Source organism: Neoarius graeffei, chromosome 1 (assembly GCF_027579695.1).
Source record: "Neoarius graeffei isolate fNeoGra1 chromosome 1, fNeoGra1.pri, whole genome shotgun sequence".
Lineage (NCBI taxonomy): Eukaryota > Metazoa > Chordata > Actinopteri > Siluriformes > Ariidae > Neoarius > Neoarius graeffei.
Genome location: NC_083569.1, coordinates 117,121,410 through 117,193,498, shown reverse-complemented (window position 1 = coordinate 117,193,498; position 72,089 = coordinate 117,121,410). Strand labels below are relative to the sequence as shown.

Below are 72,089 nucleotides of genomic sequence, written 5' to 3'. Positions count from 1 at the left end.
AATCTCTCATCTGAAAGGCTTTTTCAGTTCGGTCTGAATAGTGGGGAGTTCTAGGTTTTTATCCTCTAGTGGAACAAAAGCAACCCTAAGGAGAGTTGTTGAGGTCACATGGGTTGTTGACCCTCTCAGTCATCCTGTTTTATTTTGTTGATTTATCCTTTATTTTACCAGGAATGTCCCATTGAGATACATTATCTCTTCTTCCAGGGAGTCCTGGCCAAGGTGGCAGCAAATAAAAAGTTTCAATATACATAGACAACATACACAAAGAACATGCAATATTAACACATATAAGCACACAGGCATTCCAAAAAATGAAAATAAAATAAACACAGACTAAAAGACTAAGCACATAGACATTCCAGATGTCAACATTCCAGATGTTATGGACAAGAAAAAAATAAAAAATGAATTAAAGATATAAGGGTTAAAAATTATGAAAAACAATGGCACTGTTGTGTGAGAACTGAGTTTAAAAGATTTTTGAAGACATTTAGGGAGGGTAGGGAGTCCAAATTTAAAGTATTTTGTAATGTATTCCACTCATGTGCTGCATATGAACTATAGGCATATTTGCCCAGTTCTGTCTGCGTAGGTGGAGACTGAAGGAGGAGTTTTTCTGATGAATGTGTACTGTAAGTGTTAGTGCAGAGTGTCAGTAGATTGCATATGTACTGAAGTAGTTTACCCATTAAAGCCTTTGCAATACAACCCCGATTCCAAAAAAGTTGGGACAAAGTACAAATTGTAAATAAAAACGGAATGCAATAATTTACAAATTTCAAAAACTGATATTGTATTCACAATAGAACATAGACAACATATCAAATGTCGAAAGTGAGACATTTTGAAATTTCATGCCAAATATTGGCTCATTTGAAATTTCATGACAGCAACACATCTCAAAAAAGTTGGGACAGGGGCAATAAGAGGCTGGAAAAGTTAAAGGTACAAAAAAGAAACAGCTGGAGGACCAAATTGCAACTCATTAGGTCAATTGGCAATAGGTCATTAACATGATTGGGTATAAAAAGAGCATCTTGGAGTGGCAGCGGCTTTCAGAAGTAAAGATGGGAGGAGGATCACCAATCCCCCTAATTCTGCACCGACAAATAGTGGAGCAATATCAGAAAGGAGTTCGACAGTGTAAAATTGCAAAGAGTTTGAACATATCATCATCATCTACAGTGCATAATATCATCAAAAGATTCAGAGAATCTGGAAGAATCTCTGTGCATAAGGGTCAAGGCCGGAAAACCATACTGGGTGCCTGTGATCTTTGGGCCCTTAGACGGCACTGCATCACATACAGGCATGCTTCTGTATTGGAAATCACAAAATGGGCTCAGGAATATTTCCAGAGAACATTATCTGTGAACACAATTCACTGTGCCATCCGCTGTTGCCAGCTAAAACTCTATAGTTCAAAGAAGAAGCCATATCTAAACATGATCCAGAAGCGCAGACGTCTTCTCTGGGCCACGGCTCATTTAAAATGGACTGTGGCAAAGTGGAAAACTGTTCTGTGGTCAGAAGAATCAAAATTTGAAGTTCTTTATGGAAATCAGGTACGCCGTGTCATTCGGACTAAAGAGGAGAAGGACGACCCAAGTTGTGATCAGTGCTCAGTTCAGAAGCCTGCATCTCTGATGGTATGAGGTTGCATTAGTGCATGTGGCATGGGCAGCTTACACATCTGGAAAGACACCATCAATGCTGAAAGGTATATCCAGGTTCTAGAGCAACATATGCTCCCATCCAGATGACGTCTCTTTCAGGGAAGACCTTGCATTTTCCAACATGACAATGCCAAACCACATACTGCATCAATTACAGCATCATGGCTGCGTAGAAGAAGGGTCCAGGTACTGAACTGGCCAGCCTGCAGTCCAGATCTTTCACCCATAGAAAACATTTGGCGCATCATAAAATGGAAGATACAACAAAAAAGACCCAAGACAGTTGAGCAACTAGAATCCTACATTAGACAAGAATGGGTTAACATTCCTATCCCTAAACTTGAGCAACTTGTCTCCTCAGTCCCCAGACGTTTACAGACTGTTGTAAAGAGAAAAGGGGATGTCTCACAGTGGTAAACATGGCCTTGTCCCAACTTTTTTGAGATGTGGTATTGTCATGAAATTTAAAATCACCTAATTTTTCTCTTTAAATGATACATTTTCTCACTTTAAACATTTGATATGTCATCTATGCTCTATTCTGAATAAAATATGGAATTTTGAAACTTCCACATCATTGCATTCCGTTTTTATTTACAATTTGTACTTTGTCCCAACTTTTTTGGAATCGGGGCTGTACACCAGCCTTGTCTAACTGGCAGAGGAGGCGTCGCAGTTATTTATAAAGATTACCTAGGTGTAACACACAAACATGGTTTATAAATTTAATACATTTTGAAGTTCTTCATACAAATATAACATATGTAGCCTCAAAAAATAAGTCTACCCAGTTAATTCCATTACTTATTATTTCCAGCCCCCCTGGGCCATAGTCTGAATTTCTTTCTGAATTTGCAGATTTTATCTCAGATCTGGTTATTTCCTTAGGCAAAGCTTTAGTTGTTGGAGATTTTAATATTCACTTTGAGAACCCAGAAGACCCTTTGAGAACAGCATTTGTGTCCATTTTAGATTCAGCAGGGGTTAATCAGAATGTCATAGGACCGACCCATAATGGTGGTCACACTCTCGATCTAATACTAACATTTGGGTTAAACATAGAAAATATAGTCACACTTCCACAGTCTGAAGTTGTCTCAGATCATTATCTCATTATCTCATCTCATTCAAAATATGTCTGAGTAATAATATATGCACCTCACCACACTACTGTATTAAACATAGACTCACGTCAACTACTGCACAGAGCTTTCTAAATGATCTCCCAGAGTTATCAACTTTGACTGGGTCACTGTCAGCCCCCGCAGAACTTGATCAGGCAACTGAATGCTTACAGTCAACGTTCTGCTATACTTTAGATAATGTAGCTCCTCTTAAAAGGAAAATGATCAGACAGAAAAAATTAGCACCCTGGTGTAACGATGACATTCACAATTTAAAACAGACCACTCAAAAATTGGAACGTAAATGGTGTCAAACAAAATTGGTAGCATTAAAATTACCTTGGAATGAGCGCTTCCTGAAGTATAGAAAAGCTCTTAGTGCTGTGAGATCAACATATCTCTCCTCCCTAATCAAAGATAAAAAAAATCCTAGATTCCTATTTAATACTGTAGCAAAATTAACCAGGAAAACGACCACTAGAGACACATGCACACCTGCAGTATGTAGTAGCAATGACTTCATGAATTTTTTTAATGACAAAATTCAAAATAAGCGATAAAAAATTCAAACTACTAATTTAAGGTCAGACAATTTAAGTGGGCGGCACGGTGGTGTAGTGGTTAGCGCTGTCACCCCACAGCAAGAAGGTCTGGGTTCAAGCCCCGTGGCCGGCGAGGGCCTTTCTGTGCGGAGTTTGCATGTTCTTCCCTTGTCCGCGTGGGTTTCCTCCGGGTGCTCCGGTTTCCCCCACAGTCCAAAGACATGCAGGTTAGGTTAACTGGTGACTCTAAATTGACCGTAGGTGTGAATGTGAGTGTGAATGGTTGTCTGTGTCTATGTGTCAGCCCTGTGATGACCTGGCGACTTGTCCAGGGTGTAGCCTGCCTTTCGCCTGTAGTCAGCTGGGATAGGCTCCAGCTTGCCTGCGACCCTGTAGAACAGGATAAAGTGGCTAGAGATAATGAGATGAATGAGACAATTTAAGTGACCCTGTAGTTAACAATATAACTGTATGTGAAAAGGCAGCCCTGCCTTTCCACAAACGTGTCAGACTTTTGCGTTACAATTTAGTCTGCTAATGTTATCTGGCAGGCATTAACACGGACACCTGCACACACACACGCACACACAAATATTGGACTCTCAATTGCGGAGCCGGCAACCGCATTTTGAGTTCTTTGCAGCACTAAACATTTCAAGAACTTTTAGTACTCACCCAATGGACTAATCAGCACAGCGCTCGGTGAGGTACCCGCCGAGATTGCTCCATACTCCCATTCCATTCCGTTTAACACATTGCATACACAAACACAAACACTCACACTTCCTGGTGCACAAACTTTCTTTCCCCTGGAAAACACGAGCTGTGGGAATTGGGATGTTTTATTTCCCAAATAGCCAATCAGAGACATTTATGACCGTAGGGATGAAAGTAAAATGATTATGGGTTAAATGTGCATTTGGGATGCCATAATGATGATTTGATGTGATGTATGTTTTATACCAAGAATATATTTTTCTTAATAGTAATGTAGAATGTACATGCATGTATTTTAACAGGGATTTAGAGTAGTATAATTTTGTTGTCTCACCTTTTTGTTTTGTCAGAATGGTTTCAACCACTTGTTCAGTTAATTAGGTAATTTGTCAATTAGGCAGTGTATAAAAACAGCAGTTTTCTCAGTCTGGGTGTGGGAGCTTAGGAGAAAGATTGGTGTTGGAGACTGTCTGTTGAAAGCTGGTTTTTTGTGCTTATTGTAGAGTTATAGGTAGTTTTATTTGACAACCATTGTGTTGATTTTTTTTTTCTTTTTTGTTTATTTTTGAAAAGTTTTTTTTGTTATTGCACTGTAGAGTACTCCAAATAAATCTGCTCCGCCGCATTTGCACCGTACGTTCCCGTTGTGCTTCCTTTTCTTCAGTTTGGTGACCACCCTGCAGTGAAGGCTGAGCTGGACGGCTCAGCTACTTCACATTTGGTGTCAGAAGTGGGATTGTGGCGCCGACATTGAGACAGAGGCCAACAAGACGGGCACAGGTACGGAGTAAGATGACATACAGGAAGATGAAGAGTGATCTCCTGGGTCAGCTACCAGCTGAGGAGGAGGCCGAAGGAGCCGTAGGACGAGAGCCACAAGCACACTCTGATGACGGCAGACAACCAGAAGCATTTGACCTCTCAGCCCTGTATAGTCTGCTGAAGCAGTCCATGCAGACACAGGAGCAAGAGATGCTTAAGCAAGAGCAGAGGTGGCGCAGCATTCAAATCCAGCTGAACAACGTCTGTGACGAGTTGGAGGCCGACCGCAGGAGTGGCAGCGGAGGACAGCAGCACTGGGGAGAAGGGGCCAGGCCAGCACCAGTTCCTGCAGCAGCGACAGCAGTACCATCTCCCGTGATGCCATCCTGGTCACCACCTCCTGTACCACCTGCAGCAGCGACAGCAGTATCACCAGCACCAGTGTATCCAGCTCCATCAGCAGCACCACCCGCAGCACCATCAGCACCCCCTGGGATGCCGGTGAGGCCTCCGGCAGCTCCTCTAGTCTTTCCACCATCCCTGTGTTCCGATCCAGCAGCCCCAGCACCAGCGACATGGACTCGAGTAGCAGTGCCTAGGCTAGAGGACGGTGATGATGTGGAGCAGTATATGACCACCTTTGAACGTCTAGCTACAGCCTACAGGTGGCCTCCAGCTGAGTGGGCCACATTCCTTGTGCCATACTTGACTGGCAAGGCTCGGGCTGCCTATGTCGCTATGGACCCGTATGAGGCAGCGGATTACTACAAGGTCAAGGAGGCCATCTTGGCCAAGTACGAAATCAGCGCTGAGAGCTACCGGTCACGATTCAGGGAGCCGGACGTTCAATCTGGTGAGACTCCAAAAGAGTTTTACAACCGTCTGAAGGACCTGTACCAAAAATGGATACGGCCAGCTGAGCGCACCGTTGAGGAGATTGGTGAGATCCTCATCTTGGAGCAGTTTTTACGTTCTCTTGCTCCAGAGTTGAGGGTGTGGGTCAAAGAGCACAACCCCAACACCGGCCTGAAGGCAGCAGACCTGGTGGATGCCTTCCTGGCAGCCCGCCGAGGACCAAAGGACTTCCGGTTCCATGGCAGCAGCAGAGCACCTCAGAAGGGTAAGTCTGGGGGAAATGGGAGTGGAGTTGGTTCTGGTCCGGGGAGTAGTATTCAGAGTAGGGGTCCATCCCACAGACAGTACTCACCACAACACCATCCTCAGTCTAAACCTTTTGACACATCCACCAACATACCTGCTAACATACATACTGTTTGTCATTTTTGTGGTAAACCTGGTCATTGGGCGAGAGTTTGTCCGGTGAAGAAAGTGAAAGGGGCTAGTACAGTTTCTGGGCCTAGACCTATGACTGAGACCATGCATGCCAGCAGCTTGCCAGTAATGGAGGTCACGGTAAATGATAAATCGGCGATGGCTCTCCTGGACACAGGCAGCACCCACACCCTGGTGCGACCCTACCTGGTTCAGCAGCCTGATGCCATGACGGGCAGAAAATTGAGAGTGGTATGTGTGAATGGTGATGAGCACGAGTACCCCATAGCACTAGTGTCCTTAAAAGTGCAAGACCAAATGTTCCACTTAGAAGCTGGTGTGGTTAAAAGTCTAAATCATCCTGTGGTCTTAGGCCAGGATGTGTGGATTCTGCCAGACCTGGTGCAGGCTACTCTACCAGTGAGTTGCGTTGCTACCAGGGCACAGGCTAAAAAGACTCAGGCTGAGGAGGTAGCCGCTAAGGACTTAAGTGAAATGCCATTCAGTGGAGAAATTATTCCGTCCCCTGTAAAAGTAAGAACCCGGAAGACACGCCGACAGCGTAGATATGACAAACTGGTTGGTACAGTTAAAGTCCTGTCTGCTGGAGAGCTAGAGGCCATTCCTGAGGCAGGGGAGGATGTACGGAAAGTGCCTGAGAACTTGAAAGAGTTGCAGGAAAAGGATGACACCCTGAAAGAGCTTTTCAGCAAAGTGGTGGAGGTTGATGGTGTGAGCACAGGCCAGAAGAAGTCTTTGCTGGGAGAGTTTTACTTTGTGCGTGATGGCTTGTTGTATCATCAGCCTGAGGGTGGCAGTGTAGAGCAGCTGGTGATACCCCATTGTCTGAGGCAGAAGATTTTGTGTTTGGGCCATGATATTCCTTGGTCTGCTCATTTGGGAAGTGTAAAGACTCTAGAAAGAATCTCTGACAGATTTTACTGGCCGGGGTTGTACACTGATGTACAGAAACACTGCAAAACATGCTCCACCTGCCAGCTATGCAGCAAACACACAGTCAAGCCATATTCACTTCAGCCACTTCCATTGATAGAGGTCCCATTTACCAGAATAGGTATGGACATTGTAGGACCCTTGCAACGCACACAGTCAGGCTACCAGTACATTTTGGTCATTTGTGATTATGCCACCCGCTATCCGGAAGCATTCCCCCTACGTAAAGTCACTGCTAGATCCATTGCCCTTGCACTATTACAGTTGTTTTCGAGGGAAGGGATTCCCCAAGAAATACTTACTGATCAGGGAACCGCCTTCCTGTCAAACACCTTAAAACAAGTTTATGGGCTATTGGGTATTAGAGGGATCAGGACCACTCCTTACCATCCTCAGACTGATGGCCTCGTGGAGAGGTACAACCAGACGTTGAAAGGCATGCTGAGGAAGTTTGTCTCGGCCAATGGAAAAGACTGGGACCGCTGGCTGCCGTACCTGATGTTTGCCTACCGGGAAGTCCCTCAGGCATCCACGGGGTTTTCGCCATTCGAGCTCCTGTATGGCCGGCAGGTGCGTGGACCTCTTGACCTGCTGAAGGATGTCTGGGAGTCACCCAAGTCCACCACCTCCAGTGTGATCTCCTATGTCATGGCCATGAGGGAGAAGATGGAGGAGATGGCCAGCCTGGTGCGCGACAACCTCCAGCGTGCCCAGGAGACTCAGATCACCTGGTACGACCGGAGTGCACGTCGAAGAACTTTTCAGCCAGGCCAGAAAGTCCTTCTTCTCCTGCCCACTGAGGAAAACAAGTTGCTGGCTAAGTGGCAGGGACCCTACTGCATCACCAGGCAGTTGGGACCAACCACGTACGAGCTGGAAATGCCAGAGAGAAGGAAACGGCGGCAGGCGTTCCACGTCAACCTCCTCAAAGAGTGGCACGAACGGGAGACGCCACTCAGTCCACAGCTGTTGGTGCAGGCTGTGAAGGAAGAAGAGGACACCCCAGAACAGTTCTTCCCCATAGACCAACCAGCTGGGACATTGGATCTTGCTCACCTAACTCCTCAGCAGCAGCAAGAACTATGGGCCATTGTCCCTGAAGGCCTGTTCAGTGACCAACCGGGGTACACATCAGTGGCCGAGCACTCCATCCGTCTTAAGGATTCTACACCCGCCAGGCAACGGATGTATAGAGTCCCAGAGCGCTTGTTACCTGCTCTCCAGGAGGAGCTGCAGGTGATGCAGAGACTGGGGGTGATTGAGCGTTCGGAGAGTGCCTGGAGCAGTCCGGTGGTTCTGGTGCCAAAGAAAGATGGCACCATGCGCTTCTGCATTGACTTTCGGCAGGTGAACGCTCAGTCACACTTCGACGCCTACCCCATGCCCAGACTGGAGGACCTTATCGAGCGTCTGGGGGGTGCCCACTACATCACCACGCTGGACCTGAGCAAGGGCTACTGGCAGGTGCCGCTGGCTAAAGAGGCGAGACCGTATACGGCCTTTAGGACACCTCAGGGCCTGTTTCAGTTTACCGTGATGCCCTTTGGCCTACAGGGGGCGCCTGCTACCTTCCAGCGTCTGATGGACCGTGTGCTGGATGGCACCGCCAGCTTCGCGGGGGCCTATCTGGATGACATTATAGTCTACAGCAGCAGTTGGGCAGAGCATGTGCAGCACTTGGCTGAAGTGTTGCGTCGCATTCACGAGGCGGGGCTGACCATTCAGCCCAACAAGTGTGCGTTTGTTCAGCAGGAGGTACGCTACCTGGGACACATTGTTGGACGTGGGGTGATCAAGCCTCAGCAGGACAAGATCGAGGCTATCCGGGACTGCTTGCGACCAGAGACCAAGAAGGGGGTTCGATCCTTCTTGGGGCTTGTGGGGTGGTACCGGAGGTTTGTCCCTAACTTTGCCACCAGAGCTGCACCCCTCACAGATCTCACCAGAAAGGCTGGCTCTGTCCGAGTCAGATGGGAGGAGCAGCATGACAAGGCCTTCAGAGACCTGAAGGAGGCTCTCTGCAGTGGGCCAGTGCTGCAGAGTCCGGACTTCAAGCAGCCGATGACTGTCCAGACTGATGCTTCGGGGGTCGGTCTGGGGGCAGTTCTGCTTCAAGGGGAAGGAGATCAGCAGCGCCCTGTGGCTTATATCAGCCGCAAACTCTTTCCCAGAGAGACCAGGTACTCAGCTGTTGAGCTAGAGTGCCTTGCTGTTAAATGGGCCCTTGACGCTTTCCGTTACTACCTTTTAGGTAGACAATTTGTTTTAGAGACTGACCACCGGGCCTTGAAGTGGCTTGGGCAGATGAAGGACACAAATGCCCGTATCACCCGATGGTTTTTGGCTTTGCAGCCCTACAGTTTCCAGGTCCGCTATCGGGCGGGCAAGCAGAACACAGTGGCGGATTACTTGTCTCGCCACCCCAGTGGCGAGTCTCCAGAGGAAGGGGGAAATGTGAAAAGGCAGCCCTGCCTTTCCACAAATGTGTCAGACTTTTGCGTTACAATTTAGTCTGCTAATGTTATCTGGCAGGCATTAACACGGACACCTGCACACACACACGCACACACAAATATTGGACTCTCAATTGCGGAGCCGGCAACCGCATTTGGAGTTCTTTGCAGCACTAAACATTTCAAGAACTTTTAGTACTCACCCAATGGACTAATCAGCACAGCGCTCGGTGAGGTACCCGCCGAGATTGCTCCATACTCCCATTCCATTCCGTTTAACACATTGCATACACAAACACAAACACTCACACTTCCTGGTGCACAAACTTTCTTTCCCCTGGAAAACACGAGCTGTGGGAATTGGGATGTTTTATTTCCCAAATAGCCAATCAGAGACATTTATGACCGTAGGGATGAAAGTAAAATGATTATGGGTTAAATGTGCATTTGGGATGCCATAATGATGATTTGATGTGATGTATGTTTTATACCAAGAATATATTTTTCTTAATAGTAATGTAGAATGTACATGCATGTATTTTAACAGGGATTTAGAGTAGTATAATTTTGTTGTCTCACCTTTTTGTTTTGTCAGAATGGTTTCAACCACTTGTTCAGTTAATTAGGTAATTTGTCAATTAGGCAGTGTATAAAAACAGCAGTTTTCTCAGTCTGGGTGTGGGAGCTTAGGAGAAAGATTGGTGTTGGAGACTGTCTGTTGAAAGCTGGTTTTTTGTGCTTATTGTAGAGTTATAGGTAGTTTTATTTGACAACCATTGTGTTGATTTTTTTTTTCTTTTTTGTTTATTTTTGAAAAGTTTTTTTTGTTATTGCACTGTAGAGTACTCCAAATAAATCTGCTCCGCCGCATTTGCACCGTACGTTCCCGTTGTGCTTCCTTTTCTTCAGTTTGGTGACCACCCTGCAGTGAAGGCTGAGCTGGACGGCTCAGCTACTTCACACTGTATCAGATCAGCAATTGGAATGTTTTACTCCCCTTAGAGAAATCAAATTGCTTTCATTAATCTCTGCATCAAAATCCTCAACTTGTGTACTAGATCCCCATACTTGCCAACTTTTCAAAATTCTCATGGGGAGAAAAGTGCGTGAACGACATTTTCAATTGGACGAGGGTATGATGCATAGTTGAAACGATAAAAACAGTGGATCCCAATTAATTGCAAACCATTTGAAATGTATACAATTAAAGAGTTTTTGAATTGTTGATATTGTTCTATCAATTACTATAGGTTATGGGATTCATGTATCAGGCATGAGATAGCTCAGAGTGAAAAATCTGAAATAATATGATTGTCTTGAATTTTAATATAATTACAATGAAAGCGAAGTCTTAAATCAGATTTTTAGCTGAAAAATCTCATGCCTGAATATTGTATACATACAGAGACCCACAGAAAATAAAACAAGTGATGCTTTAGAAGAATGTTTATAATTTCACTTGTAAACTTTCACTTAAAACTTTCAAACATAAATTCAAAATAACACTAAGACACTAACATACTATTCAAATACACTCATCAAACAAATTCTGTCATGCAAAATTTCACTAAACACTTAAGAAGTTGTACAGTTTGTTTCTGAAATGGTATAGAAGACTAGTTTAATTTCACATTCAAATGTCCATTATATTCTGATTTAGGGTATCTTTACCTTAAAATGTGGCTCCAGCTTGCCTGCGGCCCTGTAGAACAGGATAAAGCAGCTAGGGATAATGAGATGAGATGAGAAGTTAATTTCAATGTCTCATAAGTACTTGTTACATACACGTACAAATTATCAACTATTTCTAATTAAAAAATAAGATAACATTAAGAATTTACATAAAAGGGTGTGAAAGACCTATTGTAGTTTTGAAGAATATGTAATTTACCTGCTTTTACCCCACCATAAGATTGGAATAATTGAATCGCAATTGAATAATTGGGATAAATAAATCGTTTTGTAGTCTTACCTTGCAAAATGCGTTGGTCTGGCTGGTCAAACATTTGCTTATTCATGGAAATTAATTCTCCCATGAAAACTGGTATTTGCATTCATATTTTTGCCGTTTGGTATTTGGTTTAGTGGCCATGATGAATGACTGCTTGTAAAAAATGTCAGACAGCCTGGGTGAATCCTACGGTACGGAAGTGACTGTCATTCTGTTCGTTGATTGGTTAAAAATCAGTTGACGTCAGCAGTGTTTCTCATACCATTCTGATTGGACATAATCGGGAGTATTTTTAATTTGGTGGTAGGGATTTCCCAAAACCGGGAGATTATCTGGTTTTTAACAAATACGATTGGGAGGCAGGAGACAGAGGCTAAAATCGGGAGGGTTGGCAAGTATGGATCCCTTACCTACACGTCTATTCAAACAGATAATACCTGAAATAATTGAACCGCTTCTGAAAATGATAAATTCTTCTCTTAGGATTGGCTATGTACCTAAATCCTTTTAAACGAGCAGTTATCAAACCCCTGATTAAAAAACCTGACCTTGATCCCTGTCAGCTGTCCAATTATTGGCCAATATCAAACCTCCCCTTTATCTCCAAGATCCTTGAAAAAGCTATGGCACAGCAGTTATGCTCATTTACATAGGAATAACATCCATGAAATGTATCAGTCAGGATTTAGACCTCATCATAGCACAGAGACAGCACTGGTTAAAGTAGTAAATGACCTACTGTTGGTGTCTGATCAGGGCTGTGTCTCACTGCATGTGTTGCTTGACCTTAGTGCAGCATTTGATACCAGTGATCATTCCATTCTTCTGGATAGATTAGAAAATGTTGTGGGAGTTAAGGGAACAGCCCTCTCCTGGCTCAGCTCTTATTTAACTGATCGCTATCAGTATGTTGATGTAAAGGGTGATTTTTCTAGACATACCGAAGTAAAGTTTGGTGTTCCACAAGGTTCTGTGTTAGGCCTACTGCTTTTTTCTTTACATATGTTACCACTGGGTGATATTACTTGTAAGCATAGTATTAGTTTCCACTGTTATGCTGATGACACACAGTTGTATGTTTCTGCAAAACCAGATGAGAGACACCAGCTTAATAGAATTGAGGAATGTGTTAAGGACATTAGACATTGGATGCTTATTAACTTCCTTCTGCTTAACTCTGACAAGACAGAAGTACTTGTACTAGGACCACATGCAGCTAGAAGTAGGTTTTCTGATTACACAGTAACTCTGGATGGTCTTTCTGTTTCTTCACATGCAGCAGTAAAAGACCTCGGGGTGATTATTGACCCCAGTCTTTCATTTGAAACTCATACCAATAACATTACCTGGATAGCTTTCTTTCATCTCAGAATTATTGCTAAGATGATAAATTTCAGGTCACTACATGACACAGAAAAACTAGTTCATGCTTTCGTTCCCTCCAGGTTGGATTACTGTAATGCCTTACTGTCTGGATGTTCCAATAAGTGCATAAACAAGCTCCAGTTAGTGCAAAATGCAGCAGCAAGAGTCCTTACTAGAACTAGAAAATATGACCACATCACGCCTGTCTTATCCACACTGCATTGGCTCCCAATCAAATTTCGTATTGATTATAAAGTACTACTATTGACCTTTAAAGCACTAAATGGTCTCGCACCACATTTGTCCTATGAATATCAGAGACTCGGGTGTTATATCCTCCCATCTAAGTGATCACAAACTTGTTTACTGCGTCCGCAAAATTAAAAATTAACTGGAAAAGAGCTCCCTCGCAAATTAAAACATTTCGGAATTATGCAAAATATGATAGCAAGAGGTTTTGTCAAGATCTACAAGGTGTCGATTGGGACTGCTCATTAATTCCCAATGGGGATGTGGCTTCTAATGTTGATGGTCTCTGGAATGATTTTAAAAGCGCGTTTATCCGCGTTGCAGATTTGCACGCCCCTGTTATTCAAAAGCGTGTACGCGGCGTTGACAACTGTCCGTGGTTGAACAAAGATATTAAAGTAATTATGCGTCAACGGGACTACTTTCATTCAAAAGCGAAAAAGACTAACTTGACTGAGGACTGGGCAAGTTATCGCTGTTATCAAAACCGCGTCACTAATTGCATAAAGAAGGCAAAGGCAACCTATAATAGGCAATTGATTGAGAGGAGTGGAAATGACCATAAAGCCTTTTGGAGAACTCTAAAGAAAATCCTACCAGGGGAAAAAAAGGCTGCCTCTCTAAATATTTGCGTACAGGGAACTTTGTCTTCTGATAAGAAGCTGATTGCAGATTCTTTTAACAGTTTTTTCACTAGTACTGTGACACGTTTGTGTGAGTCTTTACGGTCTTTCTGTGGTAAAACTGCCATTAGCTCTCGTATCACGGTTCCTACGCGCCTTTATCTTCCCTTCAAATTTGAAGACGTGCCTGAAGAACTCGTGAGTGCCCAGCTGCGTGATTTAAAAGCTGGTAAAGCGGTGGGTTCTGATAACATCCCCACACGTCTTTTGATTGACTCTGCTGATATAGTGGCGAAGCCGTTGACCAAAATCATCAACTACTCCCTTATGCATGGTGAGGTTCCCAAAGAATGGAAAACAGCACGCGTTATTCCTCTGTTTAAAAAGGGCAAATTAGATGACATGGACAACTATCGTCCCATCTCGATCCTTCCAGCTGTCTCCAAAATTCTTGAGAGGGTTGTCCATCAGCAGCTTCTCGTCCATCTACAGCGTCATGACATACTCAGTCCATACCAATGTGGCTTCCGAAAACGCCATTCAACGGAGTGGGCCGCTATGTGCTTCGCCGATTCTATACGGCGGAACATTGACTTGGGGATGATGACTGGTGCTGTGTTTGTTGACTTGCGAAAAGCCTTCGATACTGTCTGTCATGATGTGCTGTTACAGAAGTTATCTGACCTTGGAGTGAGTGAAGGTGAGCTCAAGTGGTTCACCAACTACCTTTCGGATCGCTCCCAAGTGGTGGACTTTTTAGGAGTCTCTAGCAGCATTGAATCTGTTATTTCTGGGGTACCTCAGGGGTCCATTCTTGGTCCTCTGTTATTCATTATCCATCTGAATGATCTCCCTGGAGCTATGGCCTCCTGTAATGTGTTAATGTATGCTGACGACACTGTACTGTTTTGCAGTGGAAAGGAAGTGTCCACTATAGAGACTACCCTTAACAGAGAACTGATCAAAATCGAGTCTTGGCTTAGGGCTAATAATTTATTTATAAATGTCGCAAAGACTGAATCTATGATATTTGGGACCTCACCTAGACTTTCAAATATTGACAGTTTTTCTATCATGTTAAACGGTTTACTTATCAAACGAGTGTTTGAGTTTAAGTATTTGGGAGTTGTATTTGATGACCGGCTTAGCTGGACTGAACATGTCAAATTTGTTATAAGTAAGGCTGGTAAGCGCGTTGGTATGCTTGGTCGGGTGCGTCGCCATATAACAACGCATAGTGCAAATGTAATTTATATATCAATGATAAGACCTATTATTGAGTACTGTTCTGGTGCCTGGACTTGTTGCGGGGAGGTCAGTAGTGGGAACTTAGAACGCCTCCAGAATCGTGCGGCGCGCACTGTTGCCCAGACATCAGACAGTGCCAGCGCAATGAGTTATCTTAAATGGCAGTCATTACAATCCAGACGCGACGTAAATATTGTTAAGCTCGTCCGAAAAAGTTTAAATGGTCAATGCCCGCAATATTTTAAAGACTATTTTAATTTTAATAGAAACGTAATTGCGAGAACTACTCGCCAGAGCAATTTACTTCGCCTCCCTTTGGTGCGGACTGAAACTGCGAAGCGCGCTTTTTATTATCATGGTTGTACTGTTTTTAATGATCATACTAGTTTGTAGTGGAATATATATATATATATATATATATATATATATATATATATATATATATATATATATATACACTTTTTAACTAAACTTTTTTTTAATCATTGTTTAAATATTCTTAGTATTATTATTATGAAGTTTTAATGTAATTAATATTTTAATCAATTTTTTATTTTTACCCAGGGCTCCTATTGATAGCAGGTTTGCTCTTGTGGCTACCTGATTGGACTACCCTGGGTGATTTATCTTTTATTTTTAAATAAAGGTGTTATCTATCTATCATCTATCTATCACAGTGAACTTCTGCTCCTCTATGACCCGCCACACCTACTTAGATCAAAAGGTGCAGGCTATCTGCTGGTACCTCATATAGTGAAGGCTACATCAGGGGGCAGAGCCTTTTCTTACAAAGCCCCACAGTTATGGAACAGCCTTCCAAGTAGTGTTCGGGAATCAGACACAGTCTCAGTGTTTAAGTCTAGGCTGAAAACATATCTGTTTAGTCAAGCCTTGTGTTAATGGTGTTTATGAGGTAAAGGTGTAGATATGGAAGGTCCTCAGACAGAGTGTGTTGGTAAACTGGGATGTATGGATGCTGTCAGTCCCCACTCGCTTGCTCACTCGAGTTTGTTGACAGTGTAGTGGCTGGCTGCTTTATGTCCTGGGGCTCCCTCATGCCTGTGTTACCTTCTGGCTCTCCCCTTTTAGTTATGCTGTCATAGTTAGTTGCTGGAGTCCCTGCTTGTACTCAGTGCAATATGTATACTGTTCCTACTTATTCAGGTGACATTGGGCATACCTAACAACCTGTGTTTTCTCTCCCCCTTTCTCTCCCCCTCCCCCCCAAATCTGTCCCTCTGAGTTACATGTTGGTCCTGGGATCAAGATGCTGACCTCTTCTGCTCCTCGGACTTGCCTGATCCATCCTGGTGCCCTGTGTCTGGTTGGAGTCTCATCGCATCGCTCCTGTGGAGGACGGCCCCATGAGGACAGTTGAAAGTCACACTTGGAGGACGCTCTGGACTCTTACAGTAATGCTTTTATGGCTGAGGACTACAGTTGACTTGCTAACTTTAGGACTGCAGTTGTCATGAACAGTTTTGCACTCAAGTTCCCATCAATGAAGAGTTTATAACATCAACGAAACTGACTTCTTGTTAAAACTGTTAATATTATAGTCATGCTGTCTGTTGTTGCCCAAATGAGGATGGGTTCCCTTTTGAGTCTGGTTCCTTTCGAGGTTTCTTCCTCATGTCATCTGAGGGAGTTTTTCCTTGCCACCATCGCCACAGGCTTGCTCATTGGGGATAGATTAGGGATAAAATTAGCTCATGTTTTAAGTCGTTCAAATTGTGTAAAGCTGCTTTGCGACGATGTTTATTGTTAAAAGCGCTATACAAATAAACTTGACTTGACTATTTTGTAAATATAAAAAAAGTGAGAAACTGATGCCTCCAACATACTCAAAAAAAAAGTTGGGACAGGGATAAAATAAGACTGAAAAATTGATTGGATATTCAAGTAACACCATTTTGGAAGATTCCATAATAAGCAGGCTAATTGGTAACATGATTGGGTATAAAAGGAGCAGCACCAAAGGCTCAGTCTTTGCAAGCAAGGATGGGACATGACTCACCCCTTTGTGCCAAAATTTGTGAGAGAAAGTCTTTCAAAATCTATAGTACATAATATTGTGAAAAGATTCAGGGAATTTGGAGACATCTCAGTGCATAAAGGGCGAGGTCGGAAACCACTGTTGAATGTGCATGACCTTCAAGCCCTCAGGCGGCACTGCCTGAGAAACCATCATGCTAATGTGACAAATATAGCCACAAGGGCTCAGGAGTACTTCAGAAAACCACTGTCACTTAACACAGTCCGCTGCTGTATCCAGAAACTTACGTTGAGTTCTCAGTGCCAAAGGTGAACACGACCATCCAGTTTGTTATCAGAGAAAGGTGCGAAAGTCAGCATCTGTGATGGTATGGGAGGCATCAGTACCCATTACATTGGGTGAGTTGCATGTGTGTAAAAGTACCACTGACATATTGGGGAACATATTGGGATTTTAGAGAGACATATCAAGACAATATCTCTTCCTGGGAGGTCCATGCTTATTTGAGCAGCACAACGCCAGGCCTCATTCTGCATGGGCTACAACAGCGTGGCTTCATAGACAGAGTGTGTGTGCTTGACTGGCCGGCTGCCGGTCCAGATCTGTCTCCTATTCTCTTATGTATGGCACATCAGGAAGAGGAGAATCAGACAACGGTGACCATGGACTGTTGAGCAGCTGAAGTCTTGTATCAAGCAAGAATGGACAAAAATTCTAATTGAAAAACTGCAACAATTAGTATCCTCAGATCCCATACGATTAAAAAGTGTTGTTAAAAGGAACGATGGTGTAGTACAATGGTAATAATGCCTCTGTCCTAACTTTTTTTGAGTGTGTTGCAGAGAACAAATTCTAACTTCATTTATATTTACAAAACACAATTGAGTTGGTCAGTAAAACTACTGAAAATCTTTTCTTTGTACTTTTATCAGTTAAATGAAGGTTCACATGAATTAACAACTCACAGATTTTTCTTTTATTGCATTCTGGAAAATATCCCAACTTTTCTGGAAATGAGGTTTGTAAATGACACTTGGTTTAATGTTTTCTACTGCAGTTCAAATTCATACATTTGTAAGTGTAACTTACGTGTCCAAATACCTTTTTGGGGCCCACTGTACAATACATCACTGGATGCCATTGATGTTTGGTTCCTGTTGTAGAACAGCTTAAAATAAAGTATATAATGTAGAAGCATAAAACTCAACACCTTCTGACCAAACAGAAGCCAGAATTCAACAGTGCGGTCATTAGCAAAGCTTTCTTGTTTATCAGAAATAATAAAATAGAAAATCAACCTGAGTGAAAAGCAATAAAGGAAATCATCATCATCATCATTCCCTGATCAGCTGCTTCATGTTGATATGTTTATTGTTTATTTTCAATTCAGTGATAGCTTGAAATGTACAATAAATTATATAAAGGTCATAAAAGAATGTTTTCATTCTCGACAAATGCTCCAACATAAGGCACTGAACAGTCATTTCAGTTGAGTAAAACTGTCACTGTAGCTGTGGCCATTTTGCCTGAATTCATGCTTTGTCTTTACAGTTAGAACTTTATAAGAACAATAGATTATGTTTTTTAAATCTCAGTATTAAATAATATTGGATTTTTTTTGTTAAGAAAAACAGTTAAACACACAAGTTACACTGGATCTATAAAAACCCAGGTGAAAATGTAGCACCGTGAAAAACAGCTAGGTTTATAATGGAACAGTTAAAATAAGGCACTGGTGTATATTAATATTTTTACCTGTGTAATATCACAACTGGGAGTAAGACATAAAAAGTGCATTTTGTCCAGTATTATCAACTTAATCCTGATTCTGTTAAGTTAAACACATTCTGCTTTGGTTTTTGCTTTCAGTCTTTTTTTTTCATTTGTAGGCTTTTTCACTGTTACTGGTTTTCATTTAGGTCTGTCTGTCTCTTTCTCTCTCTCAGTGGCAATTCTGACATTTTGGGTGGCATCTCTGTTTATTCACATTACAGCGACAGCCTCCGCTCGTGTCTCCAGGACCCTGTGACAAAAAGACACACAGTTCGCATCCAAAATCAAGTGAACATCATATGAAGACTTCACTGATTCACATTCTTATTAAATGTACAAAGGCACTTACTGGAGTCTCTCCTTTTATTTAAAATATTTTTTAAAAAGATGAAGAAAGACAGTTATTGGAGTCTTTCTATTTCTTTAAAATATTAAACAAAAAGATACTCTATTGAGGCCTTTCATGTGATGTCATTGTAACTGTGGGTTTGTTTAGGCAGCCATGACAGCGACTGGCACAAGCGTCTGCGAGTGATTACAAGCCCAATTCAGAACATCTACAGGTAAACTTGTAGAAGTTACATCTAAAAGAACAATGCCAGAGAACTATAGTGTATTTGGATGTAATAACAGATGTGGAGATAAGCCTGGTTTAACTTCTCATCACTTCCCGGTGAACCCAGAAAAATGAGAAAAAGGGCAAGCTGCCATTAAGCAGGAAAACTGGATGATAAAACCATTCCCATGTGTGTGGAGAACATTATATATCAGGTTAAGATGCAATATATTTTATTAAACCTAATGCTTGGTTTAGGAGGCCCCGGGGAAGACCCAGGACACGCTGGAGGGACTATGTCTCTCGGCTGGCCTGGGAATGCCTCGGTGTTCTTCCCGAGGAGCTGGCCGAGGTGTCTGGGGAGAGGGAAGTTTGGGCTTCCATGCTCAGACTGCTGCCTCCGCGACCCGGCCCCAGATAAGCGGATGAAGACGAGACGAGATGCTTGGTGAAACTAACAGCATGTTTGTTATGTACTGATAATGTAGATTGGGTTAAACACCATAGAATATGCTAGATCTAGGCCCTGGCTTGTTTATTACTATTAGAAGTCCACATCTAAGCTTACCTTTGTCATAACAAGGTATTTTTCTTTACTGGGAATTTCCCATAACATTCTGGCATGCACAGTACCTGCCTTGAAATATCAGTAGGCATCTGTACTTTTGTTTGCCTTTAGCATCTCCAGTATATTTAGAAGTTATTGTTAAAAGCGCTGTACAAATAAATAAACTTGAAGTCCCAAATACTAAATGGTTCAGGTTATTGTAGTGTCCCAAATCTGATAACTAGTTTGCTGAACACTTTCCAAGTGGAATAAATACATTTGTGGGGAAATTAAGAAGAAGAAGCCTTTATTTTTGTCACATGTACACTTATGCACAGTGAAATTCCTGGTCTGCATTTAACCCACATGCATGCACACAAACACACACACACACACACACACAAAGAGAGAGAGAGAGCACAGTGTGCAGAATAAATAATAAATAAATACATTTATGGGTAAATTATATGGATCTGTGATGCCTGCATGTTTCAGCTTTTGGATGTAATGCAATCTGCTGGTATAATCTAAATTTTGAATAATTTCAGAGAGATTGTACTGACTGCAGTCGTCTCGATTTTCATTATTAACTGTTGCAGCTGTTTCTTTGTTTGCCCGGCGGTATGGCAGATGCTGCATGAAAAACAAAAATCTGTGCCATCGGTGAAAGGCTTCTATAGGGTATTAAGGTGCACACCATAGTGTCACTGTTATACCATGCATCATGAGCATACACTATACGGTATGTTCAAAAGTTTGTGCATCATTGAAATAGAAAGACTCCAATAACTGCCTTTCTTCGCACACCTCATCATTATGCCTGTAAGTGGTTCTTCTTCAAACTGTTCCACAAAGTTGGAAGCACATAATTGTATAAAATGTCTCTGTATGCTGTAGCATTACAATTTCCCTTCAGTGGAACTAAGAGGCCCAGACCTGTTCCAGCATGATGATGCGCCTATACACAAAGTGAGCTCCATGAAGACATGGTGTGTTAACGTTGGAGTGGAAGGACTCGAGTGTCCTGCACAGAGCCCTTACTAACCTCAACCCCACTGAACACTTTTGGGATGAACTGGAACACCGACTGCACCCCAGTATCAGTACCTGACCTCACTAATGCTCAAATGCTCACAGCCATGCCCCAAAGTCTAGTGGAAAGTCTTCCCAGAAGAGTGGAGGTTATTCTAACAGCAAAGGAGGGACTAAATCTAGCAGATATTTCCATAGATTACATGGACACATGAATTAAATGTTTTGGAATTTCTAAGCAGGTGAGTGTTTGGTTCTGTACCCCAGGACCCCAGCGTGGCCCTCTGGTGACCCAGCAGATCTCTGTATGACACACAGTGCAGCGCAGCCAATCACACCCTTCCTTCTTCTGCACGATGATTCCACACTGAGGACAGTGCATTGCCTCACCAGACCTCACCAGGGTCTGTTGCATGGACAGACAAGAAGAAAGAAAAAGAGAATGAGCACTGTGAAGTAAAAATAAATTATTTAATGAGCTAGAAAGTTTTCTTTTCTTTTTTCAAGTGAGACAGTACATCTATTCTGATTTGTAATGTTTTCTGGTATAGGATTCCTGCACAAAAAACACACTGACGTGAAATCACACCATTCTGATGGCCAAAGAAGGTGCAGTGTAATAGTGGATAATAACTCAATGTCCAGTGCTATGGCATGGAGGCAATGATGGTTGATTTGTACTTTTCAGAAGGCCATTAATAATTAATTTTAAGTTAGCATTTGTAAGTGCAAACAAGTTAGTCATGAAATTGTATCATAAAACATGACAGCATTGTATCAACAGCTGTACAAGTGTAAAAGTATCCTATCAGAATAGGTAAAGTGATTTCCATATAAACATGAGCGTGCATCCTTATATCAACATTACGTCACATCTACATACACACGCTGTATTTGTTACCTGGTGAAAAAAATGACTTTCTATTTAACAACAGGAGTGAAATCAGACTCATATACTGTTAGCTAGCTGTGCTACATCTCTGATGCTGATTTAATTCTGACTAATTAACAGGTTAACTGCATGATATGCTAATTATATGCTTCTGTGTCAAATAAGTTTGCTAGCAAAGCAGAAATAGTTGGCCAAAGCCAATGAAGTGATTTTTGACTCTTGGGAAAATCTAGTTTTCAATTAATTAAAATTCTGGTTTATATTTAATCAGCTGGTTAAAAACAAACAAATAAACAAACAGGCCCAGTTTAAAAAATAAATACTGTGTGACCTTCAGGAGATCCCTTGTTCTCCGGGCTGCAATGTCATTGATGGCACGAGCAGCAAGATCGTCTTGGTATTGTTTACAATTCATCCCTTCATGAATTGCCTGAGACAGAGAGAGAGAGAGAGAGAGAGAGAGAGAGAGAGAGAGAGAGAGAGAAAGAGCACATATGTGAAATTTGTGAAGTTTTTCTCATATTGTAAAATGCTTCAAGGCAAAAAACAGTTGAAAGTTGACGTATACCCTTGAGACAAAATGACAAAGACAAAGATCCCTAGAATATGTAGTGTGTTTGGTCTCAGAAGTGTTCTTTTTTTATTACCCAGAACAAAAATTGAAAATAGCTTGTGCTATTTTTTTTAATCTCTAACAATTAAAAATTTTTCTTTAACAATTTTTTTTTAATCTCTGTCCTAAAATTTGCTCCCCCAATCTCATCATCATAGAAGTCACATTGCTTGCGATGAAGACAGTTGGTGATTCACATAGCCTGGGTGACGAAGGCAGAGGTGTGCCTTGTTTGCACAGGGTCTTGCACAGAGATGACACACCAACCCTGGTGGGGCTGCATTTAAAGGATCCTTTCTGCAGAGCCTGCTCTGAGTGATGCGATTAGAGCGTTCTGCTTCAAAGTGTTCGATGTCATCATGGATACTCCTACGCCAATATAAGACAATCATGTGCCTTTGACTCCCAAGTTTCTAGGTCAATTCCACAATCTTTTAGTGAAGCTTTCAAGCAGTCTTTGAATCGTTTTCTCGGTCTTCCAATCCTTCGCTGACCTCCTACAAGCTCGCCATAGGACAGTCGTTGGGGTAACCTGTTGTCATCCATTCTTACCAAGTGTCCTGCCCACCGTAGCTGCCGTTTTTTTTATCATACCCTCCATAGAGGGGCAGCCTGATTTAGAGAGGATGTCTAGGTTTGTTATTCTATCTTGCCAGGTCACACACAAGATTTTGCGCCAGCAACATTGGTGAAAGGACTCTAGGTACTTGATATGCCGAGCGTATGTGGTCCAACTTTCTGAGCCATATAGCAAGGTGTTAATGACTACAGCTTGGTAGACAGCTATCTTAGTTGATAAAGTGATGTTGTGGCTGTTCCACAAGCAAGTGTACAACCACCCAAAGGAGGCACTTGCCTTGGAAATACGATCTGAGATCTCACGATCTAATTGCCCATCCTCGGAGAGGACGCTCCCGAGATATGTAAAGGCATCAGTGTGTTTCAGCTTACAATCCTCTACAAAGACACTTAGGGCAGTACCCTGCTGGCATGGAGGTGGTTGATACATGACTTCTGTTTTCTTGGTGCTTATGGTAAGACCAAAGTTCTTTGCTGCAGAAGAAAAATGACTCAGTAGTCTTTGTAGATGGTCCTCAGTGTGCAGAAAGACACCACAGTCATCAGCAAAAAGCAGATCACGAACAAGTTGAAGGTGAACTTTGGTTTTGGCTTGAAGTCGCCTGACATTGAAGATACCACCATCTGTTCTAAAACAAATGAGAATACCTTCATCCGAGTTTGCAAAAGCCTCATCCAACATTGCCGTAAAAAGAATAGGGGTAATTACGCACCCTTGTTTAACACCAGTAGTGACACAGAAGTGCTCGGAAAAATTCCCACTGATACACACACAGGCATGCATACCAGTACCAGATCCCCCAATCTAAATGTGATCAAAAAACATTCTCTAATACCTTTGATCTTAAATTATATTTTTCGTATATAAATTGTAAAACAGCAGCATATGTTGCATTTTTTTAGCTGTGTGTGTGTGTTACTTTGCAGAGAAGACAGTTGTGCTTGTTGCAGACGGGGCAATGGAAGGTGTTGACTGTATCCTCATACACACACCAGCCTGGACAGTCGGTGGTGGCGCAGTGATAACTGCCCTCGCAGCGTGACTCGGCCACTGAGAGCCCCCGCTGCAGCCACCGCTCATACTCCTCACCTGAAACCAGCTGACACACAAATAAGAGCAAGAAAAAAGTGAAGAACAAACATTAAACTATAAATATAATGTATTACAGGATTAAAACACAGAACATGTCTGGATTAAACTCTGCAATGTGTTAAATGAAGCCTCTAAACATAAGAAATCCTGCTTGCTAAACAAAAATAAAATGGTTAAAGTGTTGGTATATTTATGTAAATTGCCAGAAAGGGAAACATTTGTGTAGGAGTATAAAGATTTGTAGAGTTGTGTATAACTGAATGAAAGCATTCTCACAGCGCGGATCTCTCTCTCCTGAAGTGTGCAGTCACAGGCATATGCCTCATCTCTGTAAGGACATGCCACCTGAGGATCCTCGGAAAGCAGGATGACTGAACGCAAACATTCTCTACACACACATTCACAAATATTTTTAATGTGGTCATGTGGTCAGAAGGTCTAATATTGACCCAATAAATAAGAATACAGTGAGAAAATAAAATATAAAAAAGGAAAGGAAAAAAATGCATTCTATGGATTTCTTCCAAACAACTACCGACCGACCATTCACCAATCATCTTCCAACCATCCACCAATCACCCATCAGTCATCAATGAATCACTCATTAACCATGAACAATCAACCAGTCACACAGAGACCACCCATCAGTCATCCACCAATGACCCACTGACCATCCTCTGGTCATCCACCAATCACCTACTGACCATCCTCTGGTCATCCACCAATCACCCACTGACCACCTTCCATCAAAAACCCACTGAACATCTTTCAGCCTTCTACTAACCATCCACTGATCATCCTCCAGTCATCCACCAATCACCCACTGATCATCCTCCAGTCATCCTCCAATCACCCACTGACCATCCTCCAGTCATCCACCAAAAACCTGCTGGCCATCTTCCAGCCTTCCACCAATCACCTAAGACCATCCACTGACCAATCATCCACCAACTAATCACCACTTATCCAGAGTTCATCCACCAATTACCCACTGAAAATCCAGTCATGCAATCTTCCACCTGTTCTACACTAGTCATCAACTAGAATCAACCATTCTTTTAAACAGTCCAACAACCTTCTACTAATCCTGCCCCAATTAACCACTAGTCACTGATTCACCACCAACCATCAACTAATCATCTTCCAATCATCTACAAGTCACCCACCCACTCATTATCCAGCAATCATGTACCACCCTTCCACCACCCGTCCATCAACCATTCACAAATTATACCCTAGTCCAAACACTTATCAATTCCCCCTCTCTCCATCAGTCATCCACTCTGTGCTCTTACCTGCAGAAGCAGTGGAGACACTCACGCAGTAGGACGCCCTCTCCTGACTGAAGCTGTAAGTAACAAATCCTGCATTCAATGCTCTCTGCATTTGGCACCAGCTCCTGACCGTCCACCTCCACCAGCCGAGCATAGTTCTCCCTGCGCTCTGCTTCCTGTGCCTACACACACACACACACACACATCCATATGACAGTGTTTTATTGCCCTTATACTGCAGTGATTTGCCATTAATTACGCTTTTTTATTTATAAAACGACACATAATACTATTACTGTAGAGCTATTATGTTACGAGTGTGTAAACTATCTATTGTCATAGCTACAGTATGCTTTATGTATGAGCATGGCCATAAGCCATAATACAGTAATACAAGAACATTTAAGGATCATGAATGAATGTTCTACTGCAGTACCCAAGCTTTTTTTTTCCGGGGGGGGGGGGAGATAACCCCTAATTGACACTGTGACCCTGAGCACCCTTCATTTTTATTCCAAATTTATAACTGTATAAATTAGGACATATTCAATAAATCTTTTGCCATTATTTTCATATTTATTTTCTTGCCTTCTCTTGTTCCTAACAATGGTTAGTACCTACCATAAGTGGACCAAGGAAGGACAACCAGTGAACCGGCAACAGGATCATGGGTGTCGAAGGCTCGCCCATATGGTCCAATCCCACAGAAGAGCTACTGTAGCACAAACTGCTGAAAAAGTTAAGGCTGGCTAAAACAGAAAGGTGTTAGCATTATCTTCTTCAGCAGTTTGTGCTACAGTAGCTCTTCTGTGGGATTGGACCATATGGTCTAGCCTTTGTGCCCAATGCGAATCAATGAGCCTTCGCCGCCCGTGACCCTGTCACCGGTTATCCTTCCTTGGACCACTTTTGGTAGGTACTAACCCCTGCATACTGGGAACATCTCACAAGATGTTCCATTTTGGAGATGCTCAGACCCAGTCATCCAGCCATCACAATTTGGCCCTTGTCCAAGTCACTCAGATCCTTACGCTTGCCCATTTTTCCTGCTTCCAGCACATTAACTTTGAGAACTGGCTGCTCTCTTTCTGTCTAATATAGCCCACTCCTTGACAGGTGCTATTTTAATGAAATAATCAAATGTAATTCACTTCACCTGTCCGTGGTATTAATGTTATGGCTGATTGTTGTATAAAATTGTGGTAAAGTAACAGGAACTACTTTTTATTGTAGTGCTCCAGTTCTGAAATTCTGGATAAAAGTCTAAGAGCAGGGTTAATACAACTTTCTCTCCTGTCTCTCACATTTAATGCCTGAAATTTTACATGTGGGGCAGCATGGTGGTGTAGTGGTTAGCACTGTCGCCTCACAGCAAGAAGGTCCTGGGTTCGAGCCCAGCGGCCACTAAGGGCCTTTCTGTGTGGAGTTTGCATGTTCTCCCAGTGTCTGTAGGTTTCCTCCAGGTGCTCTGGTTTCCCCCACAGTCCAAAGACATGCAGCTTAGGTTAATTGGTGGTGCTAAATTCACAGTAGATGTGAGTGTGAATGATTGTTTGTCTCTATTGCCGCTTTTCCACTACAAACGCGGCTGAGTCGGGCTGAGCCATGCCGTGCTGAGTCGGGCTGAGCGGGGCTGTTGGAGTTGCATTTCGACTACAACCGCGCTGAACCGTGCTGGCTGGAAGTGGGTGGACACATTGGGTGGAGTTAGCGAAAGTGGGTGGACGTCAGGTGATGTCGTTAAGCAGCGCAAACAGTGACATCAGTGAGCTTTTAAGCGGTAGTCTCACGACCTGAATAGTAAACAATAAACATGGAGGACATGAAGTTGTTAGTGTTGCTGGTCTTGGTGCTGTGGCTTGTTGTCACCGACAACGCGGACAGATACTGGCAAGAGCGTATAGATGAGGCGAGGCGCATAAGGCTTCAGAAATTCTCGTAATTCGTAATTCTTCTCCTTCCGGGTTTGCGGTGTTTACAGATCCCAGCGTGGTCGCGGGGCGTGTGTGGGCATGTGAGGACACTCCTCCTCACCAATCAGTGCACAGGGGAGTGTCTGCTCACGCTCCCAGCCTCACTCGGCTCGCTTTGGCTCGCTTCAGCCCTACTCCAAAACCGTGCGAGTTTTAGGGGCTAAGCAGGGCTGAAGCGAGCTGAGTCGTGCTGGTTTTTGGTAGTCGAAACGCGAGCCGTGTCGGGCTGAAGTGAGCTGAAGTGAGCTGAAAAAGGGTAGTGGAAAAGGGCCATATGTGTCAGCCCTGTGATGATCTGACGACTTGTCCAGGGTGTACCCTGCCTCTCACCCATAGTCAGCTGGGATAGGCTCCAGCCCGTGGCTCTCTACAGGATAAGCAGTTACGGATAATGGATGGATGGAATTTTACATGTGCATTACACAGCTGCATATTTTAAACATTGAGATATGGACCTCAACCCTTAGACTTCCATTAAAAGTTTACATGCAAAATCTATGCATACAATCAAATATTATTCAGTGCTATTTTGGAGAATAATTAAGGAGACAAATATACTAGTACATAATCTATATATTGAAATTCACAGTCAAAAAGTAATAAAAATACAAGAAATCACTTTGTTTTCATTATTTGTTTATTTAATATAGTCACAAGACTCTTCCTTTCAGGAACCCTGGTACACTGTAACACTGTACAGTGAAGCATTAAATTGAATGAAAGCAGTCTTGCTTAAGCCATACAATGCACATTTACCGTCACATATATAAATCAAATCCATTACTTTATTAACATTTTTCTAACATAATGAAATATTTAGATATAATGCAGAACAAGACTCCTCACTTCCAGCCCTCGCGATAGTGATAGGCTCATGACTGCATAGTTGTCAGTTAAGAACTCTACCCTTCCTGAGCTTGGCTGAGTTTATCACAGTAGTTATAGTGCACAGGACTGAGAGAGAAGAAACCTGTTTTATATCTTTACTGTACTGCCTCATGTTTACACCAGGGATCAGTGCATATTATCATATTCTCCATGTGGCTAAAAGTCAGTTTCACAAATACACTACCGTTCAAAAGTTTGGGGTCACTTTGAAATGTCCTTATTTTTGAAAGAAAAGCACTGTTCTTTTCAATGAAGATCACTTTAAACTAATCAGAAATCCACTCTATACATTGCTAATGTGGTAAATGACTATTCTAGCTGCAAATGTCTGGTTTTTGGTGCAATATCTCCATAGGTGTATAGAGGCCCATTTCCAGCAACTATCACTCCAGTGTTCTAATGGTACAATGTGTTTGCTCATTGCCTCAGAAGGCTAATGGATGATTAGAAAACCCTTGTACAATCATGTTAGCACAACTGAAAACACTTTAGCTCTTTAGAGAAGCTATAAAACTGACCTTCCTTTGAGCAGATTGAGTTTCTGGAGCATCACATTTGTGGGGTCGATTAAATGCTCAAAATGGCCAGAAAAATGTCTTGACTATATTTTCTATTCATTTTACAAGTTATGGTGGTAAATAAAAGTGTGACTTTTCATGGAAAACACAAAATTGTCTGGGTGACCCCAAACTTTTGAACGGTAGTGTATGCATCCCTGATTCTGTCATTCTAAACGTGTTATTTAGAATAATAAATTGCTAAATGCCTAACAAATTACTGAAGTAGCCTTGTATCATTAAAGCCAGAGTGGCTTTATGGTCACCATCAGAAACTACTTATGCTAGTACAATAGATCAAGGTCTAAAATTATCATCAAGCTAAAACTCAGAGAGAAGTTATTACAGCACAAAACTATCCATGAGACTTTTTTTTCACAATATGGTACTAATATTCATCCTGGGTGATGTGATGACAAGTGGAAAGCTGAGAAAGAGAGCCATTTATGCTCACTAATTTCTGTCCTCACAATTATTTTACTGGCATGAAGCTCCATGCTTAAAGCTATACTGCCTTTCAGATTTTTCAAGTGCAGGTAATAAAAAGAATTTTCCCCAGCACCCAAATATTTTTGTTTAGTGGACTGAAAGCTGCTGAATTCGAATCACAGACTTCCAATTTAATGAGTATTTTTAAAATAGACCAATTCATGAATTTAGAGCCACGTGTCCCTAAATTCTCCGCTATTGTTTCCTCCTTCACCATGACCTAATACAAGATACTACGTCATGCATCATGTGGTGTGCTTTCCCCGTTCGCGCAAGGCATTGTGGGATACAAATTTGAAACAGGAGAGAAAAATGGAGGACGTGAGTGTGCGAATGAAATGTGAAAGACCGACTACAGTAACGGAAAGAAAGCGAGAAGAAAAGATGTCATGTTATATACAAAGGAAAGGAAACGCAGGACCAAACTAATAAATATCGGCGCTCAGCGAGCACCTCAGTGTGATCAGCTGTTCGTTTAGCGACAGAATGATGGAACTGTCAGTGCACGCTCAAAGATGTAGATGGCAGTAATGCAACACTGTGGATGCCAGCTGCCGTAAAACCCAAAAGACGAAGAGGAAGGACGTAAACCTACGCATGTGCACACGGACTTCCTCTGTCTGCTTGACTGCGCGAAGCGAGCGATTTCATACACATTATTTGCTTTAATCCCCTCAAAGTAAATAACTTCCCAGCCACAGAATGGTCTGGGTTGGTTTTTTTTAGATATTACAGAAATAAACATATATTACAATGACCAAATTTCAGAGGGAACTAAATTTCACTGATTTTATGAAACTGAAAGGCCGCCTAGCTTTAAGAGAATATGGTGATGCATTGACCTGATTTCTGATGGCTTTTGTGACCGTACGACGTTCGTACATGTATCACCACAGGGAACCCAATCCTAAGTGCAAGGCAACGTATCCCATTAACACGACCACCAGACAACAAAATTTGTATCTTTATTTACATAAGATATGTGGGTTTTTATCCAGCGCTTATTTTTAACTTGCATTTTGGCTCAGCCTTTGGTTGAAGCCGACAAAGGCACCTGTCTGTGTGTATGTTTGACGGATTTTGAGCGTGTTTAAGAATGTAATTGGCCTCAGGCAGCGATTCCATAGTTGCAGTGTGGCGCCACTGCATACTGACCATGTACGGTAAGTGCCATGTCACTTAACCTCAGCTCATGGCATAATCCTCTGTGGCTGAGTGGTCTGGTGTGCAGTCTAGGAAAGGAACAGATTTTGCAACATCAGTTTGAATCCTGGCGTCCATGCATTTCTGAGCGGCCTATTTTTTTTCTTTTTATGCACTGTAGCTTCGATCTCCCAATCAGACAAAGGCTGAGCTCAGACCTGCACAGGTCTCTAGTTTAAAAAATAATGTGGGATTATTTATTAACAAATTTTCTGGAAAATATTCATGACAGTTTCAGTTTCACCTTCACAAATTTCCAAAATATTATGGTGGGAAAAAAAAAAAATCTTGAGACCCTGTGTTTTGGTGGGATTCCCTGACACGTGTGTGCATCTAGGCTGCTAACAAAATTAGTTTCGAGTGTTTTTCCTACTTTTTGTTTTCATACTTAGAAGCTTGGTACTAAAATACTTCTAGCATCTTGCTTTCTTACTATCACAACAACACAACAGAAGAGAAGTAGATAACCATTTTGGAATTGCTTGAGGAAAAAAAAAATCACAACGAAATGGCAAGTTATCACTTTTTTATCCTTTGAAACTGCAAAGCGAGAATTCTCGATGCCTGCGAATGAATTAAGTTTACTCAAGTTTAACTTTCAAGTCTTGTGGAGAAACTGGATTATTTAATCTTGTTTATTAACTTTTTTTTATTATTCTCATCAGGTTGATTTTGTGCCCTTGCAAATATTTTGCTCATACACTCATCAGGAGCTCCGCTTTTAGGCACTGCCTAAGTATATATTATTCATAGCATAGCTGACTAATCCCAGCCTTACACCAAGTGAGCATTCAAGGGGTGGCACGGTGGTGTAGTGATTAGCACGGCCGCCTCACAGCAAGAAGGTTCTGGGTTTGAGCCCAGCGGCCGATGGGGGCTTTCTGTTTGGAGTTTGCATGTTCTCCCCGTGTCTGCGGGGGTTTCCCCTGGGTGCTCTGGTTTCCCCCACAGTTCAAAGACATGCAGTTAGGTTAACATGGGTTGGCCTTGGGCTGAAGTGTCCTTGAGCAAGGTACCTAACCCTGAACTGCTCCCCAGGTGCTGTAGTATGGCTGCCCACTGCTCTAGGTGTGTGTGTTCACTATTTCAGATGGGTTAAATTCAGAGGATGAATTTGAGTGTGTATGTGACAAACAAAGGCTTCTTCTTAAAAAAAAAAAAAAAAAAAAAAAAAAAAGATTTGACTGTCGGAGACAAATTTCCAATGTTGGAATAAAATCATGAGAGTTTTGCTCAAGTTGTGCTCCCTTCATCTCAATCATTTGGTGTAAGGTGGTCAGGATAACCATCTTAAGTCAGTCTTTTTCCATCTTTACATTCCGATAAAATCAACCATATTTAATATTGTCTTTAATCTTGGCTCATGCAAATAATGACACTGTCATGTCTTTGCAAAATTGTAAATAATCACTTGAAAAGCCTTATTAACTCTGTGACTAATGACACAAAGTCTTTAGGTGTGAAAGGGTGTCTTTAGATGTGACTTTATTCTTGTAAAAGTATTTTCACAGTTGTTGATCCACTGAAATTGGCGCGGGCAGTTTGATTTTTCTTTTTTTGAGTAATATATTTCATAAACTGCATTCATAAGAGAAGTTTCAATAGGGAGGCACTGCTTTTACTCGACTAAATCTTCTCTCTGCTTCGTATTACTGTGACTGAACGCCAAATTGGATCCATCCACTCTTCATACTAAAGTGCTGTTGAATTCTTGTATCTCACTGTATCCTTTTATTGGGGTTAGTGTTTCTATAGTAACAATGTATACAGGAACTTACATTGTGGACTCTCAACAGAAACTCGGTTTAATAATAAACGGATAAAGAATGTGCTGTTGAAGTATTAACAAAGTGAAACGTTGATATTTTGAGATTTGTGACAGTTTCTGTGAGAACATTTACAGAAAGTCTCCAGTGTCAGTCTTCAGGAGGAGTTCGTGCACATATCAGTGCTTAACACCATCCAACAGTGATCGGATCACCTGAGGCGGATGTTGCAATGGGAAGCAAGAGTGCCGGGATATATAAATGTTCAGAAATATGCAATTCATAAATGCCCTCAAAATAGCTAACAACAGTACTAGCAAGCTAGTAAGATCATGGAACATTCGTCATATTCTCAGCAATTAATTTTACACAATAGTACGTCAATAGACGGTGTATCCATATATACACCAAACCAAGCCTGATTGTGGTCATTCAGCTAATAAAAGTCTCACCAACTTAGTTTATCATGCCAACAGTTCAGAAATCTGGCCCGTGGAGGTGTCTGAGAGGGGTTTCAATCAAGAATAAATAAAAAAAAAAAAAACCAGACCATCAGTATAAACAAATGTGCTTTGAGAATTAAAAGTGCTTTAAAGGAAAAGGTCACTCAAAAAGTGAATATCGGTGACTAATAACAGACGACATCGAGGTTGAGGTTATTATTCACTGATATTCACGGAGTCTGAAGTGGATAATTGTTTTAGTATAAATACACGAGTGATTATTTAAAAAATCATTTATTTCAGTCTTCAAAAGCTTCATGTAAGTGTAATAACTTTGCAGTGCAGATTTGTGTCACTTATCTACGCCGAGTCACATAAAATACTTTGTTTTGAAATCGATAAAATAAATCACAACTCCACCTTACCTTTGAATAATTGTAGACCAAACTTCGGAGCATCTTTAGTGCTTTTAGGAACAGCGTTTTCTTTCATCATTTGTAATTCTGACTCACTTACGGTGACAAAGTTATCGGACGCCATTTTGCCGAGTCGCTCGAGGTGATTATCGAGAAATGGTCCGAATTTCTCGACCAATCAGTGCGCGCGATTTTCTGTAATCACCTCTGTATTTATACTAAACCTGCTTATAATAAGTGAGACCCATCAAGTACCCTTAGGCATTAAGTAAAAATTAATTCCTTGTTTTTCCAAGTTAGAATTTCAGTTGAAGTACAATAGATGAGATTGGCATGCACAAAGTGTTCACACAGCTCAAGCGCAATAATTACAGTCTTTGGCGTGTCTTTGTCTTCGGTATCATGTGCAGCTGTGCACTGAGGAGTTTCCCATTATTGTGATGTCTAGGTTTTTTTTTTTTCCCTGTGTGTATTTTTAAAAAGGCTCAGTACACATTCAAGTTAATTCAAGTGTTAATGTGTGTATAGAGACTGTGTGTGATGTGTACATGTGTACGTGTGTGTGTGTGTGTGTCAGTAGTCCTGGTCGAGGTTGTACTGTAGTGAGTTGCTGGCCCTCAGCTCCTCCCTCCTCCCTTTCTCCTTTAAAAACAAAACCAGACAGAAGAGAAGAGCGTGAGACCGGAGAGCCAATCATAGCCTGAGATCCTGCCTTCCCATAATGCATTAGACACGCTACTGCCTGGAGATGCACAGAAACTTTAGTAAACTCAAGGATTTTTCTTTAAACCAAAATATTTCTAAACCTGCACACAAAAATTTTATCAACGTTCTCCAGTTTACTCCCTGATAAGCCGAGAAGCATCTTCTTTATCTCTGATCTCAAGCTATGAGGCTAATTTTGATATAAAATAAAAAAAAGCTACCAGTTTAGCATCATGCAGTAAAAACAGTCGAGCGTCCATCTTTCTTTTTTAGGACAGATTTTAGTGTCTGACACAACATCAGACTCAACTAGGAGGCATGGCCTATTTTTTTTTCATGTGAGAAGTAATTTGGATGATAATGTAGGATTTTTTTTTTTAAATAAATATGTTTATTAGTGTCACAGAATCATTTGAGGCAAGTGTATGATGATTTAGACAGGAACTAAACTGGTGGCTACACATTGGCACGACTTGTTAGCTACATGAGTGTCATAGTGCAAAACTAAAGAAAGAAACTTGACACGCCAAATGTTTGGGCTGCGTACATTTCAATTTTGGCTGAACCTGCAAATATTTTCCTTTTAATCAGTCTATGGTAAAAGCAATCGATGGGCCATCAACCTGCATTCTCCTTGTAGCGAAAGAAAACGTGTGTTTGTGCAATTTAAGATGTCTGGTTGTGTATTTTGAGACTGTATTTGTATCCATGTAATACAAAGAGAATGCCAATCTCATCTATTGAAATGAATATATTTTGGTTTTATGGTGCATGTGTGTGTGTGTGAGAGAGAGAGACAGAGGCAAGAGAAAGAGAGTGTGTGTGCGTGTGTGTGTGAGAGATGTCTGACCTGCTGGTACTGTCTGATGGCTTCTTTCTCCTGTTGGATGCGTCGCAGTTCCAGTGTGTCAGGTCTGTATCCTCCAGGCACCGTGTAACTCTCAGGTCTGTCCGTGCTGCACATCTCACACCCGGGACGTGTTGGCTTGTTAATGTATGTACAGGACGGACACGCCCAGCCCAGCTATACACACACCCACACAGACACAAACATATATATTAAGGATATACAGTGCCTTGCAAAAGTATCCCTCCCTTGGCTTTTTACCTATTTTGTTACATTACAACCTATAATTTAAAAAAAATTAATCTAAATTTTATGTAATGGATCTGCACAAAATAATCTAAGTTGGTGAAGTGAAAAGGGAAAAAAATATTTTAAAAATGTTAAAAAACTGAAAATTGGTGTGTGCATATGCAGTCACCCCCTTTGCTATGAAGCCCCTAAAAAGTTCTGGTGCCACCAATTACCTTCAGAAGTCACATAATTAGTGAAATAAAGTCCACCTGTGTGCAATCTAAGTGCCACATGATCTATCAGTATACCGGTATATGCACCTTTTCTGAAAGGCCCCAGAGGCTGCAACACCACTAAGCAAGAGGCACCACAAACCAAACAACACCATGAAGATTAAGGAGCTCTCCAAAAAAGTCAGGGACAAAGTTGTTGAGAAGTACAAGTCAGGGTTGGGTGATAAAAAAAAATATCCAAATCTTTGATGATCCCCTGGAGCACCATCAAATCCATCATGTCAAATGGAAAGAATATGGTACCACAACAAACCTGCCAAGAGAGGGCCGCCCACCACAACTCAAGGACCGGGCAAGGAGGGCATTAATCAGAGAGGCAGCACAGAGACCAAAGGTAACCTGAAGGAGCTGCAGAGTTCCACAGCAGAGACTGGAGTATCTGTCCATAGGACCACAATAAGCCGTACACTCCACAGAGTGGGGCTTTATGGAAGAGTGGCCAGAATAAAGTCATTGCTTAAGAAAACACGTTTGGAGTTTGCCCAACAGCATGTGGCAGACTCTCCAAACACATAGAAGAAAATTCTCTGGTCAAATGAAACTAAAATTTAACTTTTTGGCCATCATGGGAAATGCCATGTGTGGGGCAAACCCAACACCCTGAAAACACATTCCTACAGTGAAGCATGGTGGTGGCAGCATCATGCTGTGGGGATATTTTTGATCTGCAGGGACAGGAAAGCTGGTCAGGACTGAAGGAAAGATGGATGGCACTAAATACAGGGCAATTCTGGAGGAAAACCTGTTTGAGTCGGCCAGAGGTTTGAGACTGGAATGAAGGTTCACGTTCTGGCAGGACAACGACCCTAAACATACTGCTAAAGCTACACTGGAGTGGTTTAACCTTCATCCTACCAAGTGGGGTCCATCTGGACCCCGCACCTATATGTTTGTTTGCCATTTTAAAAATATGTGACATACTGCCTCACCGTTTTATGAATTTGTCGGAATTTATGTCTTAATTAAAACACTAAAGCACCGGAAGATCAGCTTTTTGCATTGTGAAGGTATAATTAATTTGTTACTGGGGTCCAACCGGACCCCAGAGTAAAGTTTATCTGTCTTTCATTTTATAATTGAATAGCACACTGAAAGTTAACTTCTTTTATTTCTTTTATGTTCCATAATGAAACTACCAAGGCATTCCTTCTTGGGGTCCGTGTGGACCCCACTGCTGCAATAAGCACAGGCTGCAAAACAAAAGCCCTAAATTATTTTACAATTACTTTTTTGTTTTAAATTCTGTAAGAAAAGACCTAAGTTGTAATCCAGAATGTTTTACAGCTGCATGAGCTGCAAAAATCATGTATATAATGCCAATTTTTTTTGTGGCGCTATAATTTGCTACATGTATGCTAGTTATTGCAATATTATTGCAATGTTATTGCATTTATAATACATCATTGATATTCAGCCATAGTGGATTTTGTTCTTCAATAATGTTATGTCTGTTTGCTGCATTGAATTGGTTCTTACTGCATTGATTTCAAGATATTCCCTCCTGGGGTCCATACGGACCCCGCCTGGTAGTTTGTGTATGTAAAATTGGCTGGTAGGATGAAGGTTAAGTGTGTTCTTTATGCCTTGGGCCCTTTAGTGTATTGCTGTTATTAATACAAGATGTTCTGAACAAAACTTATCTGGGGATTTTGTCTTTATAAGCTTTAATTTTAAAGAAAAGTATTGGGGTCCAAACGGACCCCACATGGTAAGATTAAGGTGTAAAATAGCATGGTAGGATGAGGGTTAAAGGGAAACATTTAAATGTGTCGGAATGGCCTAGTCAAAGCCCAGACCTCAATCCAATTGAGAATCTGTGGTCAGCCTTGAAGATTGCTGTTCACCAGCGGAACCAATCCAACTTGAAGGAGCTGGAGCAGTTTTGCCTTGAGGAATGGGCAAAAATCCCAGTGGCTAGATGTGCCAAGCTTATAGAGACTTATCCAAAGTGACTTGCAGCTATAATTGCTGCAAAAGGTGGCTCTACAAAGTACCGACATTGGGGGGGGGGTGAACAGTTATGCACGTTGAAGTTTTCTGTTATTTTGTCCTATTTGTTGTTTGCTTCACAATAAAAAAAGGAAATTCACATCGTCAAACTTGTAGGCATGTTCTGTAAATGAAATGATGCAAACCCTCAAACAATCCATTTTAATTCCAGGTTGTGAGGCAAAACCCCCCAAAAATGCCAAGGAGGGTGAATACTTTTGCAAGGCACTGTAATCCTATGTCAATTAATGCTATTACACGGTTGCGCAAAGATATTAAGTCTATCTTTGAGTGGTGAGTGAATATTTCACGAGATTTTAGCAACCAGAGAGTCAGCGATGCAGTAGCTCACACGGCCGTACCATGAGAAACTGGACTCATTTATAATTAGCCAAGGTGTTCTTCATGAGAACAATTTGATCTTCAAAGTAAAACCATCAGAATCAAAAACCATTGAAAACTCAGAGAGGAGTAGCAATTTTCCTCGAAGCTTTTAACCGTCCTAATCAGCAACTCGTTAATGAGAAATCACAAAATCAGGGAGTAATGTTTGTGTAGCCTGATTAGACCTTCCGAACAAAACAATCAGAATCAAAAGCCAGTGAAAACTCAGGGAGGAGAAGCGATTTCTGTGAATTGTGGAGGGACGGACGCCATGTGATGGCAATATCTCATCACCCTAAGGCCACTGAGCTGATAACAACAGTGTTACTCAACACTAGTCTGGTTAACACCAGACCATATCACAAGTGAAATATGGTCTGGAATCCGCCTATTGAATTTCTCATAGGGGAGGTGTGGTTTACGATTGTCAACGGCCGTTTATTGGACGTTGCGAATGTCTATCATTTGGCGTATACGTAGCCCATGGCCAATCATGGCAGTTGTACCCGGTGACGTAGTTAGAGCGACGAAGAAAGACTGAAACGCCAAACGCTGTTCTTTTTTTAAAACAAACTTTCGCTCTAAACTATTCAGAACAGTGTCTAAAGCTTGATCGAAAGTTTGGTTCGTATCACTCGCCGCCATGTTAAATGTGATCCGTAAACAGTCCCAAATAAACTACAAGCTTCCGTTTGTCGAGTAGTACGCGTCACCGTCTTTCCACCCCTCCCCACTCTCTGATTGGCTCCCTAACTCAGGCAAGCCTTTAGACCATAGTTTCCATGCTGTCTTTTCAGATCGGAACGATTGTGCAAAGCAGCATGGGATTTCCCAGGCTAATTCAACACAGTTATACCGTTAATATGTTATTTTTCAGTGTCTGTGTGATTATGTGTGTGTTTGTGTATACCTGTGTGTCAGTTCTGCTGGGCAAGAGGGCTTCATTCAGCTGCGACATCTCCAGGTTTATCAGGTCACGGATTTCAACCAAGCCAAGCCTCTTAGTCTCGGCCAAACTACGACTGTCTGGAAGGTCAGAGGTCAAGAGATTAAAAAGGGTAATATGCTATTGTTAACACTTAAAAAAAAAAAAAAAAGTGACCTTTCAAGAATGATCTTGAATATAGACAAATCTCAGTAAGATAGATTTGAGCTCAGGGATTTGGATAAAATAATAATAAGATCATGAAGCCTCTTTTAAAACTATACTGCCTTTCAGATTTTTCAAATGTAGGTCATAAAAAAGAATTTTCCCGGACACCCAAATATTTTTGTTTAGTGGACTGAAAGCTACTGAATTCGAATCACAGACTTCCAATTTTATTTGTTTTTGTTTTTTTAAATAGAACAATTAATGAATTTATCTCAGTGTGGCCCTAAATTCTCCGCTATTTTTTTCCCGCTTCACCATGACCCAATTCAAGATACTACGACATGCATCATGTGGTGGGCTTTCCCCTTTCACGCAAGGCATTGTGGGATATCAATTTGAAACAGGAAAGAAAAATGGAGGATGTGAGTGTGCGAATGAAACATGAAAGACTGACTAACAGAAAGCGAGAAGAAAAGACGTTATGTTATATACGAAGGAAAGGAAACACATGACCAAACTAATAAATATCGGTGTTCAGCGAGCACCTCGGTGTGATCAGCTGTTCGTTTAGCGACAGAATGATGGAACTGTCAGTGCACGCTCAAAGGGAAACCTGTAGATGGCAGTAATGCAACACTGTGGATGCCAGCTGCCGTAAAACCCCAAAGAAGAAGAAGGTAAACCTGCGCATGCGCACACGGACTTCCTCTGTCTGCTCGACTGTGCGAAGCGAGCGATTTCATGCACCTTATTTGCTTTAATCCCCTCAAATTAAATAACTTCCCAGCCACAGAATGGCCTGATATTTTGTCAGATATTACAGAAATAAACATGTATCACAATCACCACTTTTCAGAGAGAACTAAATTTCACCGATTTTAGGAAATCGAAAGGCCATCTAGCTTTAAGGTATTTTGTTTATTTCAAGCTTCAAGTTGTTTTGTTCTACTGGCAGATAATTTTGCTAATTTCAAGGATTTATTTCTAAAACGAAGCTAAATTTTTTCAGCCAATAGAAGAAAAGAATTTTAAGCATGAAATGAGTAAAAAAAAAAAAAAACTTTTTTACATTTGTTATACTGTAATCTCACAAAGGAAAATAGCTCTATTATGTCATTGACAACATTTTTATAGATTATCTCATCTCATCTCATTATCTGTAGCCGCTTTATCCTGTTCTACAGGGTTGCAGGCAAGCTGGAGCCTATCCCAGCTGACTACGGGCGAAAGGCGGGGTACACCCTGGACAAGTCGCCAGGTCATCACAGGGCTGACACAGACACAGACAACCATTCACACTCACATTCACACCTACGGTCAATTTAGAGTCACCAGTTAACCTAACCTGCATGTCTTTGGACTGTGGAGGAAACCGGAGCACCCGGAGGAAACCCATGCGGACACGGGGAGAACATGCAAACTCCACACAGAAAGGCCCTCGCCGGCCACGGGGCTCGAACCCAGACCTTCTTGCTGTGAGGCGACAGCGCTAACCACTACACCACCGTGCCACCTTTTTATAGATTATTATTATTATTATTATTAGGAAAACTCCATACTTAAGAGAATATGGTAAAGCATTGATCTCATTTTTCATGGCTTTTGCGACCGTACATATGAACAATGTCCGTGTCTTACCACAGGGAACCTGACTGTAAGTGCAAGGCAACATCTCATAAACACAACCACTGGACAACAAAATTTCTATCTTTATTTCCATAAGATAGATAGGTTTTCATCCAGCACTTATTTTTAATTTGCTTTTAAAAAAATAACATGGGATTATTTACGAACACTATAGCAGTCCTTGGCATTAAGAACAACAGTAGAGAGTCTCTGATAGGTGCAGATGGATTTTATTCCTCTTGAACATGAGTATAGCACTGAACATCAAACACCGAGCACTGTGACAACTAAAGAAAACAAAAATACTTAACGGAACAGGGCTGTAAACAAATACACAATTTTGCAGAGTAATGTTTACAAACTCTGCTCTGAACCTTACACACCTCGCTCTGCTCAACCAAAGACCAACCAAACCTCTACAAGTTCGCCAAACGTGTCCCGTTTTGCCACTCTGCACTCAAAGTCTCGGGCTAAACCACAGTTCAAACAAACACAAACAAAACAAACTCAATAAACAGCATACAAACTTTACACTGGGCATGAATGACACATCAGGATGACAGACAGCAAAGCTTTATAACACACCGCGCTAACCTCTGACAGACGCACATGGGGAATATGAACACAGCAGCGAGCATCTGGCGCATAACTAAAACAGCTCCGCCTGGAACATGAATGGTGAGTGACCGTTCTGGCCGCCGCTTACACACACATTTCCGCTTTTAGACAGTGCCTGTACAGTGTCTTGCAAAAGTATTCATACCCCTTGAACTTTTTACATTTTTCCACCTTACAACCACGAAGTTAAAAGTTTTTTATTGAGATTTTATGTGATAGACCGACACAGAGTAGCACATAATTGTGAAGTGAAACGAAAATGATAAATGGTCTTCAAAATTTTAAACAAATAAAAATCTGAAAAATGTGATGTGCATTAGTATTCAGCCCCCCTGCGTCAATACTTTGTAGAGCCACCTTTTGCTGCAATTACAGCTGCAAGTCTTCTGTGGTATGTCTCTACCAGCTTTGCACATCTAGACACTCACTACGTTTACATGCACATCGAGAGAATCGAATTTCTGCCGTTGCTCGACTGAAATCGAAGTTCAAAATGCCATGTATACACCTTAATTTGGCTGAAATTGAACCGAACTTGATTTCTCGGAATCGAGCTACACGACCTAGTTTATGCGATTTCTGCCGAGCTAGTTTGTGCATGTATACCCTATCGAGCTAGTTGTCGAGCTACTTCCGGAAGTGACGAGTGACGAGACCACAAGCGGGAAACACAACAGCCTCGGTCGGCATGACAACGAATCATGACAACGGCATGAATCTTTTCTTTTTGTGGCATTGTTTGCACTGTTAAAATTTAGCTCACTTACTACATCACCAAATACATCTGTACAGCTGTTGCATAGCTGTGAATTGTGTACATAAACAAGTCATTGTATTTGTGTGTGTATATTATATATATGTCCAACATCTGAAGAATGTCAATAAAAACAAAACAATTGAACTTTTTGTGTGTTTATTAAGACATAAGTTAAATTGTAAGCAAAAAAAATATATTTTTTGTAAGCAAAAAATGGACTTTAGAAAAATATTATTGTGCAAAATAAGTTGTCTTACAAAACAGTGGTCTGCGCCGGACAGTTTGTAGCCATAGTCTGTTAGAGCAAGCCTAACAGCTTGAACACGGAACTGCTAGTGTTGCCAGATTGGGTGTTTTAAGTGCATTTTAGCGGATTTGAACATGTTTTGGGCTGGAAAACATCAGCAGTATCTGGCAACACTATAGCTCTTCTTCATGACGACAACCGGAAGTGTACCAACACGATGGGGCGTGTAGCGCCACGTGTGGCTCGGGTGCACAATGCACCTTGCACAATAGCCCGATTTCACTTGTGCATGTAGGATTGGATTTCTCTGGCACCCCTGCTGGGACCCTTTGCTCGATTACCAACAGCAGCTCGATTTGGACGTGCATGTAAACGTAGTCACTGAAATTTTTGCCCATTCTTCTTTGCAAAATAGCTCAAGCTCAGCCAGATTGGATGGAGAGCGTCTGTGAACAGCAATTTTCAAGTCTTGCCACAGATGCTCAATGGGATTTGACTGGGCCATTCTAACACATGAATATTCTTTGATCTAAACCATTCCATTGTAGCTCTGACTGTATGTTTAGGGTCATTGTCTTGCTGGAAGGTGAATCTCCTTCCCAGTCTCAAGTCTTTTGCAGCCTCCAGCAGGTTTTCTTCCAGGATTGCCCTGTATTTAGCTCCATCCATCTTCCCATCAACTCTGACCAGCTTCCCTGTCCCTGCTGAAGAAAAGCATCCCCACAGCATGATGCTGCCACCATCATGTTTCACAGTGGGGATGGTGTGTGCAGGGTGATGAGCAGCGTTAGTTTTCCGCCACACATAGCGCTTTGCATTTAGGCCAAAAAGTTCAACTTTGATCTCATCTGACCAAAGCACCTTCTTCCACATGTTTGCTGTGTCCCCTACATGGCTTCTGGCAAACTGCATACGGGACTTCTTATGCCTGTCTTTCAACAATGGCTTTCTTCTTGCCACTCTTCCAGAAAGGCCAGATTTGTGGAGTGTACGACTTATAGTTGTCCTGTGCACAGATTCTCCCACCTGAGCTGTGGATTTCTGCAGCTCCTCCAGAGTGATCATGGGCCTCTTGGCTGCTTCTCTGACCAGTGCTCTCCTTGCTCGCTCTGTCAGTTTAGGTGGACGGCCATGTCTTGGTAGGTTTGCAGTTGTGCCATACTTTTTCCATTTTTGAATGATGGATTGAACAGTCCTTCTTGAGATGTTCAGAGCTTGGGATATTTGTTTATAACCTAACCCTGCTTTAAACTTCTCCAGAACTTTATCCCTGACCTGTCTGGTGAGTTCTTTGGTCTTCATGATGCTGTTTGTTCTTCAGTGTTCTCTAACGAACCACTGAGGCCTTCACAGAACAAGTGTATTTATGCTGAGAGTAAATTACACACAGTAGGACTCTATTAACTAATTAGATGACTTCTGAAGGCAATTGATTGCACTGGATTGTATTTAGAGGTATCAGAGTACAGGGGGCTGAATACTGGGGCACATCACATTTTTCAGATTTTTATCCGTTTAAAATTTTGAAGACCATTTATCATTTTCGTTTCACTTCACAATTATGTGCTACTCTGTGTTGGTCTATCACATAAAATCTCAATAAAAAACTTTTAAGTTCGTGGTTGTAAGGTGGAAAAATGTGAAAAAGTTCAAGGGGTATGAATACTTTTTCAAGGCACTGTATATATACGGAGGTGATTATAGGAAATCGTGGGCATTGATTGGTTGAGAAATTCGGACAATTTCTCAATAATCATCTCGAGTGACTCGGCAAAATGGTGGCCAATCGCTTTGTCACTTTAAGTGAGGAAGAATTACAGATTATGAAAGAAAGCGCTGTTCCTAAAAGCACTAAAGATGCTACAAAGTTTGGTCTAAAACGATTCAAAGGTAAGGTGGAATTGTGATTCATTTTATCGATTTCAAAACAAAATATTTTATGTGACTCGGTGTAGACAAGTGGCACAAGTCTGCGCTGCAAACTTATTACATTTACATGAAGCTTTTGAAGATTGAAATAAATGATTTTTTAAAATAATCACTTGTGTATTTATCCTAAAACAATTATCCGCCTCAGACTCGGTGAATATCTGTGAATAATAACCTCGACTTCGAGTCAGTTATTATTCGCTGATATTCACTTCACCTTCGGCGAATAATTGTTAAATATTAGCCTATGAATATTCATAGGCATGTGTGTGAGAGTGTGCTTCTGCGCACGCACCACTGCTGTTTTGGTGTGGGTGCAGTCTGGTGGGCAGTGTGCTGTAGGATCTCAGCAGTCCCTCCGGCCCATTGCCAACAGACTGTGCGTCCCCAGAGGAGGAAGTGGAAGCGAGCAGGAAGTTCTCCTGGTTCTGTCGCTTCTGGCGGGACACCAAGTACAGGAAGGCGATGTCTCCGTCCCGCTGCACGCCATAGGACGCCAAAGAGCGAGAGTCGGTGCACAGACACTGACCGATGACCCAGCGCTGGACATGTGGATGGAAACCGTACTGCACAAACACCTACAGCAACGAGAGACAGAGACAGAAAATTTACTCATCTGACAGCTAAAAAGGGGATATAATGTAATTTAATTTGACTTAATCATCACTGCTGTTTATGTTTCTTGTCAGGTCTATCTCTGTGTCATCATATTCTCATTTAATTGGCCAATATATTTAGAGTGGTGCTTGAAAGTTTGTGAACCCTTTAGAATTTTCTATATTTCTGCATAAATATAACCTAAAACATCAGATTTTCGTACAAGTCCTAAAAGTAGATAAAGAGAACCCAGTTAAACAAGAGAGACAAAAATATTATACTTGGTTATTTATTTATTAAGGAAAATGATCCAATATTGCATATCAGTGAGTGGCAAAAGTATGTGAACCTTTGCTTTCAGTATCTGGTGTGACCCCCTTGTGCAGCAATAACTCCAACCAAACGTTTCCAGTAACTGTTGATCAGTCCTGCACACCAGTTTGGAGGAATTTTAGCCCGTTCCTCCGTACAGAACAGCTTCAACTCTGGGATGTTGCTGGGTTTCCTCACATGAACTGCTCGCTTCAGGTCCTTCCACAACATTTCGATTGGATTAAGGTCAGGACATTGACTTGGCCATTCCAAAACATTAACTTTATTCTTCTTTAACCATTCTTTGGTAGAACAACTTGTGTGCTTAGGGTCATTGTCTTGCTGCATGACCCACCTTCTCTTGAGATTCAGTTCATGGACAGATGTCCTGACATTTTCCTTTAGAATTCGCTGGTATAATTCAGAATTCATTGTTCCATCAATGATGGCAAGCCGTCCTGGCCCAGATGCAGCAAAACAGGCCCAAACCATGATACTACCACCACCATGTTTCACAGATGGGATAAGGTTCTTATGCTGGAATGCAGTGTTTTCCTTTCTCCAAACATAACGCTTCTCATTTAAACCAAAAAGTTCTATTTTGGTCTCATTCATCCACAAAACATTTTTCCAATAGCCTTCTGGCTTGTCCATGTAATCTTTAGCAAACTGCAGATGAGCAGCAATGTTCTTTTTGGAGAGCAGTGGCTTTCTCCTTGCAACCCTGCCATGCACACCATTGTTGTTCAGTGTTCTCCTGATGGTGGACTCATGAAGATTAACATTAGCCAATTTGAGAGAGGCCTTCAGTTGCTTAGAAGTTACCCTAGGATCCTTTGTGACCTCGCCTTTGTGACCTTGCCTTGCTCTTGGAATGATCTTTGTTGGTTGACCACTCCTGGGGAGGGTAACAATGGTCTTGAATTTCCTCCATTTGTACACAATCTGTCTGACTGTGGATTGCTAGAGTCCAAACTCTTTAGAGATGGTTTTGTAACACATACTTTTGTCACTCACAGATATGTAATATTGGATCATTTTCCTCAATAAATAAATGACCAAGCATAATATTTTTGCCTCATTTGTTAAATTGGGTTCTCTTTATCTACTTTTAGGACTTGTGTGAAAATCTGATGATGTTTTAGGTCATTTATGCAGAGATATAGACAATTCTAAAGGGTTCACAAACTTTCAAGCACCACTGTATAGTATTATCCTCAGACACAGTATTACCTCATACTTTCAGGGGAAAGTAGCTAACGTGTAATCAAAAAGTCCCTAGAAGTTGACTGATGATGTCATAGACTCATTTGTATATTTATTTAATCAGCATGATCATTTGCATTTCAAAATTTGTTACATGAAGGAAGATTTTCTCATCGAAAAAAGTCATTTTTGGTCACAGCACTGCAAAGTATTTATTTACAAAAGAGCACAGAAAAAAGAAGCAGTCAGGTAACACGCGGAGGAAACAGCTGAGAGTGAATTGTAATAATGATTAATACAGAACAACGCACTGCTGGTTTCAGGTTTGCATCCTGTGCTGAACAAGTTTAAAGGAACAGTCCACCGTACTTCCATAATGAAATATGCTCTTATCTGAATTGAGACGAGCTGCTCCATACCTCTCCGAGCTTTGCGCGACCTCCCAGTCAGTCAGACGCGCTGTCACTCCTGTTAGCAATGTAGCTAGGCTCAGCATGGCCAATGGTATTTTTTGGGGCTGTAGTTAGATGCGACCAAACTCTTCCGCGTTTTTCCTGTTTACATAGGTTTATATGACCAGTGATATGAAACAAGTTCAGTTACACAAATTGAAACGTAGCGATTTTCTATGCTATGGAAAGTCCGCACTATAATGACAGGCGTACTAACACCTTCTGCGCACTTCGACAGCGCATTGATATCTGAGCTCCGTATCAATGCGCTGCCGAAGCGCGCAGAAGGTGTTAGTATGCCTGTCATTATAGTGCGGACTTTCCATAGCATAGAAAATCGCTACGTTTCAATTTGTGTAACTGAACTTGTTTCATATCACTGGTCATATAAACCTATGTAAACAGGAAAAACGCGGAAGAGTTTGGTCGCATCTAACTACAGCCCCAAAAAATACCATTGGCCATGCTGAGCCTAGCTACATTGCTAGCAGGAGTGACAACGCATCTGACTGCGTCTGACTGACTGGGAGGTCGCGCAAAGCTCAGAGAGGTACGGAGCAGCTTGTCTCAATTCAGATAAGAGCATATTTCATTATGGAAGTACGGTGGAATGTTCCTTTAAACACACTTTCTTATTCACGTCTTACTTTGTAATAAGATAAGATTTGTCTATGCTCACCTGCTGTTTAAGAGCAGCCACCGTGGTGTGGGGGAAGACTTTAACGGTGACACAACAGGAAGACGAAGCGTCCTCCAACACTACTGACAAACTAGAGGACAAACAGAAAGAATGACAACGTGGTCACTGTCTTTTCACGTCATGTACAAACTCTTGACAGTTTATACTGAGAGAAATTATCTGTTTCAATTTCCTATTGTGGTGGCACGGTGGTGTAGTGGTTAGCGCTGTCGCCTCACAGCAAGAAGGTCCTGGGTTTGAGCCCCGGGGCCGGCGAGGGCCTTTCTGTGTGGAGTTTGCATGTTCTCCCCGTGTCCGCGTGGGTTTCCTCCGGGTGCTCCGGTTTCCCCCACAGTCCAAAGACATGCAGGTTAGGTTAACTGGTGACTCTAAATTGACCGTAGGTGTGAATGTGAGTGTGAATGGTTGTCTGTGTCTATGTGTCAGCCCTGTGATGACCTGGCGACTTGTCCAGGGTGTACCCCGCCTTTCGCCCGTAGTCAGCTGGGATAGGCTCCAGCTTGCCTGCGACCCTGTAGAAGGATAAAGCGGCTAGAGATAATGAGATGAGATGAATTTCCTATTGTTAATTATTTAAAAATAAAGTTTTAATTAAGCCATCATTCACCAGCAAGCAGACAATGAATGTTACACCATCAAATTAAAATGCACAAATAATAAAATACAATCACAATACAATAAAATGCAAATTAATCTAAACCTGGATATGTAATGTATAAAGTTTCCTTTACAAATTGTTCAGCATGAAGTCATTTCTATTCAACATAACAGAAGAGAAATTAACCTTAAGCAACTGATAAAAAATATAACACAGTTGTGCGAATATATGAAGTTTATTTTTGAGTGGTGAATATATGAAGTTTATCTTCTCGTGTTGAAAAATGTCTCACTCGTTTGCTTTACTCACTCGTGAAATATATATTCACGCCACCGTGTAATGCTCTTTATATTAAATGGACACATCCACACAAAAAAAAATGCACAAGTTAATCAAAATAATTTAAATTTGAACCGGTTCGCCATTTTGACAACACGCATCAGCGGGAAAACACTGGGAGTGACGTCATCGGACTGAAATATCGGGAATTATTATACATACAGGATACTTTTTCCATGGAATAAAAACGTATTCTATTCCCTTCTAGCAGGTTTATTGATAGCATGCAATACTGTTCGCATACCGCTTATCCTCCACGTATTACGTCACTCTATCCAATGGAGAATAAGCGTGCAATATTGTTACAATATTGCATGTTGTCAAGACAACACGATGTCACGTCAGAGCGCATACGAATATCCGATGACAAAACTTTTCTGCTGCGCATGCACAGAACTATTTCTTTGTTCACTGGGAAAGCGAGAAGACGAGACTAATCCAGTGCTACTGCTAGGATTAGCTATGCTATAATTAAGCACTAAATAAATAAACTGAAAACTAAAGATGCGCTGAACACCTGAAAGGCTACCAAAACTTCATTAGATATTTTTCACTCAAATTTACAAGAGAAAAACAGACCAACGGACATCGAAAAACTGGAAAAGAGACACATCGGAGATATAAAACTTCCACGCTAGCGAATGACTGTGACAATTTGTGAACAAATATGGCCGCGGGGTTTGCTTCATTAAAAGTGGAAGATTGAGAGAATTTTGGCTGCCAGGTCGCTCCATTGTGTATAATTGTCGATGTTGATTTTAAAAGTAACTCAGTAAATTACACAGGGAAAATAATAAGAATATTCGGATTGACTGTGCAAGCACTGGCTTTCGCTAACACTACACTGGCTAGAAGGTAACTGGACTGCTGCGCTAACAGCACCGAGTCGCGGGTAAGCTAGTGTTGGCCTTTGAGAATGCTGATATGAAGAGAGTATCTATAATAATAATAATAATAATAATAATAATAATAATCATCAATAATAATATTGGCTGGCTTTTTTTCATGGTCTATCAGATATATTTCATTCAGCTACTTGCCTTCGACTCATTTAATATTATGCTAGCTGAATGGAATATATCTGATATACCACTCAACACCAGCCAATATTATTTAATTATTATGCATACAGGACACTTTTTCAATGGAATAAAAATGTGTTCTATTCCCTTCTAGCGGGTTTCATTCATTTGGTTTGATAGCATGCAATATTGTTAGCATATTGCTTATCCTACATGTATTACGTCACTCTACCCAATGGAAAATAAGCGTTGAAGATGGTTTATGATATTGCACGGTTGTCAAGACAACATGACGTCACATGTCGGCGATGTAAAACTTCCGCACTAGCGAGCGACTGTGACAATTTGTAAACAAACATGGCCGCCAGGTTTGCTTCGTTAAATACGGTAGATTTTGAGAGAATTTTGAAAGAGAAAGACGCGTTGAGCACCCGAAAGGAATGTGTATGTATAATAATTATAATATTGGCTGGATTTTTTTCATGGTATATCAGATATATTCCATTCAGCTACTTGCCTTCAATTCACTCAGTATCATGCTAGCTGAATGGAATATATCTGATAGACCACTCAAAGCCAGCCAATATTATTTAAATATGTCACTCAGATCTGCGATGTATTTCGTATGAAAAATGAGCGTTTTTCAACACGAGAAGATAAACTTCATATCTGCAAGCCAACGTGTGATTTTCTTTTTATTATATCGACACATTCACAAACACAAAGTCCCCAAATTTATCAAAACAATTCATCGATTCCCTCACAAGTGACGTACATGGTTTTGATTCTCCGTGTCCCGGATGGAGCTCGTATGAAAAATACGAGTGATGTATTTCTCAGTAAAACACTCGTGTCCGTATAATATATCGATATATAATGTAGATATGATGAAGGACATACGAACAGATATTTTCTGATTTGTACCTGATCTCCTTGTTGGTGTAGTGTTTCTGATTTGGCTGAATGCACAATGGTGTGTGCTGACGAGCCAGAGACTCCGCACACACAGACGCAGCCTGAACATCACCGGCCTCTATCGCCCGAACCAGCTCCATACACAACTCCTCTACACAGAGAGAGAGAGAGAGAGAGAGAGAGAGAACAAGATAAAAGCAAGAGAAGAGTGATAAAAAAACAAGAAAAGAGAAGTGCGTGTGTGACAGTGCACAGACATGACTCATGATTGATTTTACTCGCTGTTTGTTCAGGAAGCACAAGCGCAGAACATTTTGCACATTAAGACTGAATTTGATTGGAATAACTTTTTAAAGCGTTTTGAAAATATTTTCCTGTGAACAGTCTGTGTGGGAGAGAGTAAGTATGCAGAACAGCAGGATGAAAGAGAGAGAGTCTGATTTTTTTTTTTTTGAGCTACACAATGCACAATCGAGACTTTTGTGCTTTGTTTGGAGACAGAGGGCGAGGAGAGGATGCGAGGACGTACCGGTGCTGGACAGCAAGGCAGGCATTTGTACAACCAGCGGCTGGGCTAGCAGCTGTCCATCATCGGCAGGACAACCAGTGGCCACTGATGGGGAGGAGATGCACAGAGTCAGTTTAAACGAGAAAGAACTTTCTTTACTACTAGGAGAAAACGCTGTAGGGTGAATCATAAACCTGAAAAGAAAATAATACAAAACTCATCATTACATTTCAGATGCTGCTAGGAATGCACCACCACTTGAGTACTGAAAAAAAAAAATCTAATTTTATTAATAATAATAAAAATACCGTACTTGGTACAGAGTGCCCTGAGTTTGGTGTTTAGTCATTTCTGTGCATGATAATATAACACACAGATATGACAGAATCTGTACTTATTTTACACAAATACACAGTGAAGATTTTCAAAAAGAAATCCGAATATATATAAGTACTTCATTAAAATGTCACTTTTGCACGTGTAGCTTATGACTGTTGTACCAAAATGGTTCACATATAAAGAAGTGTTCAACATAAATTCCTTATCTTCTTTAAATATTATCAGAAAAATGTGTGTTATACAGTGTCTTGCAAAAAATATTCATCCCCCTTGGTGTTTGTCCTGTTTTGTCGCATTAAAAGCTGGAATTAAAATTAATTTTTGGAGGGTTAGCATCATTTGATTTACACAACATGCCTACAACTTTAAATGTGAAAACTGTTGTTTTATTGTGACACAAACAATAATTAAGATGAAAAAACAGAAATCTCGAGTGTGAATGGGTATTCCCCCCCCAAGTCAATACTTTGTAGAGCCACCTTTTGCTGCAAGTCTCTTGGGGTACATTTCTATTAGCTTAGCACATCTAGCTACTGGGATTTTTGTCCATTCCTCAAGGCAAAAACTGCTCCAACTCCTTCAAGTTAGATGGGTTGCGTTGGTGTACAGCAATCTTCAAGTTATGCCACAGATTCTCAATTGGATTGAGGCTTGGACTTTGATTAGACCATTCCAAGAGATTTAAATGCTTTCCTTTAAACCACTCCAGTGTAGCTTTAGCAGTATGTTTAGGGTCGTTGTCCTGCTGTACCATGAACCTTCGTCCCAGTCTCAAACCTCTGGCTGACTCAAACAGGTTTTCCTCCAGAATTGCCCTGTATTTAGTGCCGTCCATCTTTCCTTCAGTCCTGACCAACTTTCCTGTCCCTGAAGATGAAAAACATCCCCACAGCATGATGCTGCCACCACCATGCTTCACTGTAGGAATAGTGTTCTTAGTGTGATGGGTTTGTGCCACACATGGCATTTTGCATGATGGCCAAAAAGATCAATTTTAGTCTTATGTCTGTGACCAGAGAATCTTCTTCCATGTGTTTGGGGAGTCTGCCACATGCCGTTGGACAAATTCCAAATGTGTTTTCTGAAGCAATGGCTTTTTTCTGGCCACTCTTCCATAAAGCCCCGCCCACTCTGTGGAGTGTACGGCTTAAAGTGGTCCTATGGACAGATACTCCCATCTCCGCTGTGGATCTTTGCAGCTCCTTCAGTGTTCTCTTTGGTGTCTTTGTTGCATCTCTGATTAATGCCCTCCTTGCCCTGTCTGTGAGTTTTGTGGGTGGCCTTCTCTTGTCAGGTTTGTAGTGGTGCCATATTCTTTCCATTTTGCTATAATGGATTTAATGGAGCTCCCTGGGATATTCAAAGTTTGGGATATTTTTTATAACCCAACCCTGATCTATACTTCTTCACAACTTTGTCTCTGACCTGTTTGGAGGCTCCTTGGTTTTCATGTTGCTTGCTTCGTAGTGTTGCAGAGTCAGGGTCCTTCCAGAACAGGTTGATTTATACAGACATCATGTGACAGATCATGTGACACTTTGATTGCACACAGGTGGATCTTAATCAACTAATTATAAGACTTATGAAGTGAATTGTTTGGACCAGCTTTTATTTAGGGGTTTCATATGAAAGGGGGTGAATACCTGTGCACACTCCAGATTTCTGGGGTTTTTTCCCATCTTAATTATTATTTGTGTCACAATAAATGAAATATAAAATCGCACCTTTAAAGTGGTAGGCATGTCGTGTAAATCAAATGGTGCTAACCCTCCAAAAATGCATTTTAATTCTTGTAATAATAATAATTAATGCTTGTAATGCGACAAAACAGGACAAACACCAAGGGGGATAAATATTTTTTTTACAAGACATGATTACAAATGAAGACAATCATCAGGCAATGAGAGGAGGAGTAGGACAGTGTGTCTCACCTCGATGGGCCTCGCGGAGTGATGACATCACCACTGTGGCCCAGGCTTGTGCTTCCTGTTCGCTGCGGAAGTTGAAGGTGATGCGGTCATGAGGGGGTGCGACCAAAATCAGCTCATGACTCCGTGGGGTCTTGACTTCATAGCGCACTGTCCTGAGATCAAACTCAGCGATGGACTAATGGGGGGAAAAAAATAAGAGACGTGTGAATTTACAGCAGGATCACTGTAACCAGGGTTGGATATGTGCAACAATAAAGGCATTCATAGAACCTCACATAAATCAAACACTGCAGCTGAACGACCAAAGATAACCTAAACGCACAGTGCTTGTTAATTACCTGTTAATTTTCAGCCCAGTTCAATCTCAGACACTGTCTCAGGTTTAGTTGATTATTAGCAGGGATGATTGTGTAATAAGTTAGTTAGTAATGAGATCTTCAGCAGCATGAACGAGATTACAATCAACAATAACGCAGCAAAGAGCCTATTCATATTATCTTATCGTCGGGACAATTTTAGGACTGATACTAGCGCACTGCACCATTTCACTTGCTGTACATTTCATCAAAAGATTCAGTTTCTGTCCCACTTGATTTAGAAATAAGGAATTTACACAAGTTATCACCTCTCGGCATCACTGCTCAGAGTCAACTCTTGGCATTTATATATGGGTCAAAAGCGAGACATATCTTTTTGCAACTGAAGACTTTATTTTACACAAATATTTTTGGTGACAGAAGGGCAGCACTGTGGTGCAGTGGTTAGCACTGTTGCCTCACAGCAAGAAGGTTCCGGGTTCTCGGCTGACGGCGGCCTTTCTGTGTGAAGTTTGCATGTTCTCCCCGTGTCTGTGTGGGATTCCTCCACAGTTCATAGACATGCAGATTAGGTAAAATACCCAGCCACTGGGGTTGCACAAGCCAGTGCATGCTTGCGTAGTGCATAATCTATGTCAGTCCCAAGCCTGGATAGATTGCGTCAGGAAGGCCATCTGGGGTAAAACCCTATGCCAAATTAAATATGCAGAACAGATCCACTGTGGCGATCCCTAACAGGAGCATCCAAAAGAAGAATATTTTTGCTGACAGAAATCTTCACTATTAATGGAAAGCCTAGAAGCAGTAGAACATCTCATAAAGCTGTGTCCAGCAAAAAAAAAAAAAAAATCACATATTCATGAAGAAAATATCTTTGTTGCAGCTTTGAACATCAGGATATGACCCATAAACCAAAGCTAATGTCAAAAACTCAGCTGTCAAGTCAAACTGGAGACAAGTGAAATAGCAAGACAGGAAGAGAAAATCAAAACCTCTAACCAAAAGGAATGTGAACTGTTTAAATGGATAAAGTGGAGGAAAAAAAATTAACAAATAAACAAATAAAATGTCAAGAACCTATAGGGCGTTAGGCCGGAAGGAACCGTTTACGGTTGCGCTGTGCTGCATGGACTGTAAAAAAGCAGCGCACAGCGTCCTGGTAAAACCAGACCAGAAAAGACACAGACACGGCGTCAGGAGAAAAGACTGTTTGCTTGCTTGTTTGTGCAGTGTGGTGAGCCTGTGAAGAGCCAGAACATCTACAAACACTGGAGAGGCAGCTGGTTTTTCACCTAATGAGACGAACGAAATGAATGGAACTAATGAAACTCGGGAAGTACAGCTAATGCCATGGCCTAATGGTTAGAGAAGCAGGTTTGGGACCAGAAGGTCGCCGGATTGATTCCCTAGACCAGGCGGAATGGCTGAAGTGCACTTGAGCAAGGCACCTAGCCCCTAACTGCTCCCCAGGCTACTCTGGGTGTGTTGTACATCGCTCTGGATAAGAGGGTCTGCTAAATGCCATTAATGGATGTCATTAAACTGTCAAACTTAACTTCTGCACCTGCAAATAAAAGAAGAAAAAGGAAAAGCTGTTCGAAAGCTGGGTTCAAGCCCAGCAGCTGACGGGGGCCTTTCTGTGTGGAGTTTGCATGTTCTCCCCGTGTCTGTGTGGGTTTCCTCCGAGTGCTCTGGTTTCCCCTACAGTCCAAAGACATGCAGTTAGGTTAATGTGGGGCGGCCTTGGGCTTAAGTGCCCTTGAGCAAGGTACCTGACTGCTAACTGCTCCCCAGGCGCTATAGTGTGGCTGCCCACTGCTCTGGGTGTGTGTACGTGTGTTCACTGCTTCAGATGGATTAAATGCAGATGATGAATCTCACTGTGCTTGAGTGTGCATGTGACAAATACAGGTAGTCGTCGACTGACGACTGCGTTTGGTTACGACTGACCGGTCGTAAACCGATCTGGTCGTAAGTCGGCCTATGCTAAATGAACGTAAGTATATTGTGATGTGTAATGATATTGTAATCATCTTAAAGTCTTATTTTATCAACATTTTCTTATTTCATTACCTTGGCTCATTCTTTGGTTTAAGTCAAACACTGCATACTACACTGTGCTATCATAGACGTCGCCTGCCCTTTTGACACATGAGTAAAAGACAAAGAAAAAGACAAGCTGGAAAAATATAATGAACTGAAGCATGAAATAAAGACTATTTGGCATTGCAAGAATGTTCTCATTATCTCATCATCATAGGGGAACTTGGCACAGTGAGGACGAACTTTTCAGGTTGGCTGAAGAAAAGTGAGTTGAGCACGAAGTTTAACTACTACTACTACTACTACTACTAATAATAATAATAATAATAATAATTGGAGGTAACTTTCACAGATTTATCCTTTATTATCATTATTATTTTACTTTATTTACAACCCTGATTCCAAAAAAGTTGGGACAAAGTACAAATTGTAAATAAAAACGGAATGCAATGATGTGGAAGTTTCAAAATTCCATATTTTATTCAGAATAGAACATAGATGACATATCAAATGTTTAAACTGAGAAAATCTATCATTTAAAGAGAAAAATTAGATGATTTTAAATTTCATGACAACACATCTCAAAAAAGTTGGGACAAGGCCATGTTTACCACTGTGAGACATCCCCTTTTCTCTTTACAACAGTCTGTAAACGTCTGGGGACTGAGGAGACAAGTTGCTCAAGTTTAGGGATAGGAATGTTAACCCATTCTTGTCTAATGTAGGATTCTAGTTGCTCAACTGTCTTAGATCTTTTTTGTCGTATCTTCCATTTTATGATGTGCCAAATGTTTTCTATGGGTGAAAGATCTGGACTGCAGGCTGGCCAGTTCAGTACCCGGACCCTTCTTCTATGCAGCCATGATGCTGTAATTGATGCAGTATGTGGTTTGGCATTGTCATGTTGGAAAATGCAAGTTCTTCCCTGAAAGAGACGTCATCTGGATGGGAGCATATGTTGCTCTAGAACCTGGATATACCTTTCAGCACTGATGGTGTCTTTCCAGATGTGTAAGCTGCCCATGCCACATGCACGAATGCAACCCCATACCATCAGAGATGCAGGCTTCTGAACTGAGCGCTGATAACAACTTGGGTCATCCTTCTCCTCTTTAGTCCGAATGACACGGCGTCCCTGATTTCCATAAAGAACTTCACATTTTGATTCGTCTGACCGCAGAACAGTTTTCCACTTTGCCACAGTCCATTTTAAATGAGCCTTGGCCCAGAGAAGACATCTGCGCTTCTGGATCATGTTTAGATACGGCTTCTTCTTTGAACTATAGAGTTTTAGCTGGCAACGGCGGATGGCACGGTGAATTGTGTTCACAGATAATGTTCTCTGGAAATATTCCTGAGCCCATTTTGTGATTTCCAATACAGAAGCATGCCTGTATGTGATGCAGTGCCGTCTAAAGGCCCGAAGATCACAGGCACCCAGTATGGTTTTCCGGCCTTGACCCTTACGCACAGAGATTCTTCCAGATTCTCTGAATCTTTTGATGATATTATGCACTGTAGATGATGATCTGTTCAAACTCTTTGCAATTTTACACTGTCGAACTCCTTTCTGATATTGCTCCACTATTTGTCGGCGCAGAATTAGGGGGATTGGTGATCCTCTTCCCATCTTTACTTCTGAGAGCCGCTGCCACTCCAAGATGCTCTTTTTATACCCAGTCATGTTAATGACCTATTGCCAATTGACCTAATGAGTTGCAATTTGGTCCTCCAGCTGTTCCTTTTTTGTACCTTTAACTTTTCCAGCCTCTTATTGCCCCTGTCCCAACTTTTTTGAGATGTGTTGCTGTCATGAAATTTCAAATGAGCCAATATTTGGCATGAAATTTCAAAATGTCTCACTTTCAACATTTGATATGTTGTCTGTGTTCTATTGTGAATACAATATCAGTTTGAGATTTGTAAATTATTGCATTCCATTTTTATTTACAATTTGTACTTTGTCCCAACTTTTTTGGAATCGGGGTTGTATTTACGTATTTGGGGGGCATGGATAATGGGATTGTTTAGGCTTTTGTTTGCACTGGAAATGGCATCTTGCTGTGGCACTGTGCTGTTGTGTCTGTGCGAACTGCTGTAACTAACTTGAATGTGGATACTTTTCTTAATTAAAAAAAAAATCAAACATTAAAGCTCACCTTCATAACTTCATATGTATACACACACTGAGACATCAACTCTTAGTTATTAAAACATCATACAAGAGAAGCATTGAAAATATTTACAACTCAGCTGCGAGTGTGCTGAATAAAACACTAACGATGAACTTCTGTAATGTTAACTCTGTTGTGCTCCTCCTCCTGTGACTCTTACCAGGTTTATCAGCGTATTTTTTCACACTGCAGTGAAGACCCACAGATAATGAGTGTTAACAAATTCTACTGAACCGCTGAATAAATACTCTGAGATTAGGTTGAGTTCTCCGATCTGATTGGTCAGACAGTGTGTGTTATTTTCAATGACAGTTCTGGCTGTAACATGAGTGACAGGTTTATATTAATGTCTTTGTAGTAATGTGTTATCTTTTCAGTGACTCAAACAGATCTGATTAAAGCTGTTTGACAAAGTAAAATGTGTAATCTTACTTTGTCAACCAGCTTTTTCTCAGACCTGTTTGAGTCACTGAAAAGATAACACATTACTACAAAGACATTAATATAAACCTGTCACTCATGTTACAGCCAGAACTGTCATTGAAAATAACACACACCGGCGAGGGCCTTTCTGTGTGGAGTTTGCATGTTCTCCCCATGTCTGCGTGGGTTTCCTCCGGGTGCTCCGGTTTCCCCCACAGTCCAAAGACATGCAGGTTAGGTTAACTGGTGACTCTAAATTGAGCGTAGGTGTGAATGTGAGTGTGAATGGTTGTCTGTGCCTATGTGTCAGCCCTGTGATGACCTGGCGACTTGTCCAGGGTGAACCCCGCCTTTCGCCCATAGTCAGCTGGGATAGGCTCCAGCTTGCCTGCGACCCTGTAGAACAGGATAAAGTGGCTAGAGATAATGAGATGAGATGTTTATTTAACATTTCTGAAAGGAGTTTCCAGTGTCAGTTCTCTGAGAGAGAGAGAGAGAGAGAGAGAGAGAGAGAGAGAGGGAGGCAGGGAGAGAGAGGGAGGCAGGGAGAGAGAAAGAGAGAGACAGAGAGACAGAGTGAGAGACAGAGACTTGAGAGGGAGGGAGAGAGAGAAAGAGACAGAGACTTGAGAGGGAGGGAGGGAGGGAGGGAGGGAGGGAGGGAGGGAGGGAAGGAAGAAGAGAGAGACAGAGACTTGACAGAGAGAGAGGGAGGGAGAGAGAAAGAGGGAGGCAGGGAGAGAGAGGGAGACAGAGTGATACAGAGACTTGAGAGGGAGGGAGGGAGGGAGGGAGGGAGGGAGGGAAAGAGACAGAGACTTGAGAGGGAGGGAGGGAGGGAGGGAGGGAGGGAGGGAAGAAGAGAGAGACAGTGAGAGAGAGAGACTTGACAGAGAAAGGGAGGGAGAGAGAGAGAAGGAGAGAGGGAGGCAGGTAGGGAGAGAGAGAGGAGGGAGAGAGAGAAGGAGAGAGAGAGAGAGAGAGAGAGAGGGAGGGAGGCAGGGAGGGAGAGAGAGAGGGAGGGAGAGAGAGAAGGAGAGAGGGAGGCAGGGTGGGAGAGAGAGAGGAGGGAGAGAGAGAGAGAAGGAGAGAGGGAGGCAGGGTGGGAGAGAGAGAGGAGGGAGAGAGAGAAGGAGAGAGAGGGAGGCAGGGAGGGAGAGAGAGAGGAGGGAGAGAGAGAAGGAGAGAGAGGGAGGCAGGGAGGGAGAGACAGAGTGAGAGAGAGGGAGGGAGGGTGAGGGAGGGAGAGAGCGACAGAGAGAGAGATTGGTGAGGGAATGACTGTTTATCGCAACTATAATCTCAGTAATAACAGGAACTAATGTCTACTGGATGTTCCACAACATAACTCACAATAAATCATTACAAAGAGTGACGTATCATGAATCAATAAATTACACGTTGTAATTGTTTTTAAACAGCTGTAGTATAACAGCAGAACCATGTGGTTATACTGTACCTCGAGGTTCTGATCCCATCACCCTGACAGTCTGTGTGGTATTTCTTACACAAAGGCTGCTCTCTGTTCTATTCACAGCTCATTTTTATCTAAAACCTATATCCAGTTCACTTTGAATAAACATTTGTTCTTCTTCATAAATAAAAGCTGCACTCTGAATTCAGACCTACGCTTCTGTGCTGAAAGCCATTCGATTAAATCTATTCTGAACATGGAGCTGAACTTTGGTCTGAAAAGATTTTATTGATTTATTAAGCTTATTTTTTCATGCCTGCATTATGCATGAGGATGTGATCCAAACCCAGAAGATATTTAAACGTCATTGCATTTTAATGAGCTATTGAGGTGAAATAAAAAGGTTTTAGATGACTGATTCTCGTGACTCATCATAACTCGGGGTATAAACTAGCAAGCGGGAAAAAATCAAATAGTCTTCAAGGTAGACGACTGGACCTTAAGGGCAGCGTTTTTTCGTATCTTTTGTATATATACAGCAGGGTTCTAACTAGACCAAAAATATCAGCAGGGTGGGACCAGTCATAATGGGCGGGGGTTTGGGGGCCACTTTTGGCCCCCGAAAGCTCACAGGTTCTACATGCTCGGAGATGCATTCTAGTGCATTTCCTGGCACTTGCAAGCTTCCCTGAAAGTCACTCTTTTTGGGTAATATTAATGAGATATTTTTTTTGCCAAAAGTTTCTGTGATTGTAGACTTATTATAATTAATAATCAACTATATTAGTGACATATAGTTGTCACTATATGTCACTAATAGGAATAGGAATAAGAATAAAACCACCAGTTGATGCTCACCAAGTGTCAGCTTTATTTTCAGCTTCAGTCATTCAATTACAGTACATGACTCTCCAGCTCTAACTCGGGAACCGGCACGGATTACGTGCATGGTGTGTAAGCGCCTCTTAACACGGATGGCACTTTACCATCTGCATGTGCATGGATAGAGTGTGTTAGAAGAGTAAATAAAAATCCAGCGACCTTACCTGAAAAGTCGAGTGCCGAATGCAGAGCCCATGGTGCATTTCCAGCGGGATGGGCTCTGCACTCGGCGCTCGACTTTTACGGACTGTCCTCTCAAGATGGCGTCTGAGGAAGACCGACTTCAAGTAAGGTCGCTGGATTTTTATTTACTCTTCTACACACTCTATCCGTGCACATGCAGAGCCAGGGACAACTCGTTTTGCTTGTAGGAACCCTACACTCACTTCCACAGAACTGTCATGTTGTTTTGAGCTTTGCAATGGTTTTAAAACTAGCGTTTTGTATCGGCAAAAAGACATGTCCCGCGCACTGCCGTGTTAGCGCTTTCCGGTTGAAATCACAAAAAACTAATTTTCTCAAAACACATCCGGTTGACGTGATTATGATAGCAACCCAACGTATGCACTCCCAATAATGCGAAAACAGACCTAAAAAGCATTTCACTCCGGAGTTTTCCTTTAATTTTTGACAGTCTGAAGTAAATCTGGAATGGTCAGGTGGGAACATTTTCTGAAATCTGATTATTTGAGGTGGATTTACCCTGTGTGCACTTTATGAAGTCTTGCGTACTGTCCTGTGTTGCACCATGGTCCTGGAGAAATGACATTTTTTATACAAATGTATACAAGCTATATAAAGGAATGACAAAAATAGCCTCAATGAGGCTGTAGCTCATACCGGCCTGAGACACCCATAAAATCGTAAATATGACAGGTGGCGCCACCATCTTGACAAGTTTTATGCACACCCACCTGGGGAACATTGTATGTAAGTTTGATCGAAATCCAATCAATCCTGTAGGAGGAGTAGCAATTTCTGTAAATTGTGGACGGACGATGACGACAGACAACACTTGATCGCATAATCTTATCCGGCCTGGCCTGCAGCCGGATGAGCTAACAATAAAAGCCCACTTGAGATTAATAAATTATAACATGTTCTAAACGCATGCAAATACAGATACAATTATCGAGGCACACTAATGCACTATTCAGGGTTTTGTTATGGGTTTTTGAAACCACAGTTTGATAGCAAACTTTCATGTGGGAGAGAGAGAGAGAGAGACAGAGACAGCGATAGAGAGAGAGAGACAGACAGCAAGCCAGTGAGAGAGACAGCAAGAGAAAGATCCAGAGGTAGAGACAAAGAGAGACACAGAGACAGAGAGAGCAAGACAGACAGTGAGAGCGAGAGGCAGAGAGACAGACAGAGAGATACAGAGACACAGAGATAGAGTGAGAGAGACAGCAAGAGAGAGACAGACAGAGTGAGACAAAGAGAGAGAGAGAGAGAGAGAGAGACACAGACAGCAAGAGAGAGAGACAGAGACAGAGTGAGACACAGAGACAGAGAGACAGAGAAAGAGACACACAGACAGAGAAAGACACACAGAGACAGAGAGAGACAGCAAGAGACAGACACACACAGAGATACAGTGAGAGAGACACAGAGACAAAGAGTGAGAGAGACAGCAAGAGAGAGAGAGACACAGAGAGAGACAGAGTGAGACAAAGAGAGAGACACACAGAGATGGAGAAAGAGACACACAGAGATAGAGCCAGACAGCGAGAGACAGAGAGACAAAGAGAGAGACAGAGAGACACATAGATAGAGTGAGAGAGACAGCGAGAGAGAGAGAGACAGAGAGACAGAAAAGAGACACACAGAGATAGAGTGAGAGAGACACACAGAGAGAGAGAGACAGACAGACAGAGTGAGATAGAGAGACAGACAGACACACAGAGATAGAGACAGAGAGTGAGAGAGACAGCAAGAGAGAGAGACAGAGAGAGACACAGAGACAGAGAGAGACAGAGTGAGACAAAGAGAGACAAAGAGAGAGACACAAAGACAGAGAGAGACAGCAAGAGAGAGAGACAGAGACACAGAGATAGAGTGAGAGAGACAGAGAGAGTGAGAAAGAGCAAGAGAGAGACACAGAGAGACAAGCAGAGACAGAGAGGCAGACAGAGTGAGACAAAGAGATAGAGACACACAGAGATGGAGAAAGAGACACACAGAGATAGAGCCAGAGGGACACAGAAACAGAGAGAGTGAGAGAGACAGCAAGAGAGAGAGAGACATAGAAAGTCAGAGAGAGTGAGTGTGAGAGAGTGAGTGTGTGAGAGAGAGAGAGAACTCTAATTATGAGCCTCACAAGAAAAAACAAAGCTCATATTCACTAAGACCAGAGCACAGGTGCAGTATTTTGAGTGGAACAGTGTTCGCTCTCCTCTCCTCTTCTTATCATCCTTGATATGCAAATCTGCATACACGTCGAATGTGATGACGTCAGAGTTTTCGACTTGTGAGGTCACGAGTCACTTTTTGGGGGGGGTTATGTAGCTGTGTTTAACTACCTCATTTCCCAAACACTGCAAGTTTAAGAAACAGCTAAAGTTCCTGAGTTCCTGGCTGTGACTGCAGTGATTCTAACTTTCAGCGTCGAGGCTGTAAGCAATAACACTGATCACGTGATGCCGAATGGTCGAGCGGAAATACAATGTCGCTCTGAAAACCCATGAAGCGAGAGAAAGCGTGTGAAAGGTTCGAGTGTAGAGGCTGTGTGAGCGGATGAGAGGATCCGGTTACCGCATTCGTTCCGCTGCTGTGTCTCAGGGCCAGTCGGAATTCCCCCGCCTTCCCCGGGTCCATGCTGAGCTGGAGCCGCAGAGCCTGGTCCCCGCAGCCCGGCGCACACAGCGGCCGGAGCCCGGAGTGACTCCCCGACACTCGGACCGACATCAGGACGGTGCTGCATCCCGCCGCTGGGGCCTCCAGCCCGGGCAGAGAGCAGCACAACGAGGAAGAGGAGGAGGAGTTGGAGGAGAAGGAGGAGGAAGAGGAGGGCGGACCCGGGAGCGACTGCGGAGCTCCGGAGCTCTGCGACATTCCACCGTCACCGTCGAGAACTTCTCATTCCACCGCCGCTTCTCTGTCCACAACTCTTCACTTTGTTGTTGTTGTTACATTATTAACGTCGTTCTTACATTATAAAGTATAATCTTACCTACTTTCCTACAGGAAGTAAGAAGGCAAAAAAAAGTATCCAGTTTCACTTCAGCTCCAGCTCCAACTTGGTTACAATGTTGTTCATGTGCTTTCAAAATGTGTCATTACAAATGCACTAACCGCCCCGTGCCTGCACTGCGCACGCGCGGAGCTTGTACGCATGCGCAGTGTAACATAATAGCTCAGGGGATTTTCTGTGGTCAGGATACTCAGACCTCAGCTCAGCACAGGTGTTTGTAAAAAAAAAAAAAAAAAATGTTAAAATAGTTTTGAAGTAGACGTAGTGTTTGTTTAAAGGACAAACAAACGGGTGATTCTGGAAGTTTCAACAGGGTGGTGCTGTGTAATAATGTGTAATAACACAGAGACTCAGATTGTTTTGCAGGTCAAGGGGCCCACAGGGCCCCTCCTGGGAAAAAACAGGGGCCCATTTCTACAATGGGGGGCCCAGTGATTATCCTTCAGTTGAAGCGAACCTAGTGAGTGAAGCGAGCCCAATGAACAGCTGGAGCAGCCCAGGGGCTGTTTTTTTCTTCTCAATTCTGTTTTTTTTTTGGTATTAGAAGCCATATGAAGCAATGTAGATGACAAAAATCAATGCTTCAACCAAATATATTGAGATATTGTTTAATCAGTGGCAATATTTTGGAATTCAACCACAGGCCACTATATATCACATCTATATTATCTCCTCCTTGTAAATTATAATTTATTTTATTAACTTGTTTTCAGTTTGGTGTAGGTCTATAGTAGTAGTAGTAGTAGTAGTCACCAGTGGTAGTAATAGTAGTGGTTGCTGTTGTAGTAATTGATGTTGCAGTAGTTGTTGTTGTAAATCTAGTATGACTAATTACCTTGGGTATCAGGGGTATCAGTTTTTTCAGGTGAATATACTCTCTTTCTGCCGAAGAATGACAAAATAGATGTATTTTTCTTTTTTTTTCTTATCCATGTTTTCTTGTCTCTTTCGAATATTCGTACATAGACCGTAAGACACCACCTAGCGAAAGACTTGGATCAGGTTTTACTCGCTTGGGACGCTACAAACGGGGCGGCATAAATACACGAACGGGTCCGACGTATATTCAATATGGCGGCAGTCAAAACAAATTCATCTGATGCTGAAATCTGTTGAATATCCAGATAATTATGTTGGAAGTTGCATATTTGTGCAAGATTTTCGATACTGAGACCATGAAGTCAAGTAATACGCCACGAAATGTTCCAAATAGGGTATAAAATGATCGTGTCCATATTGGCCCCTGCCCCTCTCGACAATGCGTTCATTATTTGAAATAGTGCCAACAATCTGAGTCTCTGATAACAGCACAGCCTGAAGTGTTTTATTCCTTTTACACCTCAGCAATGGTTTTGTTTTATGAACTATGACATGTCATTCATTAATAAGTTAATCATTGCAAATAAGGGCAGCACTTTCAGTAGCGCTGGTTAAGCTAGTATCTCACTGGGCTGCGATAGCTTGCGACAAATTGCGAACATCATTCGCGAGAGAGTTTCAAAAGTGTCTTGAAACATTCACGGGGCTTCTCAATTTCCTCGCATGAGTCGCAAAGTGTCGCTCCTTCGTCACTGAAATTTTGAACATGTTCAAAAAATTCGTGCGACAAAATTTCTCTCAAAATAGCCGCAAAAGCGTCGCTGGTGTCGCAAAGCTGTCGCAAACCCTCCTCAAGTCAGTTTCCGTGAGGCTTCCTCTACTTCCCTGCCTGCTGAGGGAAAGCCGGGCTGCGACAGCCTGCGACTAGTTGGAGACACAACAATTGCAGTAAAATATGCGAATATCAATTCAGTGTGATTCCAAGTGAAAATTGTCGCTAATTCGCATATTTTATCACAATTGTTGTATCTCCAACTAGTCACAGGCCGTCACAGCCCAGTGAGATACTACCCTTAGAACTGCTGCCATACAGCAAGCAGGGTCTGGGTTTGAATCTGCCAGCTATAAAGCTATCACAATATTTTATTTATATGAAAAAAAAACACAATCTAGGTAATAATAATAATAATAATAATAACCAGCAAGAAGGTCCTGGGTTTGAGCCCAGCAGCCGATGAGGGCCTTTTTGTGTGGAGTTTGCATGTTGTCCCCGTGTCCACGTGGGTTTCCTCTGGGTGCTCTGGTTTCCCCCAAAGACATGCAGGTTAGGTTAATTGGTGGCTCTAAATTGATTGTAGGTGTGAATGTGAGTGTGAATGGTTGTCTGTCTCTATGTGTCAGCCCTGCGATAACCTGGCGACTTGTCCAGGGTGTACCCCACCTCTCACCTATAGTTAGCTGGGATAGGCTCCAGCTTGCCTGTGACCCTGTAGGACAGGATAAGCGGCTACAGATAATGGATGGATGTGTCAGCAACTGGATGTTCCTGTGGCAGACAGTTGGTATCAACACAAGCAAGATGCGGTCTTCGATAATGGAGACTGTGTAGTCATGTGGGATAAGACGGTGCCCACGGACCAAACCACAGCTGCCAACAGGCCGGACATTGTGTTCCAGGATAAAAAGAACAAAACATGCGTGTTCATCAACGTGGCCATCACGGAAGACAACAACATACTGAGTAGGGAGGCCGAGAAGATCATCAGGTACAAAGACCTTGAGATCGAGGTGCAACGCATGTGAAACACGAAGACACGAGTGGCCCCAATAGTAGTAGACATGCTGGGGACTATCAAGACCTGGTTCCAAGACCAGCTGGACAAGCTCCCATGAAAGATGAGTGCAAAAGAGATCCAGAAGATCACACATCTCAAGACAGCATGCATCCTTCATCGAATCCTCAGCTGAATACCTATCTGATCAAAAAGTCTGAGAGGTCTGGTTGACCTTTGGTGAATGAACCAGTGTGCTGTGCCCCAGTGCACTGAGAAGAGGGTGGATAATAATAATAATAATAAAGGGAACTGAGGTAGGCAGCACGGTGGTGTAATGGTTAGCACTGTCGCCTCACAGAAAGAAGGTCCTGGGTTCAAGTCCAGCGGCCAGCGAGAGCCTTTCTGTGTGGAGTTTGCATGTTCTCCCCGTGTCTGCGTGGGTTTCCTCTGGGTGCTCCCGTTTCCCCCCCAGTCCAAAAACATGCAGGTTAGGTTAGCTGGTGACTCTAAATTGACCGTAGGTGTGAATGTGAGTGTGAATGGTTGTCTGTCTCTATGTGTCAGCCCTGCGATAATCTGGCGACTTGTCCAGGGTGTACCCCGCCTCTTGCCCATAGTCAGCTGGGATAGGCTCCAGCTTGCCTGTGACCCTGTAGAACAGGATAAGCAGCTACAGATAATGTATGGATGGAACTGAGGTAAGCAATTACCACCCAATAGTGTGCCTGCCCAAGATTCAAAGATTTTTTTTATTGTCAATTCACCGTATATCCAGGACATATACAGTAGGAGAATCAAAATGCTGTGTCTCTCACCTTACTTGTGAAAACAGATAAAGATTACAAAAGAAATCTTAAGAAAAACAATATATATAAATATTTATAAATATAGCTAATATAGATAAAAAATACACTCTAAAATCAAACAATGCACAAAATAGCAGTAGTGCAAATACAGTACAATATCTAATGGAGAAGGTGCTTAGAAGAGCAGCTTATAAGGTGTATATGAGCAGTAGTGCAAATGAGCAATAGCAGCAGATGTAATGCAAATGTTTGTAGTGTGATTGACAGGGATCATGGCGGACAAGGTGTATGAGCATCTAGCTCAGAACACCCTTCTGGTGGATGAGCAAAAAGGCTGTCGAAAGAGCTCTAGAGGCACCAAAGGTCAATTGTTCATAGATAAAGCAATTCTACGGAATTGCAAGAGACGACACACAAATTTAGCCATGGCATGGATCGATTATCATAAAGCTTATGATATGGTGCCTCATTTGTGGATTGTAAAATGCATGGGCATGGTAGGTGTCACAGAAAACATATTTGTCATCATTCGAAACAGCATGGAAAATTGGAGAACTGTTTTGACTGCTGGTAGGAGGGAATTAGGAGAAGTTAATATAAAATGTGGAATATTTCAGGGAGACTCTTTTCCCCCACTTTTATTCATCATCATCATGCTGCCCTTGACACTCATTCTGAAAAAAATGAATGCTGGGTACAAACTCAGTAAGAATTGCCGATCTATCAATCATTTATTATTTATGGGTGACCTGAAATTGTATGCTGTGAGCAAAGAACAACTGGAAGAGCTGGTGGATTAAGTCCACAAATTATCTTGGGACATAAGGATAGCTTTTAGACTTGACAAATGCACTGTTTGAAAAACAAAAGCTAGAATGGGGCTTGAACTCCCAGACAATACCCAGATGAGACAGGTTGATGAAGCCGGCTACAAGTACCTGGGAATTCTTCAACTTAATCAAGTCCAGAACAACCAGATGAAAACAAAGATCAGGGAGGAGTATTTACAGTGTGTAAAGAAGTCCAAATTGAATGGGGGGGACTCTAGTGATGGGTATTAATGGTTGGGCGGTGGCAGTGGTAAGATATGGTGCTGGGATTGTTGAGTGGACAAAGGAAGAACTTGCAAATCTAGATCAGAAGACTCGAAAGATTATGTCCATGACTGGCAGTCTGAACACTAGGGGCAATGTTGCTAGATTGTATTTGCTGAGAAAGGAGGGCGGTTGAGGATTGATGGATGTTACTGAGTGTGTAGAGAAGGAATGTAAGAGCCTTTATGGCTACCTCAAGAATAGCAAGGAATGGATGCTGCAAGCTGCATTGGAGGAAAAAGTAATTGTTGAGGTGGAATCACTAGTTGACTAACAGAAGAGGGTCTATGAGGAGAAGGTCAGCGAGTGGAAAGATAAACCGTTACATGGAGTGTTTATGAAGAACATTGAAGAAGTGGCAGATTCAGAATCTTGGAAATGGTTGCAGAATGGATTTCTGAAGAAAGAAACAGAAGGAATGCTTGCAGCACAGGAGCAAGCATTAAGAACAAATGCTGTTAAATGCAACATAGACAAAACATCTGACTTCCCACTTTGTAGACTCTGTGTCCAAACCTCTGAGAGTGTGCAACATATAGTTAGTGGATGCTCGAAACTGCCTCAATGGGAGTACAAACGTCGCCATGACAAGGTTGCTCTGAGAGTTCACTGGGAACTAAGCAGAAAGCACAGGCTGCAATGTGCTGAGAAATGGTATGAACATCGACCAATGACTTTGATTGAGAACAATGATGTGAAACTGATGTGGGACAATACCATCATAACTGATCAGAAAATTGATCATAACCGTCCCGACATCGTGTTGGTTTTGAAGAAGGAGCACAAACGGATCATGATAGATGTGGCAGTGTCGGATGACAAAAACATCAAAACAACCGTCAATTGGAAGATAGAAAGGTACCAAGATCTTGTATTTGAGGTTCGGCGAATAAATCAGGTAGAAACGATTGTGGTACCAATAGTCACAGGAGCACTTGGAATCACCTCCAAAGATTTTAGATGTTGGCAAGAAACACTGGGAATACCTGATATTACAGGGAGTGCGCAAGTATCAGCTCTTTTGGGAATGGTGGCACGGTGGTGTAGTGGTTAGCGCGGTCGCCTCACAGCAAGAAGGTTCCGTATTTGAACCCAGCAGCTGGCGAGGGCCTTTCTGTTGGAGTTTGCATGTTCTCCCCGTGTCTGCGTGGGTTTCCTCTGGGTACTCTGGTTTCCCCCACAGTCCAAAGACATGCAGTTAGGTTAACGTGGGGCGGCTTTGGGCTGAAGTTCCCTTGAGCAAAGTACCTAACCCCTGACTGCTCCCCGGGTGCTCTAGTGTGGCTGCCCACTGCTCTGGGTGCGTGTGCGTGTGTTCACTGCTTCAGATGGGTTAAATGCAGAGGATGAATTTCACTGTGCTTGAAGTGTGTATGTGACAAATAAAGGTTTCTTCTTTCTTCTTCTTCTCAGGAAGGTCCTAAGTCTGTAAGCTTCGGGAAGGAACTGAGATGAGGCAAATAACACCCAGCAGTAACACCAAAGAGCTGAAGAGAATTATTTCATAAAAATAATAATAATATACTGTACATGGCCTAAAGGTTAGAGAAGCAGCCTTGGGTCCAAACGCTGTGGGTTCGAGTCCCAGGACCAGCAGGAAAAATGTAAGGGGAGTTGAGTGAATGAACAGCACTTTCCCCTCCCTCTGTATCATGACTGAAGTGCCCTTGAGCAAGGCACCTAACCCCTAACTGCTCCCTGGGCACTGTAGCATAGCTGCCCACTGCTCTGGGTATGTGTGTATGTTCATTGCTCACTTGTGTGTGTTCACTGCTTCAGATAGGTTAAATGCAGAGGAGGAATTTTGCTATGCTTGAGTGTACATGTGAAAAAAATAGAGTCTTCTTCTTTTTCTACTACTACTACTACTACTACTAATAATAATAATAATAATCAAGGCCAACAGGAATGACTTACCAGTACGTAATGGGTCACATCTCTCTCTCTCTCTCTCTCTCTCTCTCTCTCTCTCTCTCACACACACACACACACACACACTACAGTATATATAGTCATACAGAGATATTCAGGCCTAATGTCTTTTGTGGTGTAGGTTTTATGATAGTGATATGATAGTTTGTTCAGGGTTCCCTGGCACTCATCACACTCATCATTGACGAACATAATCCATCAGTGATGAAGAGAAAATTTCTAGCAGTCATCACAGTGACGAATGGATTTGTCATCTTTATCATTACCATAAGTCATCTTTTATAGAAATCCCTCCACAAATCCCTCCGTTTGCCGAAATCCAACCCCAGTGAAGAGACGGCGGGAAGTCAGAGTGTAAACAATGAGCACATGATTGTGACCAATAAAAATCAACTACACATAATGACCAAATGAGCGCCAAGCTTTGGACCAATCACAGTGCATCTTAATCGGCTGGTGTAATTATCTTTGTGTGAACTGAACAATGGTGCAGTCTCAGCTGGTGAAGTTTTTTTTGGGCGGGGCTTCTTCAAGCACTGAAGATGATTTAAGGGCTGAAACAGTCACGGGGGAGGCTCAATCAGATCCCCGACCGTCCCTGAGCACATCAGACAGTGTCAGTAATACAGGAGTCGGTTAATAAAAGTCAAAGTGAAAATGCTGTCAACCAGCAAGTGACTGAAGGGAGCTATGTTTTGGATGACGTGGCGTGTGGAGTCCCTGTGGCTAACACAGTGGCATTGTTAGGCCCTATCACTCAGGGCTATAGCCCCCGGGTATTTACACCCTCAAAAAAAGTAAGAGATTAATAGAAAACACCTGACTTGGATGCCATCTGGGATTTTGAATGTTGTAATATAATAATTTAGCTTAGAATTGGTGCCTTTGTGGTCCTAAAGGAGAGATATGTCTCATCTCATCTCATTATCTCTAGCTGCTTTATCCTGTTCTACAGGGTTGCAGGCAAGCTGGAGCCTATCCCAGCGACTACGGGCAAAAGGCGGGGTACACCCTGGACAAGTCGCCAGGTCATCACAGGGCTGACACATAGACACAGACAACCATTCACACTCACATTCACACCTACGGTCAATTTAGAGTCACCAGTTAAACTAACCTGCATGTCTTTGGACTGTGGGGGAAACCGGAGCACCCGGAGAAAACCCACGCGGACACGGGGAGAACATGCAAACTCCGCACAGAAAGGCCCTCGCCGGCCACGGGGCTCGAACCCGGACCTTCTTGCTGTGAGGCAACGGTGCTAACCACTACACCACCGTGCCGCCCCTGAGTGAGAAATTATTTATTTTTATTAAACTGATGATTAATTTTACTAGTGATATTTAACAGTCATTTGGCACATGCGTCAGTTTCCTGAGAGAGTGTGGGTGTTGATGATAATAACTTAATAATTAAGAGACAGAAACTGAAGCGAACAACATAAATGTAAAAAGAGCAGTGCAAAACTCATCTCATCTCATTATCTCTAGCCGCTTTATCCTTCTACAGGGTCGCAAGCAAGCTGGAGCCTATCCCAGCTGACTACGGGCGAAAGGCGGGGTACACCCTGGACAAGTCGCCAGGTCATCACAGGGCTGACACATAGACACAGACAACCATTCACACTCACATTCACACCTACGGTCAATTTAGAGTCACCAGTTAAACTAACCTGCATGTCTTTGGACTGTGGGGGAAACCGGAGCACCCGGAGAAAACCCACGCGGACACGGGGAGAACATGCAAACTCCGCACAGAAAGGCCCTCGCTGGCCACGGGGCTCGAACCCGGACCTTCTTGCTGTGAGGCGACGGTGCTAACCACTACACCACCGTGCCGCCCCTGAGTGAGAAATTATTTATTTTTATTAAACTGATGATTAATTTTACTAGTGATATTTAACAGTCATTTGGCACATGCGTCAGTTTCCTGAGAGAGTGTGGGTGTTGATGATAATAACTTAATAATTAAGAGACAGAAACTGAAGCGAACAACATAAATGTAAAAAGAGCAGTGCAAAACTAACTAATAAAAAGGTTATAACCTTTGAATGTGTGTGGGTGAGAATATTACCTTGTAAAGTTAGATATAACCTCTCCAACCTATCGATGCTAATCTCCCTTTAAAAATACAAGCCCCAGGAGAACCTGACCTACCCCAATAGCTAGAATAGAAACACCCCTGGTCTAACTAATGTATGATGAAAAATGCCGTGTTGTTCTGTGTTCAGTTCGTAAATTGACAGGAAATTTGGATTCCTTCATTGTTGGTTGGTCCAAGATTCTTCTCAACTCTGTTCAATTATAAATCAGGTTTTGTGTTAAAGTAAAAGCTAAAGGGAGTCCTAATACCACTTTTGAATGATTCCATACTAAAATAACCTTCGGTAAGCTCAGAATAAAGAGGTTTATTTTAGCTTGATGGTGCACATGGGCACCCAAAATCAAGTCTTTCTTATTAGAGTCTGGAGTGGAGCCCAAATTTTATATGTTATGGAGAGGCCTAGCCGTATCTGCACAAGTATTTGAATTGTGCCAGTTTGGTTGGTAT

General features: G+C 42.2%; 1 protein-coding gene across 1 annotated transcript; it reads right to left on the bottom strand.

Moving 5' to 3' along the window:
• Nucleotides 1-17,896: 17,896 nt before the first annotated feature.
• shrprbck1r (sharpin and rbck1 related) lies at nucleotides 17,897-63,202 on the bottom strand. The gene is made up of 14 exons (XM_060915455.1): nucleotides 62,675-63,202; nucleotides 52,668-52,842; nucleotides 50,419-50,502; nucleotides 49,899-50,040; nucleotides 46,995-47,085; nucleotides 44,044-44,326; nucleotides 38,389-38,504; nucleotides 34,585-34,758; nucleotides 25,316-25,476; nucleotides 24,297-24,408; nucleotides 23,848-24,027; nucleotides 22,067-22,165; nucleotides 21,106-21,249; nucleotides 17,897-18,958 (listed from the first exon to the last, which is right to left on the bottom strand). The coding sequence occupies exons 1-14, from the start codon at nucleotides 62,972-62,974 to the stop codon at nucleotides 18,878-18,880; spliced, it is 2,142 nt and encodes a 713-aa protein (XP_060771438.1). The 5' UTR covers nucleotides 62,975-63,202; the 3' UTR covers nucleotides 17,897-18,877.
• Between the last annotated feature and the right edge of the window lie 8,887 nt (nucleotides 63,203-72,089).

Bases quoted from the DNA above. Each gene is read 5' to 3' on its own strand.
- shrprbck1r (XM_060915455.1), bottom strand. From the start codon at position 62,974: ATGTCGCAGAGCTCCGGAGCTCCGCAGTCGCTCCCGGGTCCGCCCTCC. The intron at 25,477-34,584 runs GTCAGACATCTC...GTGTGTGTGTAG, and splicing joins CCATCAGACAGTACCAGCAG to GCACAGGAAGCAGAGCGCAG. The intron at 21,250-22,066 runs GTCACACAGTAT...TCCATGCAACAG, and splicing joins GAACAAGGGATCTCCTGAAG to ACCCTGGTGAGGTCTGGTGA.